Consider the following 67,652-nt stretch of genomic DNA (forward strand, 5'->3'; position numbering starts at 1 on the left):
GGTTGTTGCCGATCGTGCTGGGCTTGGAGGAGCCCACGCCTACCTTTTGCAGGAATAGAGTTCTGCTTGAGCGTGTGATCGAACAATCGAGAGCGACCTCTGACCGAGTGAAAACTGAGTTTGTCTCAATCCGTTTCCCGACGCAACAAGGGTGGTCGCTCGGTAATGACAGATCACTACAGCAAGTTCGGGGCCGCTTCTGTATACGACCGGTCGCAGCCGCCTCAGCCGTTGCTTGAGCAGCAGCGGTAGGACGTGGTGCAAATATTCGCTTTAATTACCGTTGCATGGAGCCTGCTGCCGGTCAGCTTTTTTTCCTCGACGGTTGTCGGTGACCACGGGCAAATCGAACACTGAACCGTGTGGTGCTACCAGGTGTCACATTTAGTATTAGATACCTGGCAAACATAGTTCTGATCCGTCGATTCTCCACCCGAGGGGCGCTTGTCGGGGTGGTTCGCCTATCGGTTCGCAGAGTGTAGTACACTCGAGGGCCCACTGCCCATTACCACACTGGAGCCCTGCAAGGATCATACGCAGCACGACACAGCGTACAGGTCGACTGCACGGAGGCGCATTGCGGTACACTACACGGCAGCCGCCGGTTGAGAAGGGCTCCGACACGAAGCCAGGACAGCCAGACCAGCAAGACTTGGACCAACGCGTACAACGGAGAAAACGTCGTACCTCTACGGCGGCGTGGTCTGTTATGCTTGCAAGAAGTGCTTGACCAGATGTGTCCCTATCAATTTTCTTTGGGCAGCACTCTGCCGGGGAGTCGAAGCTGTGGAAACGCGCAAATCGCTCGTCTCCCGTGTATAGCTACGCAGTTTGTTGCATGAGACGTGGCTTGATAGGACAGTGAAACGCTCAGCCCGGAAACACTTCCTACTTTCACGGTACTGGCGCGCCCGTGCGCATCAATAGCGTGGTGTGGTACTGAGACACACGTACAAGTTCGACGAAGCTGCCAAGTCGCTCACCGTGTGGTCACGCAGCCCACCGGCTGGCAAGTCGCGAAGCACCACAGACTCCGCTGTCCGTCTACAAGGGTTGGTGTTACCTTAACTTACTTCTTGTGCTCCCGGTGTCCGCCCGACAGCAGGAGCAGGTAGGCAGAGGCATTACCACACAGACGCTTCCGATCTCGGCCTTCTCTTGGTAACCTGTTTTCATGGTGTTTCCTTGCGCCTGAGTGGCCTTGTCCGTCTGCAGCCGGGCTGCTGGTGGTTGTGGGAGACCCGCCGGTGTCAGCTGCCTTTCTTTCCATTGTTATTTTCCTCTTCGTTCTTTTTGACACACTTCCGCGGTTGATGGGAGAAGTGCACAAGACGCTAAGTTGTTCTGCCGTAACTCGCCCGATCTTGGGGTCCCGCTTTGACTTGCATCTCGCATGTGCTGTCGAGTGTGGATCCGGGCATCTTTACACGTTCGCTTCTCTTTTTTTCTGTTTCAGTGAAGGGTTTCCGTGCGGTGGTCTCCTATTTCTTTTTGCTGTTGAAAGCCCTTGTCCGGTTACTCCTGTTTCGGGGCCACTCCGCCCCGACAATCCGCCGTTGTTTCCGAGCACCGGTTGTGCATGTGCACTACGGCGTGAATGCGGACGCCGTGGCGTGGCAGATGTTTCGGCGTCATTCCCTTTTCACCCTATTTCTAGAGGACGAGCAGCCGACGCCCATGCTGCGGGACTCTAGCCTGAGGCGGATTGCGTAGCATTTTATCGCAGACGGTCCTCGGTGACCGCCGCGGGGTTTGTGCTGGCGAGATTGCTCAGACTTCCGTCTTTTTTCCGGGCTCCATAGTATAATGCGGTGGTCGTCGCAGGCCCCTGTTGATAGTCTTGACCTGAAAACGGACACTCGCGGCATATTTGTGCTTGCTGCAGAGGGAGGCCCCTGCCAGCAGTCCGGAGAACCCCAAGTCCGCCAACTCTTCCCAACATCGTCGACGGTGGGGGACGGCAGCAGCCGCGTCAGGGCGAGGAATCTCCCCTAGTCCGCATGAGGGCGAAGTACCTCCCCCAGTTACCAAGTGGTTCAGGTAGTCACGTGCGCAGTGTTCAGGCCAGCCGTCGTCCAGTCCTGTTTTACGTCTGATATTTTTCAAATTCCTGTTTTTCCGCCTTCCGCTCAGAGTAAATTTTCGACGAGGTGTGAGAAGAGGGAAGGAGGCTGGGCGGAGAAGCTATGGCTGATATTTCTGTCAGTTTGTGTAGTTCGGGTGAGAGTTCGGCGGCTGCGGAAGAACGAGGCAACGGTGGGACGGGGGACCAGAGTGGGAAGGAGCAGTTTTTTGAGGAAGAAGAGGTGGTTGCTTCTGCGTCACTTCCGGCTAGGAAGGAGGAGGAAGCCGTAGTGTATGATGAGGATGAGGACGAGGAAATTTGCGGACAGGGAGCCCAGGCCGTCAGTGTCTCAGGAGATTACGAAGAAGCCAACGGTGCTTTACAAAACGAAGAACGACAGACTGCCATTGTTGAAAATTTTGGCAGCGAAGAGCAGCGTCTGTCTCGGGTGGGAGAGCAAGGAGACGCACCTGAGCCGGTTGCCAACTGTATAGCAGACCGGCACTTGAATGCCAGTGAGCATGTAGCTAGTCCACATGAAAACAGTTGGAGGAGCGGCCCTGAAAAGGAGCGCCTCCCGCTGAAGGAGCAACAGGTAGGCGGGGAAAAAGGAGACGAAGGTGGTACTTACGAGCTTCTGCATGAGGATGGTGGACCACCAGTCGTACAGGTGACGCAGGGAGCCCGGGGAGTAGACGAGGGCCCGGCGCGAGAAAGCGGAGGCAAGGGGGGTACAGAGGAAGGCAAAGGAATCGTTAAGCAAGGGCGGGAAGAGAACAGTTTGGCCGAAGGGGATAGTGAAGAAGACCAGGAAGAAGGAGACTCACGTCAGAAAGGCGAAGGGGTTCATGATGAAACCAAAGGCAGCGAATCGGAGAAGAGAGGTGACGAGGTTTTGGGTAGAAGAAAGAAAAAGAAGTTCAACAAAAAGAAATTTCCTTTTGCTTCCGGTCCTATGCCGGGCGTCGCGACGATTCCACGGCCCATCGGGCCGGTTGTCATCCGTCGTAAGAACATACTTTGCAGTAACGTATTTCGAGCTGTGCAGTGTGAGGTCATTTCAACGCCAGATCGTTACGCTCTCGGTCACCCCCAGACATAGACATCAGCCTGCGTAGTTGGGACATTCATTCGGGACTTCTCTTGTAGTCCACCACTGCTAGGTTTTTGTTGGGTGGAACGTCGGCTAGCGCGGGGTGCTGACATCAGATCAGGGGAGAAGACTTTGCCAGTGGTTTCCACGGGGAGCACGGATAGTCGTATCTGTATTCCCAGGTCTGTTCGAGGCCCTGGCGGGCGTGTGTTTGTCCCGGAGTCCGGGTGTTCTGGAGGGTCTAAGGGGGTGGAGGCTTTTTGTTTTCTTGGTGCTGAACGTGTGTCTCATCTGTGTTGTTGATTCGTTGTCTACTTCGCAGTACCACGCTGATGCCGAAGTCATGTTTTTGCTCCCTCGCTGCGTGCGTTCAGCTCCTCCGCCTCCTCCGTGCACAGGAGGAGGGACCGCGCCTTTACCGCCAATGCCTTTAGTGATCCACCCCAAGCCGGTACGATGCATACACTTTGTGATTTCAGGAGGACAGGCACCCGTATATGGCAGCTTCTTGTTGAGACGTCAGTGATTGTCTTCGACGTGTGAGTTGCTCTTTTTTTCTCTCACGGGCACGTGTCTGACTGTGCTCCACACTGTTTAGTACGCCGCATGTCGGCGGTTTAATGAGCTCGGGTGTGGTGTCGTGGTATTTCCTGTCAGTTTCGCTGTTTCGTTAAGAGGCCGCTGTATCACTTCGGACAGAGACAGCAGGTTGCAGGTCGGTTTATGCCCTCGCTCCAGCTTTGTACCACGGCGGCCATCAGCAGTGTATGTCGCCCTTTGGGGAGCAAAACATTCGTCTCTTCAGCAATTTGTCATTCGATGTGCTTGTGTCTCTCTTCAGCCCCACCGCCCTCCTCCTCCTCCTCCCCTCCCAGGCCCGACTGCAGCGATCCCACCTCCCCAGATCTTGCCTCCGCCGCAGCAGCCGTCTCCACCTCCGAGCCCGCCTCACGTAGCACCGCCTCAGCACGTGTCTCTTCCTGCGTCGCCCCACTTGGCACGCAGTGGACAGGGCCCTACACCTCACGCGCAGCATCCCCCTCCTCCGCCACCTATGGCGTCAAGTGCGCCTGCTGTACTCGGCTCCTCGTGCGGGGCTTCTCGCTCACCCCTTGTTACTCAGAGTTTCTCCAGGAGACCTGTCATTCTGACCAGTGAGACCCCTCCTCCCCGTCCTGTCATCATTCGAAGCTTGAAGCCCCCCCCGACGAGCACTACCAGTCCGCCAGTCACGGCGGTTCCTACCCCACCGCCTCCGCCCCCTGCCGGGAATCGGGGACCAAGTGTCTCCGTGCCCCCGGTCGTGACGTTTCCCCCGCAGCCGATGCGCCCCCCATCTGGATCGGGGACGGCCTTAGTGGGGGCAGAAGCGAGCCGAGGGGGGGTCAGGGGGCCTGTTGTGCTCAACCCTCCTACAGTCCGGACAGATCACTCCTTTGTGTCCCCGTTCCCACCGCCAGCCCCACGGCAGGTGATGGATGCTGCGGGGGCAGCAACCAGAAGAACGGACTACTCGAGTTTGTCTGGAGTTGGGCCCCTTGCAGGCGGGAGCGCTTTAGCGGGTCGGGAGGTACCCAGTTTCCCTCAGGCGCCGGGAGAGGCACGGACTATGGGGGACCCAAACACACTCGGGGGGCTGAGTGGAACTCTTAGTGGCAAGGAGGGAAAGGGAATACCGATGCCTCGGATCCTTGAAGGCCCCGGAAAGCGTCAGAGGCATCACCGGGTGCTTCCTCTTCCTCCTGGCGGAGCTGTAGCTGCTGAATTTAGTTCTGAGCACGAGGACACTGCATGCCGGCAGGTCTCAACGGCAGCAGGCAGTACCCACATGTACGGGTTTACCAAGGAAGGAGACCAAGGAGGCGGAACTTCATACCAAGACGGAAACACCAGAGTGCCGTCACGACGCCCCGTTATTCTGTCCGCAAGCGGGATTGTGACGGAACGGGGCCTCCAGCAGCCTTTCACTTTTGAGGGGTTGGCACCCGGTACTAATAACATACCTGGCATAGGGAGACCAGATCCGTCAGGGCGCCCGTCTGGGCTGCTGCGTACGGCTGGTGGGGGCGAGATGGGCGGCTCCAAAGAAGGCGTTCCAGAAGTGTCTCGGAAGAGGGAGAGAGAAAATGTCTCTGAAAGTGGACGCGGGCCTTTTACGGACATTCGTGACCACGTGGGAAACAGAGCAGATCCGGGTGCGTTCGGCCGGGCTGGCACAGCAGACGTCGCCCATCCAGTCGCAGCGGAGAACTGGCAGGTTCCCCATCGGGGCTTCGAGCATCATTCAGGGCGGCCGGATCTCGGGGGGTCCGGTGACATTCGCGACAGAAAACACATCGCTTCAGCCCCTATAACATCACGGAGGAGGCCAGGGGATATGTCGGCCACCCCATCCGGAGCCTGCGGGGACTGGGGCTGGGGTGCCGCGGTTGCCCCACAGAGACATATGGTCCCCCCGGGGGGTGCCCCGAACGAAAAGATGCAGCGGGCGCTCAGAGGCAGGCCCCCTGTTGCAGGACCTGACGCTCGTTCGTCACCTGGGGGAGGAGGTACTCGGGCAATAGGCGAGACATCGTGGCCAGCGGGGGGTTCTGGAATAATTGCTGCAGAGGACCATGGCATGAGGGGCGGCGCTGCGCAGGGCTCGCACAACAATGACGGACTGTGGTCTTCGCAGGAAAATGCAGACTCACGAACTCAGACGCATTCTGGGGGTATGGAGCACCGGTGGCGGGATAGTGGAGGCGGTACAGGGCCGTCCCCGCCTCATCAGTCCCTCGGTCAGTCTCGAAATCACTACGGCAGTGAAGATGTGGGTCTTGCACAGGCTTCGCCGCCATCGCAGAGGGGTCCTCCGCACGGCGGCGTCCAATGTCATCAAAGACGTGACAGCTTAAGTTTGGCTACACCCCAGAAAACCCTGCACAGTGGAGCCACACACATGGGTCCGCAGCATCTACAGCCACAAAGTGCACCTCGGTGTCTCGAGAACTTGTATCGTCAGTCCGTTGAGTCTTCGGCGCCACCCGCGCACTATGGCTATGCCTTTCGAGTGAAACAAGACAGTGACGTGGTAACTAGAGAAGGCCACCAAGCGGTCACACAGTCACGCGCCTGGGCCCAGCAGGACGACGGTGTGGTCATCTCTCAGCAACCTGCTGTGTGGGGTGCGGAGGAGGGTAGGTGGGGTACGCGACAGAATTCCGAAGGTGAAGCGGTTGGAGCAGATCGCGTATGGTATGAATCAGTTGATCTGCCGGGCGAGCAAGGGACCTCACAGCGGATAACAGGTGACATCCAAGAAGGAAGTCAGCAAGGCGGGGCGGTCCAGTCCAGCTGGGGGACAAGGGGGCGGGGTGACTATTACGGGTACTACGACACACCCGGGTTGGGAGGTGATGTAGATAACAACGAAGACTGGAGAGGAGGAAACGAGGGTTATGGAGGCGGTTCTCAGCAAGCCGGAAGCTACGCAAGGGGTGGAAGGAGCGAGGATTTTTCTTCAGGAAGTAGTGGCTCCTCCGCGTCTCACCATGAAGCTGGACGAATGCCGCAGGCCTCGACGGCGGGATATGCGAGGGGCCGGATATGTCAGGGAGGGGAGGAGACTTACACGAGTTCGACAGGAAAAGGGACTGCTGCTTCCGCTGCTACCTTAAGAGCGAACGCAGGCAGTGGATCGAGGGAGGAGAAGGGGTTCACGGTAATAGTGACTAATGTACGTGCTTCCCGGTTAACTCAGGCACCTCCGTTCGTTGCGGTGGAGGCCACACCGGTGGCTTCACAGGTGGTTTTTTATTGGGGTCTGATATTTGTCTTCCACTCTTCTCTCCTGTATAGAAAACAAGGCTGGGATGCGACTCTAGACTCGTGGTGCTGTTTACTCGGTCTATATGTTCAGTCCGCTGAGGTGCCATATTCGTCGTGCGATGATAGATGTTCTCCGCAGTGATAGCAATCCCTACTGTTTCCGTGGAGAAATGTGCTGTCGCTGGTTGCGCATCAGGGAATGTTGTCTCTCTTGTTTGATTCCCCCAGGTGCCAGTAAACCTTTCAGCGGCCGACCTTCACCACGCCTTTAGCACCGTCGGCCCGTTGCTCCGCACAGACATCATGCTCAGCTCTTCGGTGCGTCCACGACTGGATCTGGGGAAGAAGTGGACCGACCTGTCCTTTGTTGGTGTGCACTTCTTTTTCGACCTCGCTTCCAAGGTTTCGTGTAGATTCGAAAAACGTCCAGGTGGAAATGCAGTTTGCAATAGGTATCTGTCCTGTTTGTGCATGGATGCCTCGCTCTCCGAAACTTACTTGGGCCTCGGGCGACGTTTTTTTAGCCATGTGAAAGGAGAGTCCATGCATCTCGCAAACGTGACTCAGCTAGGGGGCTAGGACGGGAGACTGACAGAGAAGGCGAGCTTGTTACAGGATTGGTATCTTAACAGAAGTCTTGGAGACGCGTAGATGACAGAGCTGTGGTTAGCGGGTCTCATGCAGTCTTTTATCTACAGCCCAGATGCTGCGTCACTAGATAGATACACAGACATTGAGAATTCAGGACTTCGACTAAGTAAAACCTGTGTGTGACCGCGGAGGAAACACGTGACTTTTGTGCTTGAGGAAGGAGGTGCTCGCATGACCACCTCAAAAGTAGCGAGGGCCCGTGTTCCGTGTGGCGAGGTGTGAGAAGCTCCATCTGGCTTGTTCTCGCAGCTTGGAGAATTCTGGTGAGGGATGTGATCTGTTGAGGTGATTCCTTTGCAGCGTCTTTGACTTCCGTTTGTCACGATTCTCGCTTTTACGATATACATTTGGTACCGTAGACCAGTGACCTTTTCCTTAGTTGTTTCTCTTCTGTGGCACTTAGTTTCTCCGAGAAATATACGCGGCTTGCTGTGTGGTGAATGGTAAGCGGGGGTCCTCGGGCGGTCGTGGCGCTGTTAGGCCGCTTTACAAGTCGGCAGCGAAGGTTGAGCTCCACCTGCTCGGGATTCAAAGGCGGAATAAAAGACAGGATACTTCTACAGCTCGCAGACGTAGCGCCGTGTAGTGCTCGACCATTCATGTGTGTGAAATTTACCGTGTCTACCTACGGTTGTCCAGGCTATGATGTCATGGCACGTTTGCGCGTAGCGTTTATGCTCGGGGGCGAAGACAACGGGGAGGAACGACAGCGAGTGTCAGTTGTCGTAGTAGAATCTCAAACTGACACGGGGGAGGGCGGTTGCACAGGAGATTTGTCACTCACCGATATGATCTAACGGCAAAAACTTGTGTGGGTTTCACACGATTAGCGGTTGGCGGTGCTATTTGTCTTGTCCCACTTCGCAAGTCAGTGCCGTCTTGAGCTTCTCAGCGTGGGTGAGGCCGTCTGATCTGTGCTGTATAACCTCGCAACCGAGGGTTTACGAGGAGGCTCTATCTATCGGTAGTGTCCATCCCTTCTATCGAAGGACATGGCCCCGGCTGCGAGGTTCGAGCATCTCTTAGACTGCCTCGCGCGTTCGGAGTATTGACGTGGTCCGCGGGTTGTCCGGATTCTGCAGGTGGTAACTGCTGTGGGTCCGTTTGGGGTTTTGTAGGAGAGTCTCGCGTATCCCGTCCTGTGTTTGATGTTTTGTAATAGCTACATGGACATGGATTCTGATTCCAGAACGCTGTGGTTGCTCGGGCCTTCACCCCTCGACTAAATATGAGTGGTCTCACTGGTATGGTTGCCTGCGAGACTGATGTTCTCTTTTGATACCTCTTACTCTGACTTCACATTGTTTTGTCTACTACCAGGGAGAACGCTCAGGGCGCGTCTGTTTTACCTTCGCAACCCGACAAGCTGCCAAAGATGCCGTTTGTAAGCCGCAATTTGAAGCATGTGTCGCCGGGGGACTCCCGGGCTTCAAAGGATATCGTGTATGCCGTTGTCACGTTTATGTGCGCCTGTGTTGACGTTTCTGTCCAGATTCCTTCTTTTCTCCCGCAAAAGTGTGCTTGGCTTTTCCGCATGTGTCGTCTATCTCGGGCTACTGCCTTCGGCAGTGCGCGGGTTCTCAGGTTCCACGTGTAGTCTCGGTCAGACGCAGGGGAGCAGCTCAGTCCTAGGTGGAAAGTAGTGTCCGTCTGTGCACACAAACACACACTGGACGCTCTCGGTGTGGCGCTTCGGCGTCTTTTCGACATGTTCACAGGGCAGAAGTCCGTGTCCGTGGTGTCGCTTTGTATTCTGGGAGTATCCCTGGGTCGCGGCAGGGGTGTCCTGATCGAAAGGGAAGGTTTGTGCACCTCGAGGGCTGCGTATTCTGTTTCGAAGAACAGCGAGGCCGTTCTCCCGAGTCTCAGGGCTCACAGCGAGGAGCGTTTGCCTTGCCCTCTCTGCCGGTGAACGTAGTGCCTTGCAGTCTCCCGGGAAATGAGAAGAGTTACAGTGGGCTCGCTGATATTCCCGAGCGAAAGAGGCCTTGCCTCGCACGGTGGAGGCCGGCCGAGCAGATGACTACACTGGCAACGCAGTGCTAGATAGCCAGTGTTGTCGCTGTCTACCGAAACAGAAGAAAGCCAGCTCGGTGGCGGAGAGATACATGCGGCACGGCTTGTGGACCAAGCCGCTCATCTTGCACCGGTGCTGGTTTTCAGTCCGTGGATTCAGTATGCCAGTTGCTTTTTATGGCCTCTTCATTCGCGACACGAGGCCCTCCGGCAGGTTCCCAGTTCGACAGCCAAGTGTCCGTGTCAGTGGTTCCAGTGGTTGTTTCTCCAGACGGCATCCCGGTTCAGCGATTCCGGGGCTACGTATCCGTCAGCAGATGCCGTGTATTCTTTTTGATTGGTTTAGACTCTCCCTTTCTCGAGTTGCATGAAAGCTCCAAAATGAGAGGACAAAATTACCTCGAGGTTGAGTCGTGTAGAACAGTAGAAGCACCCTTTCCTAGTTCCGCGTTGATAGTGTGGAACATAGCCGTATGGGGGTCAGAAGCAGTGAACGTGTCTGCAAACCTGAGCTGGACCGTCACCAGGACGGAAGAGCGGGGAGGTTTGTTTACTGTGGATTAGTGCTGTGGCTCATTTTTATCGGTGGTGAGCGGACTTCTTTAGCGAACCGTCTCTCGGGACGGGGTAGAGAGGTGTGGTTGCCCTTGCTGCTGTCAGTTGTTTCCGTGAGTCTGTGCAAGGCTGAAAATGCAGTTGTATACTCAAGTTCTGTCAACCCTAGAGAGATTTTCAACCATGGCTGGCGTGGTGCTTCGGGGAGAGTTGACTGTGGTGCATACATGCTTGTGAAAAGGCGCCGCAGGTCGCGGGCCCCGATGCTATAACGGATCGTGGCAGACAGGAGTGCGACTGACTAGGACAGTCATCCGTCGGTGCTGGCCGGGCATACACTTTTCTCGCCACCACCTTTAGACTGCGGAGGTGCCGTCTCGCGCTTTTACAGATTTCACCACATTGTTACGTTTGAAGCTGTCAGTGTCTCCGTATGTGTCTCATGAGGCAGTATTGCTCTATTGTGCAGCCGGTCTTGTTGGCGCAGTGTCCTCGTTTGTGCTGCGGTCTTCCAAAATATTCTTCTCCAGGGTAGAGCGACTCTGTCCTGTAACGCATACACCTAGGCGGGGCAGCTAAGCATGATTTTTTTCGTGCCTCTGTTGGACAGTGGGCGTGGTAGGGTCCCTCATCCTGTCATCGTCTTCTTCCCGTGTGGTCGTGTCGTTTTGTGATTTCCCGCAGCACGTTTTGATGGCGGTGACCTGAACGGCCGCTGTATTCGCGTATTCATGGAGTAGTCGCGCAGCGCAAGAGAAGAAAGGTGGTGCTACCTGAGAAAGATTCGAGGAGGCCCCGGTAGTCCAGTCATGAGTGCTGCTTCGGGACCCGTCGCGTCTTATTAGTGAACTCTTAAAGCAAGTTGTTTCTTACCGTTGTCATGATGAACAGCCTAACGGCTCGGGGGACAGGAGGGACAAGGAGGCGATTGTTACGTGTAGAGACCTTGTTCTTTTCAGACCGAAGGGATCTTGAGAAGAATTCAATGAAGAAAACTCAACGCGGTGCGGGAGAGATCCTTGTGCAGTCCGGGGCCAGGATTTCTTGTTCGGTCCGCCGGCAGGCTGAAAATAGCATGGCGTTCCCTCTAGGTCTTCGTTCTCGCTCACGCCAAGGAAGAGCGGAAACCGCGTAACGGACAGCCAAAGGTGACAGATGCGAAGTGCATTATCATGCCAACCGTAGTTGGGCATGGCAAAGATGGCGAGTGGCACCCTAAGAATCCAGGTGTCGTTGTCGAGCGTCAACAGGAACCACGTGGGCCGACCGGCAGAAAAGTCGGCGGTGGCGGAAGCAACGACGGGTCTGTGCGTAGGCATGCAGGCCCCACGGCTAAACTTGCGTGGAGGGAAAGTGCAGGTGCCGGGACTGAGGGGCAGTTACCTCTCGAGGCTGTTTCAATCACTTTGTCGAAGTGGGTCACTGAGACTGTCTTCTCTAGTTGTGCCCGTGACGCCTCATTGTCTCCGACTTCATCCGTGTCTGTAACAGGGCGGTGATAGCAGCCTGTCGCATGAGTTCAGCTGGGTCGCTCCGCCGGAAAAAGCCAACTTTTTCGGTTAACTGCGTTGAGGTCTCTTCTTTTTAAAGAGCGCTATTTGGGAGGTGCGAGAAATAGTTTGTATGGCTTCGGTTTGCTGAATGTCGAGCGACTTCTAGCGACCATGTACGGCGACTGCAGGTACTACTGAAGCAGCGCGCCCCAGTGGCACCTTTTATGTATAGGAGGAGGAAAACCCGAGGCGCTGCCAGGAAGCGACCTAGTGTAGTTAGAGGGCTACCAGATCACCTGCACAGTTCTCGATACAGTTACGAGCTCGCAGAGTTGGTCAACTGCTGTGCAGGCGGAAGCTGGCTTGTGTAGCGGGCCCTCAGCATTTCGTAAACTTACCATTCCGTAACGAACTAAGACACCGGGAAGTCGCCGGACTCTCGGTTCCGCATGGAAGGACTGCTGTCGGAACGAAGGTGGTATCCGAAGGAGGAGACCATAATCTGCGACAATGCCAAAGCCTAAGCACGGAGGTGGTTCGGGGGGTTCTTTGCTGCAAGTTTTCACTCTGGCCAGCCTCTCAGCCTTTCTTTTTTATCAGTTCGTGTCTGTCCGTGTGTGTCACTTTCCCCGCGGAAGTGCTTGTGTGCTCTTTCGTGGCGAAGAACTTCGGGCATCAGCAGCATTGCGCAACGATGCAGTCGGACGCGCTGCGGCGGCCGATAGAGCCATACTAGTCTCGACAGTGGTTTGTCAGTAAAACCGCGGAATGGTTCACATAGTTGTCACTACCCTTTCTCTACGGTCGAGGGCCTGTTTGCACCGCCGACTCGTGCCACCTGTGGGGGTAAGGCGTGACGGAAAGAAAGCATTGAGTACTGTGACTGGGGGGCTCGGCTCACAAGTGTCCAACAGCACAGAGCCGCACCCGCGGCGACGCCTACTAGCTGGACTGCTGCCTTCGGTGTCATTCAGCTTGCTACTGTTCCTCATTCCGAACACAAAGGTGCCCATCACTGGCCCACAACGGATGGATTCGCTGTGGTAGGTAGCTAAAACAAGCTAGAGGAACTCAACAAGAGAAAGGGTCACGCTGCGCTATGTCTCTGTTCCCCGCTCAATAGATCGATGGTGAATGAAGAAAACTTGACCTCCAGCGGCGCCACATCGCAACCCCAACCATACTGGCAGTGCGCGGTTGAAAACTGGCTCCGAAGATCTCAGAGTGAATTCACTCGGTCCCGTGTCCGGTAGCAAGAAGTTTTGCTGCGATTTCTCTTTGCCTACCGGCTTTCATGCGCTTCTTTTGTTGCGACATCTTGGACACGCGCTCCAGCTTTGCAAAGAAAAGGGGGTGGTGCGTCCCGGTGCGTCGATATCTCTCAGTAGTTGGCCCCTGGCCCCCTGTGTCCGCGAACAAAGTTTATGCCCCGCAACGTAGGCGCGGGAAGAGGGTCTATGTGTTGGACGACCGCCGGTCGGACAGTAGAACATGCTGCTTTGTTTTCTAGAAACCGGCTGGCTCATAGCCAAACTCAAGGCTAGCTTGGGAGACTCAACGACAGTAAGACAGCGAAAACGGGAACTAGAGAGCTGGTTTGCGACAGTGCAGAGCCTGCACGATGTCACCTCACTCTCACTCCCCTCTTCCTACGTATAGTGTGCGTATCTTTTTATCGAGGTGCCCCAGCGGCGTTACAGTTTCGCACACGAAAGCAATTCTCCAGCAGGATCAGTGGACTGCCGCAAAAAACGGACCGACGTATGACTGCTCTGGTCAGACTCATCCCCGAGGTATGGGGTCCGCCAAGATAAACAGCTGACGTTCTCGTACTCCGAGGTAAGACCGTCGTTGAGTGGCTTTCTGTGGCCGGCGCCCTGCAGTCGCAGCTCCGCGTGAAAAACCCGAACTATCGCTGCCTTTCTATTTGTGTGACGGGGTGGTAGAGTGACTACAGTGCGATCTGTCATAATGGGACGCTGCGTGCAAGACTGCTGATCAAAAGCAGACCAGAAAAACGTGGAGATTTGCTGGCCTGCTTCGAGTGTAGGGCTGGACCGCAAACAGGCCAACCACGTCGGCAGTTGCACATCCTCTCAGCTTACCACCTAGATAAGTGACTCCTCACTCTTTTGTGCACGCCTAAGGTAACGAGCACAAGTATAAACTGTGATTTCCGATCGTGAAATGAGCTTTGCCCAACTGCTTTTCGTCTGACCGCGGACGTAGCTCGACTGATCCGGGGAAATAACCGATCTCCTGCCGACAGTTCACCAGTCTTTTCGAGATCGATCTGCGCTTTGCTGTAATGTCATTGATTTGTGGGGGATTTTAAGCGTCTGGGGCTTGACCTTGCCCCACTACGTGAATTTCTCGGCCCCTCTGAGAACAAGCCCAAGCTCGAGCGCGGGGAAAAAGCCATGGGAAGACCCCCCGGCTGGGTTGTACTGTTGTCGAGGGGTAGCGGAATGACATACCGTCTGGGAGGAAAAAGACTACAGCTCCCTTCCACGCTCTGAAAAAAGCCTTTCTCAGCTTGCCTGAACCTGAGAAAGCGCGGTCTACAATCTAGTTTTCCGTTTGACATCTCTAGACATCGTGGCGCAAACGCCATCTGTTCCCTCCCATTCCGCGAGCGTATCGCTCCACGAAGGGGCTGGGTCAGTGGGGACTTCCCTGCGACCAGCCAGACAGTTACACCTCTGACTTTTCTCATGTCGTTCAGATATCAGTCCAGGAGAGAGGACCCACGTATGGTCGCCTTGGTTCCCCATCACTTACTTTTTCCTAACTGCACACATCGCGACGTCTTCCATATCAAGCAGTTGCATACTTGGTAGGCCTGAGTGTCAGTAATGAGGTCCTCTATCAGACTATTGACTCTTGGTTGGTTTCATCTGACCGCCTGAATGGCTTTCTTCTTTTTCTGTTGAGTGTAACGCTATCGAAGGCAGCAACAGCTCCCCGGGCTTCGTTCTGTGGACACCGGGGAGCGCCTCATAACGACCTTTCTTCCGTGGAATAAACCCGAGTATGGATCTGGCTTCGCGTTGTGCTGATTCACTCGCTTCATCGCCTGTGGTTTTTCAACTCTCGAAAATAATTTGCTCGGACTTGACATCACGTGAGAAACACGCGCCGCTCCAGAGGACAGCGTCGTTTCTTTCAATGTTCTCGCGTGTGTCTCCGTGATCGCGAGTGGAGCTGTCTTGTGGTTGTCTTGTTGCCGGGGTCGCCCAAGCCCGGAGTCTGGCTCTGGGCTGGTTCTCCTACTTCTTCACTGGCGGCTTTTCTCTGCGGCTGCTTACTCCTTTTTCTCGGGCAGCTCACGCGGGACTCTGCGGCCTTCTGTCGGACGCCGGAGTGTTTTCTTTCGAGCTCAATTGGTGTTCTCCTATTCCTGAGTACTTTCCGAACCACCTTTTTGTCCTGTTTACTCTGGTTGTAACTGCAAGGTCGGCTGTTGCTTTGCTAGAAGCCTCAATTTTCGCGAGTCAAGGCTGGTGCTTTTTGAGCCTCTGGTGTATGGTCCTTTCGCACTTCGCCCTATCTAGAGCTTACGTACTTGGCCCATCGTATCCTCTTTATCTCTTATTCCAGAATGTATGAGTCTCTTTCCTGCTTTCCCGTACACGGCGGTGGATGCTGGATCATGTACGGCTGGTGTGATGGACACACAATTCCCATCCTTTGCGGCACGCAGGACTAGCCGAAACAGACTGCCATCTTTCCAGGGACCATACTCGAAGACCAGGAGATTTCTCTCCCCTTTTTGATTGGAAATGGCCCACGAGCGTGCTACTCTTCGCCTCTGCTCCTTCTCGTCTCAGAAACAATCTAGCTTTTCGTCGCTGACTCGCTCCCGTTAGGTTCCGGGTCACTGGACAGCCTTTGCCATTCTTCTGTCAGGGGCAGTGAAAGGCCCTCTTCTTTGTTCTAAACTTTCTGCATCTAGCCATAGTATGGTCTACTTACTTTAGTTGTTCTGCAAGGACGAGCACGGCATGCGCGCAGCCACTGACCCCAAGACCGACGTGTTGTTCGGCCCCGAAGAACTTTGTGAGGAAAACATTTACCTTCCACTGATTCGACTCATAAGCAGGGCGCTTTCCTCCCACGGTGTGGGTCTAAGGAGGCCGAAGCTTAGGCTAGGAGATGGACCGTAAGCAGGAAAAGAGCGGATAGAAGACACAGGAAAAAAGAAACTCTTGGCCTGCTGTGTGGTCGCCGTTTGAGCAATGCGATCGAACCAGAAAGCTCAAGCCAGACTGAGCTGCCTGAGAAGAGGCCTACGATGGATGTTTCCTTGCCTGCGGCACTCGCCGCCGTAGGGGACCGACTGTCTATGTCTACTGAGAGCGACTCGTCAAACTCACAAGATAACCAGGAGGAAGCCTGGAATCCAGGCTTTCTCCGTACGTCCTGTGTGCTCAGGGAGTCTCAGCAGCTCCCGTCAACAACGGCCTCACCTCCAGCTATGGACAAGAAACATGCCGCTTCCCGAGAGCCTTCTTGTCGATCGACGTTGGGGCGCGAGGACCTGTCGAAAGAACTGAAGTCCAAAGTCATGGAAGGAGGCGAACAGGAGCGACATCACCTCCCTCTGATCCTCGGAGAAACTACGCGGGATGACCCGTGTGTGAGGGGCAGCCGTGTGGGGAGTAATCTGACAAACAGAGGAGAGAAGCTGTCTTCCAAAACCAACTCTTTTTCCCAAATTTCGGCGACGTGTATCCCAGGGAGCTCTCTCCAACAATATGGGCTTGACTTCTGCACACGAGATCCTGAGCGACCGCTGTCTGTGTGTTGCGACCAATCGCTGTCGACTTCTTCACTCTCCACAACTTCTGTTGACCCCACGTCTGCTTCTCGGCCGCTTCACCAACGAGGTGTCGAGGGACCCGCTGGGTCACCTGAATCCTGTCCGGCTTCTCATGTCACAACAAGCCACGCCCCGTCGTCGTTTGTCCCCGAGACAGAAACTCCAGCGCGTTCTGCCCCGGCATTTCGACATGCGAAGCTGTCAGATCCAGACATGGGAATCGGGGACGAGTTTTTTTGCGAGGACGCCGACAACATACACCGTAGAATTCCTCGTAGCAACCTGGCATCAAGCTTAGATTGCGTTGCAGGTGTAGAACACAGCTTCAACGTAACCAGGAAAAATCTTGCTCACAGTCCGTCTAATATCGGGCCTGGATCCCAGAGAGGCGAAAATAAAGAGATGCAAGAAGAGATAGATCAAAAGACGGATTCCTGCTTTCGAGACGGGGGGTATCCGAGCGAAGAAGCTCCCAAAGCTATAAGCTTGTTGTTGAATCAAACGGACGGTACGAAGAATGATTCTTCTTTTTCTCCCGTTGAGTCTTCTCCTTCCTCCGTTAGTCCGTGCGAGAGGGAACTGGTGGAAGCGAACCCCCCTGGAAATGGTCTCGCTGTGGCGGACGAGTCGAAAGCTGGTAGCACAACAGTTTCGGAGGGCAATCAAAGTTTTTCAGAAATTTGGCAAGACTGGCTGGTCATGAGTCGGAAACTATTCGGGAGTGGACGTGCTGCGGTGTATGTCCAGCAGAAGAGGTTGGAAGGGGACATCCCGGCAGGGAGAGAGGGACTGAAGGAGGGCAGCGAGAGTTCATGCAGTTCGGATTCTTCTTGTGCTCAACAGCACGGACAGCAATCAAGGCGACCCTATAGTCTGCCTCGTGGCGAAGATAGCGCCGACAGACACGACAGGGCAGCAACCTGTGATCCAAAAGCGAAAGGAGAGCATGGGGATGGAAGTTCTGTGAACGAAATGCGGCAGCTACTTGACTTAGGCCGCATCGCAACGTGTGACAGGGAGGAGCAATGTAGACAGCCTGCGGAAATGCTCGACACAAAAGTGTTTCCAGCAGATGTACAAGGACCAGCAGAGAGCCTTGGCGACAAGGAAACGGGAGGGCAGAACAACACCGAGGATCGTTGTGTTCAGAAGGTCGTCATTTCGTATAGGAAATTCAAACGGGTAAGCTGGCCCGGAAACGAGAAGCACGGGGATTCTTCTCTCTTCGGCTTCAAACGAGAAACTGCCTCTTGCCCTCTTTCCTTCAAACGCCTGCATCCGTGCCTGTCCGTTCCATCTATAGATACCCGAGGAATCTAAGTTCTCCGTTTTCCAATCGTATCACTAGCGTCACTCTTTACGGACGCAAAGAACTGCTGCGCCACGAAGCATGTCTGCAGTCTGGGAGCGTCACCTTCTGCAGACTCTGTGTTGTTTCTTGTGCAGCTTCGGAGTAAGGTCCCTCCATCGATGGCGTGCTTTTTCACGGCCCCGCTTTACGCCGAGTTTCTCCGCGACTTCTCCGGGCATGTCCACTGTCAGTCGGTGGCTAGCGCCTGCTTGACGGCAGGTGAGACTCCCTACTGACAGGCGGAAGAGACACGACAACTCCCGGTGTCCGAGAGCACGTACAACCACAACCACGTTGTCGCACATTTGGGGCTGGCCACGCTTTGGTTATTTTCCTTTTCTCTGCTTTCTACTGAAGCAGCGAGATATGGAGGATACTGAAATCCGATAGGCGCGGCATTCGTTCGAGGAGGATATAGTCCAGCCTCACGGGTTTCTTGCAGGAAAACCATCTGTGCAAGTCTCCATGGATCACATCGAAATAGAGGGGGACAAGTTTCTGTTTGCGCAGCTCGGAGGCAGGGTGTCTCCGCAGAACCTGTGTACAGAGGGGAGGAACCGAGTAAGTTTCCTAAGATAGAGCCTTTCGGGTTTGAAAAGAAGGTACAGCTCTGACAGTTTGGACCGAGGTCGCAGCACAGAGCAGCTTAAGAATAAGCGGGCCACCTGCATTCTTTTGTTCACCTTCCTGAACTAAAAGAAAGCAGTAGGCAATTGTCTGATGCCCAACACATTCTTTACCTCTCCTCCCCTTCCCAACTTTCTTCAAGACCAGATCGCGCCTCTCGGTTTCCCTGTAGCGGACGCTTGCGCCCTTGTGTTTTGTTTCCTTTCTATTCGACTAGCTTTCAACAGATTTATTCGACTTAAACTCGGCAGATTCGCAGAGCTCTGTCATGAACGTTACTACTTCTCTCAGAAAGTAGGTTCCTGACGGCACAGGATGCGAGGCAAAGTGGTAAACCGAAGCATTGTTGCAGGACAAACTTCAGTTTAAAGTTGCTTGGTTAAGGTACTGTGTTCACGGCGGGTACGCAGGATACATACAATTGGGGAAGGTGCGCTCTGTGCAACCTGGATCGTCTCGAGGTGTGTCGAGTCAGTCGGCCAGGTGTTCGCCGAACGAAATATTTCTCCGCGAGCGATAAAAAGCTGCGTCTCTCTCCGAATTTCTGAGACCTAGTTTTCCTCTGGAGAACTTTCGAGGGAAACTCGTTGAGTTCAGTCTGACGTACAAAGTTATTTTAAACTGTAGTCACCCAGATCAGATCCAGTTGTAACCCCTGAGAGAAGCGTGTAAGGCTGTCTCCCACAGTACACAGAGCCTACATATTCTTGGGGTGTATAGTGCCAGGCGCCTACACGGTAACATGTTCGGTTTTTTGAAGGCGACATTCCGTCCCTCTGACGACGGAGGGAGATGATCGTGTTCGGCCAGACTAAGGGAACGCCGTTCCGAGCAGTGTAGAAGGTTGTCTCAGTTTCTCCGTTTCTTTTGGTTGAAGGAAACGAGCACGTGCATGTGTGAGTGCCTACAGGGTTTCAGAGCCATGCTGCGAGAATGGGCCGAGGATCCTCTTCAAGTCGCCCTTGTTGCCCTAAAGCAGGAGGACGCGTTTAATCATCCGGGAATTCTTGCGTTTTTCATTCGTTACGTGGTACGTGTTCGGTGTGTTCGAGGACTTCGTGCGCGTGCCTCTACAATAACGAAAGGGGATTGGCAGTCGGGCTATACCTTTTCACATCGACGTGCATTGTCACTATTCCCTCGCGAATTCGTGTCTGTTCTGTTCACCAGGTCTTTATATATTGGAGTGCGTCCCTTGTATGAATGGGTTCTGCTCTTCACACAGACTGAGCGTCTCTTCTTCATGCTCGACTCCGAGCGCACGGGCCGGGTCTCAGTGGAGCAGTTGTTAAATCTTGACGAATTTCAAAAGCTCGTTGACGTTCTCTACAAACCAGTGAGTACGGTCATATGTGACGCATTGCTAAAGGGCTAATGGCAGAGGCAAAGCACATCGAGTGGTGGCGCATGTGAACTCAGCATATACAAGTGAGTGGTGTATACGCTTAAATGGGTACAGGAGATATAGAGGCTGTGGCCGTGCGTGCGCGCACACTTACTTAGAATACAGGAAGAGTATTTAGTTACTATCGAACAAGCGAGTTTTTCATCGATTCCATCCTAAGGAACGCATCGCGCGCCCGTATCGCAAGTACAAGTTCAGCTCTGCCCCTGAGTCGCGAAGTGAGGAGAGGAATTCCAGCTAGGAAAGTTTTTCAGCGGAAGTGTCGTGTTTCTCAGCCTGCAGTTATCAGAGAAGGCGAAGGCCAAGGTACTCTTGTCTTGTGAGATTTCATTGGTGATGTGGTTGCGCTTTCTGAACAAGGCGATTACTTCGTCCGTTTTTTCTCTTACCGGATGTAGCCTCTATCGACGTAACGGCGTAGCGTAGAGGCGCCTTCTTTACGTGGAATTACAGCTAGAGCCTGTTTTCTATGCATTCAACAGGATGTTTAGTTGAGTAGACGAAGTACTGCGTTAGTGCATCTGGCCCGGCGACAAGTGTCATAAAAGATACCGAGATGCCCTGGTCAACGCCTCGAGCTGTATGTCCTCTGCGGTGTGCTTGACTCGGTGTTGCCACAGCTGGGCGCGGCGCCCCCTGATTGTCCTCAGCAGCTTCGCCCTCAGTTTTGCTTTGAGATATTTAGTAGGTTGCAAGGCATGAAACCATTCCTCGTGGTGACTAGAAGGGACAAATACAGAGACAGGAATACGGCTCTAGTGTATTGTACTTCTGTCTGTGCTTGCTTGCTCTACTGTTTGACAAATTCCTGTGAGTATGTCAGATACTCTTACCACCCCAGTTGTGCAGTTTTCTCGCTACAGCAGGCAGCACCTCCCGTAGACACATGCGTGTACGGTGGGCTCAAACGGTCTCAGTGAATACTGAATGAGGAAATCCTGCCTTTGATTATTTTTAGCTTCGCAACGCCTGACCGCACACGTTCGCGTCTTCTCTTGTTTGCTGCTTCTTGAATCCTTTCGAAGCTGGCATCCTAGCTATCCAAAAAATAAGAGCGAGGACGAGGGCTGTCGCGAAGACGATGACCGTGCCTGTGTGTTTGTACGAATAGACGATGATGGTCTAAGCAGTCATAGGGGAAGAAAGGGGGGATGACACGATACCGGCACAGCAACTGCACACTGCGCTGAAAACGTTCCTGACACCAAGCAAGAGTGAGGACCAGCGCGTACCGGTATGGGAGTATCTTTTTTGATGCCCCCTTGTCGTCTTCGTTTGATTTCTCTGCACGCGCCGAAACTTGGTTTCTTTGTTTTTCTTTTCCGGGGATGTTTCTGCGTTCTTCATGTCTTCTGTTTCTCTCCAAGTGTTACTTCTGGGCTCTGTCCCTCTGTCGCAGGTTTCTTGAAAGAATACGAATTTGTCCTTTCTAAGCAAGTTGTGACTTGGCTCCTTGATGCACTCCGCACGCATATCTGCGAGCAAACGTACCATGTGACCTCCGCCGTGGTCGACAGGCTTTTTACTCTATTGCCGGCGACTCGGATTGTTCACGATACCTTCGTCGTCGCGAACGGTCGCCTCACTTCTTTCTCCTCTCGCTGTGAAACTGGGCCCGAGGAGCCTGAGGGGATCCGTCCTTTATATTGCGGTGCCCAGCCTGGCCGTGACCATGAGGATGCACGCTCAAAGCTTCGGAGCGTAGAAGACACGCAGCTTTTACCTGGTAAAAGAACGTTCTGATCACGCGTTAGAATCACCAGTCACACGAATATTCCATTCTCCGCTGCACCACATGCCTTGTTTTTGTTTTAATCTTTCGGGTGTTGGTTTGACAGAGGATGAGCGTCCAGAGAAAGGACATTGTTCCGCTTCGCCACAGCCAGAGGCTGTCACTTGCCCTGAAGGACTCAGTCCGATACTCTCGAAGGCAAGTAGCAGGGTAGAAAGTAGGGCAGAGGCAGAGGCCGGACGTCTGTGTGTTCCTTTGGGTTCACCGACGGAACCGTCGTCGGCCGGTGAAAGACAGGAAGAAAATGAGGGAGACGGGGGGGAAGAACGAACACATCGACACAGCAAAAAAGCAGATCTGGAAGAGGCAAGAGGACACCGGAAGAGGAATAACGTCTCTGAAGCGAACCGTGGTAGGGGTTATGCCGGGACACGGACAGAAGAAGAACCCCTTTGGCCGGAGTGTCACATTCCACGGAACGGAAGTCGCGATGCCAGGGAGGGCGTGCGGCTTGAGGAAATCGATGGAGAAAGCGTGCCGTTGGGAAGCGGAGAAAGTACCAGTGGGAATCGCGGGCAGGATACCTCCTCAATACTGGTGAGTTTGTAATCATAGAGGCAAGCGACTGTTGTGATCTTACATGGAAAATAGCTGTAGGTGTTGAGTTTCTCAGAGCCAGACGCGATGTACGACTGGACAGGGGGAGGGAGAGGCAGAAGGGAAGGTTGAGGATAAGACTGCAGAAGCAGAGGGACGACAAGTAAGCACTCCGATATCCATGCTGCGCCATATCGTTCCTGTCTTCGGCGTATCTCTCCTCTCTTCTCCCTAGCTTTGCACTTCTCCACAGTGGATAGGAGAGAAGGTCTTCCTTGGCAGAAAAAAAATGGTCGGGCGTTTCGTGAAGATAGGTGAAGCCGTCCGGTGCAGGATGCCGGATCGCTGTCGCATGTTCACTAGACTTGAACCAAATCGCAGTGCGGCGAACGCGCGTATACCCGCACGCTGCCTACAGAGTCCCCCGGCAGGTGAACTCGAGTTTCCTTGTCTGTTGGTTCCACAGGAATTGGAAGAACTGTTTGACTTTCTGTTCACCCTCGAGATCACCTCGAACGTTTGGTCAGGCGAACCCGCTCGCATGCGTCCTCTTGATCCTTTCGTAAGTCGGGGACTTCCGGGGAGTTGATGCCTTCGAAGGCGCCGGTTCCCGAGACGGGAGGAGGTGGTCTTGGCGCGAAGCCGGCGGGTGTGGGTAAAGAGGGGGAGAAGAGTGCTTTTCCGTGGTCGAGGGGGGTGTGAGGGACACGCGAGGGCTATTGCCAGGGGTTGCACTCGGGAACGAGTCAAAGCAGTTGGCGATTCTCTGCTTCACAGTAAGTGGTTGCCTTGCGTGAATGCTTTTCTTCTTCTGTCTCCTTTATATTAGTAAAGCGTCTGTTTCCGTAGCGGTTCCTCCGGAAAGCTCTCGTTACTTAGGCTACGCCAGAACGTTCCCGGCTTGCGGGCGTCTCAGTCAAACATGAGCTCATACAGCTTTGTTCACCTTCTTCTTCTCCCAGGCCGTAGGATCTTTTTTCGCTGTGTCGATACTCTCTTCGAAGACGAGCCCTTGCGGACGAGGTGTTGTTTGTTGGGAATCCGGGACGACACGACGTGGGCTGTCCGTTGCCTGCCTGTCGTCGGCTGCTCCGGAGAACTGTGCGAGCGTTCTCCTACCGAGCCACTGTATGGAAGTTGAGTGGGCAGCTCGTCTCTCCTTTTGTTTCCACAGAGTATCAGGTCCGCGCTACGCTTCTCTTGGGACCTTCTCGATTTAGATCAAAAGGGCAGTATCGGCCTCAGCGAGCTTCGCCATTTCTGGAAGGTAGCTCCTTTCTTCTCCATTTGTGTTGTTTCTTTTTCTTGCACACACTCCCACCTCCTTGTTTCACTTCATCCAGTCTTCCTTCTCACGAAGAACGTCTTGTATTTCGTTCGGCTGAGCAGTGATCTTTCAGTAGGAAATGGTTTGATCCTAGTGGAAGTTCGGCACCCGGCGAGCCACCGGCCCTGTGATGCTGACATTATGGATGGCTGTGAATCGCGCCAGCCATAGATTCGCAGCCGCCATCTATAATGTCGGGGTTCCAGCTCATCATGTCTAAAGAACGCAGGGTTCTTGCATGTACCAACTTTGTCCGGGAAAATATATGGAAGCCGTTCTCTTTCCTCTACCGTAAGAGCTTTCCTCATCCCATTTAGTTACACAGGTTTCTTTCTAGTATCTTAGGGGATACCCGCGTAGATTGACGCTCAGCAAATGACAGAGAATGTGTAACCGTCGCTAGTCTGTCCGAAAGCAATGCCACGCAGGTTATCATAGTCAGTAAAGAAAATCTCTTCGTACGCGGCACTAAACGAGTGAGAACACCCCACTTTACAGAGGTGCCGTCGCGGGTCTGCGAGAACAGGATGACAGAACTGTCTCGGCGTGTTTGTTGGAGTAAAGCGTGGTTGGGAAGAAGTCTACGGTTGTTCTGTTTCGCGTGCGTTGCAAGAAGAGCGACTTGCTTGAGCTAGAATACATGGAGTTCTATCCTCGAGTACCCCAGACTGGTATTTTCGTTTTTCTCTCAGGCTGTAGCGCTGGACCTGACTGTTTCCCAGGCTTTTCCTTGCATTGAAGATTTGCTGGAGGGATCAGTGGAATTGGAGCTTCTTGACCGTCTTCGGCCTCGGGCGAAAATGTTTATTACTAAAGACGAGTTCATCAATAGTCATGTGAGGATACCTTCGAAATCTGTTCCTCACTGTCACTCTCCAACGTCAGTTAGCCATCTCGGCTCTCTCATAGTATTTCACCAGCAGCAGCCGTTGTAGATTTCTTTCCTTTAGACCTCGATGCTTGCAGGTGCTAAGATACGAGCTGCAGAATGTGATCGACAACTCGTAAAGATGTGGTACGGTTCAAGGATTAGCTCTTTTATCTTACGTACCATCATGAATGTGAGTCGTGCCCCATGTGAGCAGCTCTCTGCTTGATTGCTAAGGATCGGCAAGTCTAGTGGACCGACATCGAGAAAGGTGCATATTCCCTTCGTCGCAGGGTAGCTCAGCAATTTTGGAACCTGCGTAGAAACAGTGTGTCGTATCTCTAGTGTGGGAAGACGTGGCTGGTTGGCAAAGCTGGGCGGCTGGGTTGTGGGGGACCTTGCGGTGTACTGACATCTATCTGAAAAAAAACGGTTTCTTTCTTGACTGCATGCGACCACGCTTGGATTCGCAGACGGAGGCAAGGCTACTGACGATGTACCTGTTCTCACCGACCTTCTTTTTGCTGTTCGACCAAAGAGAGCAGATTCAAGGAGTGAGTCTACCAGAGAACTCACAAGCTGTAGACTGTCACTTGTTTCAAGGTGACTGATGCTGGTGAAGGGAATATGTTTCTGAATGGACTTCAAAAACAGTAGTCTTCGTATACATCAGACAGAAGACGAGCGGTAGCTCTGGGTAGGGCCGTGCTTCTGTTCCCTTCGCTGCTCGCTCGCAGAGTCCGCCAAGAGCAAATGGAGGGCACACAGAGTCTGTGTCTCCAATCCGGACCTCTTCCCAGACGGGCGACACAAAGCGATTTTCGGTTCTGTCGGGAGCGTGAAGGCGCGTGTGTCCGGGAGACTAAGGGTTACGCCAAATGCAGCACTAGCAAGCAAAGTTACCCTCACTCTCATCACCGAGCAGCTCTTACTTACCTGCCGGGCCCACCTCTTCAACTGTCGTTTTGCTGCAGGCCCCCTTCCTCCCAGGTTTCTGCCCTCCAGCAGAAGGTTGAAGTCAGTTGAAGGCTGCGCGGTCGCTTGAAGCAACTCGCTGCCATCGGAAGTTCCGGCAATAGCATGTTCATCTACAAGAGACCACTCTTCTGGGCTGAGGCAACGCCCATGGCCAGTTTCTTTTCTTCGTCCGAAATTGTCCTCTGCATACATATATCTTTGTATCTTAACAGGTACGTGTGTAATTTAGCACTGAGGGTACCTATACCTTGTCAATGTTCGGTAGTTGGCAGGATGGATAGGGAAGACATTCCATAAGACAACCGCAGCCATCGAGTTCCTTGTCATACTGATTTTCCTGATTGCGAGATACGGAGTCTCCAGGCAGGAATCATGTCTTGTGTTGTGTCCGGGACTTAGTGGGCCTGGTGACGCTGTCAAGGAGGCGTGCAGTCGGTTCCTGGTTGCACGGTGCCTAGGGAAGGTCTCCCGGTGGTCAGCGGAAACGAACTGGTTCGTTTTCCGAGATCTGAAAGGTTGCCAGTTGGTCCCCACACCGCCCGCTAGTCGAGAGCGAAACGAAGCAAGACGATATTGCAGTTGGGACACTGAGTGGGCTTTTAGCGCCTGTTTGTCTGTCTGGCGGAATGGAATCCAAAAATAAACTCTCAAGTGTGCGAACCACAAGGGGGCAACACGCTTGTTTTGCCTTTGTATGAACCCGAAGCATATTGCTGAAGCTCTCCGCGTAAACTCACTGCTTTAGATCCGGTACTATGCTCGCTTCGTCTAGTAGCCAGTACTTCATAGTAAGCATCGTATTGAGACCTGGCATCCGCGGTGAAGGGATAGAGACTTTCGGGACAGCTTACTCTAGTAGCCGCTGGCAGCGCTCTTCTGAGATACTATATAACCTCCAAGCATTGACAAGACAATGGTACAGAAAGGAATCGCTGTTCCACACCTGAGAATACGCGGGGCCGTGTTGCTCGCGCTTGAGACGAAGCCTCACGGCACGGTTGTGTGCTGTCCCAGTCGGCTCTCGCTAAACGGGCACAGCTTGCCTCGACCGAGACGCCGGTATCGCCTCAATGAACTGGCTATTTCACCACGCTATGTGATCCCGTGCCCGTCCCTCTGTGCTGACGGGCCCTGAAGTCGCCGAAGCGGTACAGCCAGTTGTAGATGCATCCACGATGCCGGCAGCCCCCTGACGGAGCAACCTTTCGTTTAAAGAGGACGCACCCTGAGCGCTTCTGACAGAAAGACTCGTTATTCCTGGTGTCACAGGAACTTCTGAAACTGCATTTCGTTTAAGGGCCTGTGTCCTATAGTGCTCAGATCTCCACTGCTGGGCGCCACAGAATCTTTATCGGCTTCGCAGATACATGCAGAGCGCTATGGATGTTACCTCACTGCCCTTCCCGGGCTACCGATGGGCTAGGGCCGCTACGGGGCGATAACCACCAAAGCACAAGAAACGGCGATAGAAAAAAAACAGAATGGCCTGTGAGGCCACCAGCCGAGTTTACGTAACACAGAGTCCAGGACCCGCCGGGCGACAAGTCTCGACCTCAGACGACGTAGGTAAGCTCCACTTTTACAATGACTGAACGTCCACTCTGTACACGGCAACCGCACCCGCTGTCGTGGGCAGACACTGCTGACATATTTCCGCAATCTCGTCCTCCCGCCCGGATTGACCTGGTGACGCGCGAGTACCGCTTTCCCCTGAAAATGAGTTGGACAGAAAGCACACAATCGAGAGCTGGATGAAGCAGGTGCCGTCGGCGAACAACCACTAAAGACGCGTTTGCTGGCCTGCACAACGGGTGTGCGTCGTGTTTGCCTAATCGCCGATACTGATCCCACGGCGGCTACCTGGCTTTCTAGAAAGGTGCAGCGGGCACAGCAGGGTAGGAGCCCATAGTCATCTCAGCCAGCCGAGCAACTAGAGAGCACATTCGCCGAGGTGGTCTACATGGTGGTCCAGAAAATCGACGGACAACACACCTCACCACGGAATATTGTCGCTTTGCAAGGCCACGTGGTACCAGGGGTAGGCACAGGCTGCTATCCTAGTCCATCGTTGCCCTCACGCGGACGAAGACTCGGCACGGCATCTGCAATCGTACGTTACTCTCTGTACGTGACCGGCGCTTGGCCTCTCAAGCCTAGAAGCGTCGCGTGGCCCTTCTTCTCTTTCCTACTTGTGACCCTGTAGATCAGAACCTGAGTAAAACATTGAGTATGGGAAAGACTGGTAGCTTCTAGACCACATCTTTTTCAGAACTGACAGGGCATTCTACGACTGGACATCAAAGGAGTCCGCATGCGTCTTGTCTCCTTTATACCTGAACGGGGCGAGGCGGGTAAAACAAGCAGCACGCAGGTCTGCCGGTGAACCCGCTCTTTAGCTACTACTTCCCACTTCGAAGTCTCCTACAAAGAAGCGCCACACGCACCACAGTTCGTTGGACATGAATCAAGAGACCTTCAGAAGACAAAAGAATGAAACACACCGACAGGTGGCAAGAAAGGTGCATGTCAAAAGACATCCGCACGACCTGCGCATCACAGAAGCATTCGCAGACGGGATGGACACACTAACAGGGCGAACGAAAAAAAAAGAAACGCAACTTGCACTGTAAGCCGTTCATTCATCACTGAGGAAAAAGCGAGCTTGGCTGTACGTAGCTCAGGCGCCAGCGAAGCCCGCCGGCGTCCTTTCAGAATCAAGGGTTCCAGTCCCGCATACCGTTGTCGCCCTCAGTTGTAGCTCTTCCGCTGTGTACAGCAGAGCAATAGAGCAGCTGTGAGGCTGCTGGTGGAAGCTGTCTCGGATAACAAGGAAGATAACAAATAGCCTAAGACGGAAAAGGCGAGCACGTACATGGGAAAGGTGGCGACCTACCCCTTCGTTCGTGACCGGACTTAGACACCTCATAGCGTCCGTAGCGATCTCAGCCCGCTGTCCTTGCTCTGTTTTCAAAACCCTCAATTCCTCGAGTCTCTTTCTGAGACAGTCTGCGTCTTCCTTGGGAATTAAAGCACTCGTAACTGCGTCCATGGTTGACCCCTGGAGATCCAGGCAATTCCCGCGAGAGTCAGAAGGCAAGTATCTGTGTTTGCGACACCACGCGGCAATCCGTTGGTAAGCTGACACTGGAAAGAGTAGCTCGGCTGAACTTCCCCGCTGAATTTCCTTTGCTGCAGCCGTTGGCGTCTCAGACTTTTCGCTTGTAAGGTGGCAAGGCGAAAGAGCCAGAGAGGCCGGAGGAGGAGGAAAAACAAGAAAGGAGAAGACGTCTTTTGGCACAGACTGAAGAAAGTCATTTAAGCACCGAACAACCCGCTTTCTCGGCTCTCTGTCTTCTTTTCTTTCTCCTGGTGAACTGTTCTCCCCAACAGAGGTACCTAAAGGAATAGAGTTGGCGCAGGACTGGTCTTGGACTACACGGCGGGGAAGAAGCAGAGGAAAGCAGTGCTCGTCGGGAGGAACATTGGCGCCGAAGAGAACAGACGAAAGCTGTGGCCAGTGCAGCAGAACGACCTCAAAGGAGTAGGATGAATTCCAGTATGAATAAAAGAGACTGACGATCGGAGTACAGATAGAGGGCATTAGCGGGGCAAAGGAAAGACCAGTTGGCGCCACCTTTCAAGATTTTGAACCTCCACGTCACACAGACACTGAACGAGTAACGCCTCTGCGGATTCCCTCGCTTTTTATGACAGAGCATAACTACTGTAGCGGCATTCTAAGGTAACGCATTCCCCCTGCTCTCGCTGCTGTGACGTTGTCGGGCCCTTGAAGTGCTGAGGCGCAAATGCAACGGTCCCACACAGAAGACATTCCTGCGGAGACGCTTTAGAGACTCGAGCACAGGAAGGTCCTAGTCGCAGCTGCGCGTTGCTCGAGCTGCGCGTGGGGCTCCAATGAGATGGGCGACGACTTTCGACTACGAGTAACCCCCCCCACCCACAAGAGCACCAAATACACTTATTTTGGAAGCCTCCAAGTAGGCTGATGTAGCGTCCATCTCTCACCGTGTTGATCGCGGCATGGATTCCTCTCAGGGAGGTAGTGAAACTTCGCCACTCGCAGTTTTTCAAGCCACGTCGCGAGGGGTCAAAAAGTCCCAACAGGGCGAACAGGTGCCGTGTCCACGCACTGTGTACCACACACACTACATGCACATCGTGCGACGCAGTCGTCGATGAGAGGCTTGGTCTAGCAACTTCGCTGCCAGTGAGTTCTTCCACCGGGAGAGTAGAGCGCCGCTCTGCAGTGATGTCCCACGCTTTTTTCTCTTCTTCCCTGTGCCCGGCTCGGCCTTCCGGCGTAGTTGTCACACCGAGGACAGGAGATTCTCGTGACGCCACCCTAAACAGAGTTCGAAGAAAGGACAAGCAGCGCCGTTCGACGTCTTGGCGAGATTCGCGAGGCATCGACGGCGGGAGAGGATCCTCTGAGGCAGAGCACAAAAAGCCAGTTCACAGACACGGTTAGGCGAAGCCAGACCCGAGTCTGTGACATCTTCCATGCACACTTGTGTCGACAACAGATACAAGGCAGATAAACCCCAGAAACTGTGAGGCGGGGAGAGGCACGTCTCTTCTGCAAGCACTCAAGGCTGTTACCCAGTTAACTCCCGTTCTATTTTCACGCAGGGTGAGACTCTTGACCAAATAAGCCAAGTCACAAACCGCGTACTCGTGTGCCGCGGACGCAATGCAGCGCTACCACTGGAACCATGTGTGAAGAATGAGCAATAGCAGGAGGACACGGCACAGCTGAGTATGCAGAGGACGAACCCCGGGCACAGAACCATCTCTCCCTATGAGCCCCCCTACTCGTCCTGATATGCCAGCCGGCAGATATTTAGAGCTACTCAGCCGACGGTCATAAAATCAGTGAGGCAGGAGCCATTTATATGCACTACCGCACGCGCGGGCCACCTAGGTTGATACCAGTGGATTCCGGCTCCAGGATGCGACACAAACGGGTGGAGATGCCTGTAATACACGCGTGTTTTTACAAGCATGGTCATTTCGGAACATCGACAGGGCGAACGCAAAAGATGTGCTTGCTTGTGTGAAGGCACACAGTTGACGACTCCTCCAAATGGCCACGCTCGAGAAGCGTAAGAAGACCGCCCCTATTCCAACCAGTTGATGGCCGTACTGAAGATAGTTGACAGGGCTCACAATTGTCGGGCCCGCAAAATAGATACGGTCTTTTCCCTCGGCACACTTGTATTCCTACGCATGTGCGTGTAAACGTCAAAACATCAAAAAGACAAACTGGAGGAAGCCGCAAGCTTCATCTTCTTCTCCGCAGCACAGATCCTCCGGTTCTTTCACGAAGCCGATCTATACACTCACCATTGCTATCCACTTCAAAGGAAACACTCCTGAACCGCGGCCGACAGAAGTCGCGGAGATCGTCTACACTGCACAAAAAGACAAAAAATGTTGGAAGCGTCACCCACAAGACGTTGCTGCGGTGACCTGTACCAGGAAGGCTAGGGCCCAGAATAAGTTACCATCTGGCCTGTACAGCCATTCAAGCGCGTAACTGAGTTTAAGAAATGTGCATCATAGTCACATCTAGGCAGGTGAAGAGTGAGCCCGGTAGACTCACCTTACACGACCGTCGCAGACGTGGCCACCGCCGCTCCACTCGCGCATCGATTCAAGCGAGTGGACCGGAATATCGAGAACGCCTCGCTCGGCTTCCTCAACCGTTTCGATTGTCCCCGCCTCAGTACTTGAGATGCCGGCCGCGCCCTCACACCGGTCTTTTTCCTTCCCGACTACCTGACAGTCATTGTCTTCGCTGATTGGGCTTTCACTGAGTCTCCTGTCCGAATGGTTGTGCACCTCTAGAAGACTCCTCTCTGTCACGCATTCCGCTTCCCCGTCAGCACCGTCACTGATGGCAGAACTAGGTCTGCCTGGGTAACCTGTCGACAGTTCATTGTTCGGGTCCCGGGGACTCTCCGGCAAACTCCGTTCAAACCTGTTGCGTACGTCAGTCCGCACTTCAGGGGACAGCGGGGGACGGAAAGAGTCCGACCGAGCCGCTGCCGTAGGAATGCTTTCGTCCGCGTCGTCCTCCCGCTCGGAGACGTTTGCATTCATGTCCCCGTGTTCGATTAGTTGAACAGCATGTGAAAGAACAAGGTGGGCTGTCTCGAGAGACCGACGAAGAGTTGAAGCCAGGAGGATGACCCGCTTTTGAGAGGTCTGAGTATGCGCCGAGTGTGAAAGGACACTTTGGCTCTCCTTGTGAAACGTTGATAGATTTTGCCCGTAGATTCCTTCAGATTCCTCGTCACTTTTTCCCGGACAGAGTGATTGCTCTACCCTACTATCGTCTCCGCCCTTGTAATGTCCTATCCGTCGCGTCTGAAAATCTCCTCCGTTTTCCTCCTCGCGCAGCTTTCGCGACTCACAAAGGTAAAAACTCCGAAGCGCGTCGCACAGAGAACGGGGCATGCGTTCAGCTGCGTCTATACACTGCGCCCGGCCGACAGGAGACAGACGAGAATCGAAATGCTCGGCAGATTTGAAAATACTACTTCGGCTTAGACCTGGCAAACTAAAAACAGGGACAAAATTATTCCGCAGAAACGAAGGGTAAGTGACAACTGGGAGCAAAACCGGTTGATCGAATGGCTGTAGATATACTTGTAACGAGGAGGAAGCACAACCTCTTGATGCCCATGCAGGAAGCACAATGACGGGTGTCTCAAAGGTAGACAGGTCTCAACATCAGTGAAAATCGTAGATAATGCCTCATGCCCGCATGAGCGAAAAGCAGCCTAGCAGTCTGTACGTAGTGGTAGACGGTGTGAGCCATTGAAATTCCTGACACGAAGCTGTCAGTAAGACGTGCGGTCCCTACTCTTTATAGCATTGTGATGTGCCCCCTCTCTCTTGACTGTTTGAGAGATTGATATACAAAGCGTCTTTTGTAAGTAAGCACCGCAGTTGACCTCCTGAGCCTGTCGGACCAGCAGGCCTGCTTTCTGGAAGAGCCAGTCGTCTCCAGGCAGAGAAATTAGCCACATCTCTCCGTAAACGAGATATCCATCAACTCACCGGTTTCTCACGGCCTTGTTATGGGAAGCTTCTGAAAAAGAGCAGGAACAGACAGAAGAGTATTGAAAGCGCTATCATTTGCTTCCTTACTCAGTCACGTTTCGAGAGTCACTGATGCTCCTATCGAGAAAAGGTTAACAGAAGGGACTAGGCTTGGATGACTGGAAGACTGTTGTTGCAGACTGTCTAGGCAACCAGATGGGCGACACACACGAACAGAGGGCGAGGAAATGATATGTGATAGGGGACTTGCTGATGCTGTTGAACTCACTCCAAGCAGACGTGTATGTGTCAGTTTATCTGCTCTGACGAACAAGGATTGCGAACAGCAATGCACAGCGCAGGGGTAGAGGAAGACAAACAAGAAGCAGAGCCTGACGTGTAAGCAGTAGTACACTAGAGAACGAAGAGATCTTTCCTTCTCTGCCACACGCGGTGGCAACAGAACTTCTGGCGTGGACCAAGAGACATAAAACTTGGGGAAGAGCACACTGTGAACGCCCACATGATGTGAAACAAAGGAAAATGAACTCGAATACTGCTTTCGACCTTCTCCAAGTAATCGAAAACTGACAGAAAAGAACATACAAGTGAACAACCACAGGTAGGGGTATGCGTGTAGTCCCATGTATAATGTAACTACACACGGCAGCCCCTCCCCCGTCCCCCCCTCCCTCCCCTACATCAGCATGGAAGCCAAAACAGGAGAGACACACACACCCACCACGTCCTTCGTGAAACCATACACAGGGCTCCGCATGAAGACAGCGAAAGGCAGCAAGTCAAGTTGAGAATGCAAATTTCCGGTTGATGAAAAGATAACCCGGTGAACTACCCCACAGAGGGGATCCCCAAGAAGACGTACCCCCGTGTCTGACAAGATGAACAAAAACACGTCGGTCTTCTGCTACGTTCGTTTCCTTTCGGGCCACCACAGGATTCCCCGGAGAAGAGTCTAGCCCTCCTGGGCAGTCGCTCAGGTCCACAGCTTGCTCCATCACGGAGAGAAGAGGTGAGCACAGGAAAAACCTGACAGGTGACAGAAGTAAATGCAGTGAAGGAGGAGAGACGAGAAGACCACGGAAGACATACGGGGAGGAGGTATACACGTGAACAACTGAAGGACAGGAAGGCTTCTGGGAGTTTGTCAAAACAAACAAGGAACACTACTGCCCACAGAAACTGAAGTACGTGTCTCCTCGTACGTTGCACCCTGGTGAAAAAACCGAGGTGCAGTTGACCTTGTAGGATAGCCAGACGCCGAACCGTTTTGAGGCACCTAGCCCCCGCAGTAGGGATCGAAGTGTATAAACCTCCGGTCAGAATGGAAATAGCCTTGAAGATAGTCAAAAAGGTGGCGTGAATGGAGAAGCCCGGGATGGGTCTCGAGCGTTGAAAGGTTGTCAAGCTCAGCTACTCCATTTCCCAAAAGAGGATGAAGAAGCATTCTCGTGGAACACAAAAAGCATCAAGCGCGAGAACACCACGAAGAAACTGAACACAGTAAAAGACTATAGTACACGTCTGACGAAGGAGGGAAGGAACAACAGTCGCGCCGCACGGGAGTCACGCCCGACACGACGGGAAAAAAGAAAACTTCACAGCGCTGTCCATGGAAATCTGTTTTCTTTGCGTACGAAAAAAGAAGTCAGCCCCTCTCTCCGGGTTTTGCTCCACCAAGAGATTTGGACAAGAGGGGCCTGTCTCTTTCTTTTCTTGAGACAAGACGGACGACAAGCCCCGTGCAAGGCGACAAATGCTGAGAAAAAACAGGAGAGGTAACAGGAGTCCGAAATGCAAGTAATCTCAGCGAGCATACACTGACCAGAGAAAAGAAGTGTTAGACAATCAGCCGAAGCGGGACGGAAACTTCATTCGACAGTCCGACTAGCATGGGGGGAGGGGTCCGCGCGAACGAGATGCCGGGAGGCAAAAGAGAGCAAAAAAAAATCGAGAATGAATTTCTGCGGACAAAGCAACAACCGGGTAAAATTCCACCAAGAATGAGTTGCTCTCCGGCTTTCTTATTCTGTCCCAGTCCCGCCGTGGGCCCGATCCTGCATTCTCCCCACTGTTCGCCGGCGGTCGTGGCTCCTGAACATCGAAGTGAAAACCGAGGAAGCCGGCTTTGCCTTCGTCCTCACTCCTCAATTTGCTCCTATTCACCCACAATATCTTCAAAACCGCTGCAAGTTTGGAAACAAAAACAAGCACATCTATCAACCCGCCGCCCTCTGATGCACCGCCCAGAGGCGGGTGAGAGAAACGTCTATCTAATACGCATTGAGTCGGAGGTTCACCGAAATCTTTTAGCTTGTAACTTTGTGAGGTTTCTCACTTCTGGGCAAGTCCATAAAGAAGCACCAAGCTTAAAGTGACGCCTCACACTCACGCATCGTTTTCTATCAGCCGCAACCGCAGCCAGGGAAAAGTTGCAGGCCCCGTGTCTGGACTCCGCAAGACAGCCCCCGCCGGCAAGAGCCATGCGTTCCCGCTTCTTTATTTTCTCCTTCCTGTACCGTCGATCGTCGTTTTCAGCCTTGTTTTTGGTATTATAGCACGTTGCTCGAAGCCATCGCTTTGCTTTATTTGTGTCTTTTTTTAGTTCTCTCCACAGGGCGTGCTACTGCTTAGCGCTCAGGCCGCTAGCAAGACCCGCTATCATTCATCCTGGTATTTGTCTGTCGTTTTTCCTTGTTTTTCAAGTAAAATACTGTAAGAAGGCCAAGGCCCGCGCTGTTCTTACCCTTTGCGTCTGGCTGGTACGTCTCCCCAAGAGGGAGACGGCAGCTGCCACGGGAAGTCCCCCGGGCTTTCCTTTGCTGTCAAGAGAACCTGAACTGGGAGTGAAGCATTTTCTTTTCTTTCCTGCCCTTGTTTTTCTTCCTCAAACAGTCATCTGAAAACGCGCCGCAGGTCAGGTGTATTCGACAGTCTTGCCGCAACTCTTCTCTACTCCATTTGGCCGCGACCGCCAGCGCCCGCCTTCTGAGCATTCAAGTTGATCTTCTACCTCAGCCGCAAACGGGTGTCCCTTCCAGTGTGCTCATACCTGGGCAGTTCTGGCGCTTCAGATATATGCAGTCAGTTTTCTTCTCCGTATTTTGGCGTGTTCATCGTAGGCTTGCAGCCTCGCTTTCCACATCTCACGACTATTCTCCGGCTTCAACTTCACTTCGTTTCCTAACTCTTTTTCTCTCTTCTCACCCGTGTCGTCCCTCTGGCTGTAGGCCTGTCTCAGTCCATCCGGGTCTCACAACTCTTGTACACTTTTCGGACTGTGGTCAAAGGAGGAAACGATAAGGGACTAGGGGACAGCACCGGGACGGGTCTCTCCTCACGGTGAAGAAATGTAGCAAAGAAATGATGGGACCTCCCAGCCGAAGGAGGAGCAAGGACAGCACTTCGAGTTCCCGCAGGGACACATCTCCCGGTGAAAAACCATCCCTACGTACGGAAACTCTCCAAGACAAATGGGGATCGGAGACTCCGAAGACAGTGCTTGAAGGGGGTATGTCAAGCGAACGTAGGACGAGAGCAAGTGTCGATCCAGAGACAGCCAAGGAGCCAAGTTTTATCCACGACTACCGGAGGACTGCTTTTCGCAGGGAAACAGACGGTCCCGGGGAAAGACACCGAATCCACGGCACGACGGAACTCAGCCCGGGTTCCTGTAAAGAAGCCTCGGATAGCAGCATCGGAGATAACGGTGAAAGTGACACAGGAGGGAACCATAGGTCTACGCGGAGGTTTTTGACTGTAGGGAGGGAGGGACGACGTGCTGGCAGTTGTGAGGGGGTATCGGAGAGGGACTTGAAAATGAAGCTGACGGGAGAGCTGTTTCCTGACATTCTTGATGATGTGAGCAGTACCCGTTGTAGTAGTAATCGTGGTACGGAACGGACCACAACGGGAAGCGCAGCCAGTTCAAGCCGATGTGAATCTTCGTCTTCGGAAACCTCTTGGGGTGCACCGGTTGATGCTCACCACCGTCTTCGCCCCCCGACACTTCGTCATCATGTTAGCCGGCAACAGCAGAAAAAGAGACAAGTAACTGAGTCACGTGACAAGGCTGTCTCAGCACTTTCAGAGGTGCTTACTCCAGGGACCTCCCTCGCACATTGGAGACAGGAGACAGAGGACAGAAATTCATCATGGTACGCCCCGACAGGTACACGTGCAGTGGGGGAGGAACAACAGTCCGCGAGTTGTAGGGACAGAGCTAGAGAAAGATACGAAGAAAGTGAAGAACGAAGGCCAGGCACCGAGACACATCGAACTCTAGGAGGCGAAGATGAAAGAGAACGAGAATGCTGGGATAATCGGGGTCCGTTTAATCGGTCATGTGAGAGCAGGAGTACGGAGCTGCAGAAAAGGACGGAAGATAGTGGGAACACCAGCTTCTCGTCTGCGTCTTCTCTGAGTAGAGGAACCCGACGAGAGAAAGAACAAGAGGACGTTGAGCATAAGATTTCTCCCAGGCAGCAGGCTTCGGGGCTTGCTCTTACACCTGAACTACGTGGAAGACGGCAGTCTCCCAAGCTGCCTACTTCGAGGAAATCGCGAGATGTTGCAGAACGAGAGGAAGAAGTTGTTAGTGCAACAAGACACAGTCCACGGCGTGTAGTGGGGGTGCCAGGGCACCACGCCTCTCGAGAACGCATCCCTTCGGGTCATCACACCGAAGACAGCATCGGCTCCGTTTCGGACGCTCGGGAAGCGGAGGATGTTGTCGCAAGAGAGGTGAGACGAGAAGCTCAGGAAGTCAAGGAGACTAAGGGAGGAATTGATATGAGACTAAGCAGGTCGAGAGTAGTAATGCCTGCACGTTCCTCGAAAGTCAGTCAGTCTACGTGGCAACGGGAGGGGTCTACGGAGAACGATACAGGCTTTCATGGACAAGAGATTTTCTTGAGAGACGAAAAGAGAGGACAGTGTTGCCTCGACGACGCGGTAGGGAGAAGACGAAGGGAGAGGAGGGAGAAGCTTTTTTCTTCACCGGAGTTTTCTCCAAAGGATCGAACTGAGAAGGCTGGGAGCAGGATCTTAGTCAGTGATTCTCTGTTAAAAAGGATCGAAGAGTCACGTCATAAAATGAGGAGACACTTCACAAGAGGACGGGAAACCTATTCTCCAAGTGCTCAGCAAACCGATGCTGAGGATGACGATCCTCGTGTTATGCGTGTTTCCCACGCTGAAAGGAAAGCCGCCGACTCCCCTCCTGCGGCCGCGGCTCAGGAGCCTAGTAGGGACACGAGCGCAGCGGCCGGTCGTGATCTCACGGAAAGCAGACGTCTCCATCTAAAATCCAAGAGCCAGTCTCCTCACCGCGCTTGCTTTTCCGCAAGACAAGAAGTGGACTCCGAGACGGAGGGCGTCAGGAATAAGAATGGGGTGAGGCCAGTAACATGTAGAACTTCAAGGGATGGACTACGACCAGACATACAGCAACGTTGTAGAACGTCTCCGCCCGTTCAATTGAGGAAATCGTCTGGCATGTGGAGCACGCGACGAGCCAGCGACACAAGCAGTCAGAGAGACAGACAGAGACCAGTGGGACTGGAAACCTACAGGGACGAATCAAGGACGCCAGGCGCACACGCCCAAAGGAGTCCTCTCAGAAGTGATGAATCGCCATGCCGTTACGTTGAAAGGTGGTCAGAGAGCGGACATTGGACGAGATGCCCAGGGAATGCAACTGAACGTGCTGCCAGGATCGCTCCCCGGGCGCGAGCGTCCGTAAGCACCACTGGGAGCAGGAGTACCCTGGATATACCTCTGTCTGCGGAGACAGGCGGAGGGAGTGAAACAGTTCACAGAGGGACAGAGTTTCCCAAAGGTCGCTTTCACCCTTCTCAAACGGCAAAGCACTATACGAAGGATCGGCGTTGGAAGCCCAGAGACGAGGCAGGAGCATCCAGAAGCAGCTACTCGCCTCCTCCCGTGGTCTCATCGCCGTGTCTCCTCTCTCGGCGAGCTGTACCGCCAGAGCGGCAGATGCAAGACCGCAACGGCAAGGCTTCTCGGAGACAGCCGTCTAGTCCTATTACTTCAGATTCTTTGGCGTTGAGTGGTTATTCCTCGTTGTCCGATACCTTCGGCGGAACGGAGAAAGTGCCCAATGATGATATTTCTGTTGTGTGCAAAATGCGGGAATCAGAAAACAGTTCAGGCGAAGAACGAGCCCCGTATCCAAAAGGCGACTGCACGGCGATGCGCGAGGCGTCACGTTCGCCACATTCATCGTACAGCAAGGCTTTTTCGGGGCGACGCAATCCGGCACGGAGCGGAAACTTGAGAGACGGACGGGAGCACCACAACATCGGGAACACGCAGAAGCGGAGTCCTGGCGTGCTACGCGGTGGGTCGACATCTGGAAGTCTTGTGGTGCCTCGACGAAGCATACGACAGTCTGGCGGCAATGAGAAGGCTGGTCATGGCGGTGACTTTCGGCGCTCGCATACAGAGAGGAGCCACAGAGAGAAGTTCGATAGCCACCCTCGCACTTCTCACAGTCGGAGAGTCTGCGATGTCTCTACTATGGAGAAGGGCAACCGCAATCGCAGCGCCCAAACACAAATAGTCCCTCCAGCGGGGCGGAGGTGTAGGACAGAGGATTTGAGTGTGAGTAGCGGAAGCTCGATCTGGTCTGACGACGGATCAGTGGCGCGCCCGTGTACAGGTCGCTCTGAAAGCAATCAACACATGGAACACAGAGTGAGGAAAAGGGACTTGCCAGCGTCTGCACCCTGGAAAACAGAAGGCGAATCCGGCTCAGCTTTCTGTCTTGAGGAACAACTCAGGAGTATGCCAGGTTTGAGCCGAAATATGGATGGAGGCAAGCGGGAGAGTAAAACTCAAGAGACACCCCAGTCAACGCTTCCGTCACCTCTCGCACAAGTGAGGAACATGCAGTGCAACCTCGAGACAGTGATTGCTCAACTGAAAGAGAGACATGAGTTTTTGGATAACCACAACGTCCCCTCTTTCCCTTCTCCAAGACCGCCGATGAAACACCCAACTCAGTTACATGAGAACAACTCTGGCTCCCCTAGGAACCTCCTCCACACAGGGCGTGCTCTGCCAGCGTACACTCAGTCTGTTCTGCCATCAAGAACTACTACCACAGCGGCCACAACGACTGACTTCGCCGCCCCATCCTGCAACGTTCAGACATGGGGGAACCAGAGCAGCACGGATGATGAGATGGCTTTGCTGTCACAACGGCTGGCAACTGCACGGGTCTGCATGAACAGAACACCCATTAATCCGGCATTTCATGGTGGAGCTTCCCCTGGTGCTTTTGCTCCGCTGCTACCTCCATATCCACCGCCGGTCACCCAGGAGGCCCCAAGCGCTTCTTGCTGTCCTCAGTTATTCCAGGTGCCCGGGGTTTCCTGCCATCATGGACAGTACATTGCTTTTGGTGGAGGCCCTCGTCTGGCGGGGGCACAGCCGATGCGTGCGAGCGCAGGCAGACTAGGGGCTTACAGCGATGCATCGTTTCTACACCTGTGGCAGAAAAATCACGGAAACAAGGTCCATAACGTGATCCAGGAAACCTCTAAGGCGTGTCTACCCCCCCATTCCTGGGCGGCTTCACATGGAGTGGAACAGCAAGGGAAAACCGTCCGGTGTTCGCGCTCCGGAGTACCGCCGAACTACTCAAGAGCTGGAATTCAGACGGTGGCGTTTATCGCCCCGCATGTAAGCTCCCAGGCCGACTGGTCTCGCAGTTCGACATGCGTAAAGGCGTTACCTAGGTGCAGTGCAGACGGCTCGCTACATCTGACTCCGTCGGTTCCTCCCTCCCGCTCTGACCCGCCGGCCCAGCAAGTCGATGAGGAGATCACCCGCTCTCCGCAAACGTTTGTTGTAGAACCAGCGTGCTGTCAACCATTGTCTCCGTCGCTCTTCTCCACGGCGGCCGCTGGAAGACAGGAGGTGAGGTGCCGAGTTCCGACCGGGGATGGGCAAAGCGCCTACACGGCGGTGACACCCCGCAGCACCAGCCTGCCCCTAGCGACTGCACGTTTTGGAGTGCCGACTGCTAGGGATAGTATTTCCCCATATGGGGGTCCAATGCTACGCTACCCGTGGGCTCGACGCGGACCGACACCCGAGGATGAGCTCGACTCTCGGTTTTCTTCCGAAAGGCCAGGTGGTTGTTTTGGTCCCATGCTCGGCGGTTTCGGGGGGGCTGTCAACTCTCCGCTGTGTCCCTTCGGTGCTGCTGCGATCCCTTCACAAGAATGCGACCATCCCTTTGTACCGGAGGGTGGGATGTCGCGTCCATTCGCAAGCCCGTCCTGGTCTGCCTTAGCTGCAGAGCGTCATCGCCCACCTCAGACCAGGAATGGACTGATGGAGGGATTCCCCGGTGCTCCCTCGGCGACGTTTCCCGTTTCTCACTCAGCGGCTACGGGTGATCCTATGACCTCTCTGCAGTCAGAGTATCCATCCCAGTCCGGCGTATGCGGAACTGGGGCGAACCAAGAGGAGGTGAAGCGCTGGATCCAGTCGAGCGGGGCTGCCGTCCCCTCGCATAGGCTTCTGCAAATCCTGCAGCGGCGAAGTAATCACCGTTCCCCAGGAGTACAGCAGGCGGGGGTGAGAACAGAGGCGCCGCACATACGTCCCGCGGCGCCGATGGTAAACGCCGAAGGAAGAAGGGCTTCTGTTCGTTACGGTGGAGAGCCAGTTTCTAGTATGGGCACACAGATAGGACAACCAGGACGGCTGAGAGCGCCAGCAGGGCCAGATAATGAGAGACTTCAAAGCAGTTTTGCTTGGAGTCCAACGGGGAGGGGGTGCCCGCGGAACGCCGGCATCGGCGGATCAGGGCTAGGGCCGTTTGGAACGAACCAGCTGATTTTAGCGAAGCTCATGGATGGCCTTGAGGCCGCGCATAGACGACTGCAGTAAGTCACAGCCAAGCAGGTGGGTTCTCTCTTTAGGCGTACAGGTTAGAGAACTCGCGGCGGCATACAATGGTGCCTAGCAGGTGCAGCAAGATGTTTCGTATGCCTCTCACGAAACAGATTAAAGCTCGCAAAAAAATCGCAACCATCGCAGTAAACGAGCGACATTTTGGGAACGAATTGGTTGGCTGAACCACCTCAGGAGTCGTTCCCGGACACGCAGGTTGAAGCCGCTCCTCGCGTAAGACAGCTAGTACGAAACGGCACACTAGGGGAAGGTGTGTGGTCTTCCCGATGTCCTGCAAGCTGAGGGACCTCGATATATGTGTAAACTTGCGGCTGCGCACAATGGAGACGAGTGTGAATCCATGTCCCCTTATGTGCGTAGTGGGTGAAAAGAGTAAGCTTGTGCTGCTGCGTGATTGTTGGCTCAGAGTCACCCATGGCCGGCGAGCGAGCCCGCTCGATTCTCCTGGAGCGCCTTCGACGTTGGCCCCGGTTTCTGGAGGGGCACAAGCTGTGGCACGCGGACGGGAGATCTTCGACTCCTTGAACGCACGGTGGAGACGGTTCAAGGCTCTAGAAGACAGTCCTAAGTCTTCCCACGCAGTCGGGAGCTGTTCAGGGTCGTCAACGGAGAGCCCGTACTTTTATTCCGTGGACACAGGACATACGGAGAATCCAATGAGGCATCACTACGCCGTTCATGATTTCTACAGTCCGCTAGGCGCAGCTGGGTTCATGGGAAACCCCAGCGGCGACATACGGTGGGGTGGAGGACCCCCCGCTGGCGAACCGAGCGCTGCATTCCGTCTCAAGATAAACACGTTGAATCAGCGCATGGTACGTGTTTATTGTGTGGTACGATCGCACCACCTGACCGTCACAGCTTACGGCTTGGCTCAGAAAGTTCAGAGACCGGTCTGCTTCACTACGGCACGTTTTGTGACTGTATGTTGTGTTTCTAGGCGAGCGTGGTTGGACGCGAGCACGAATTACTTCACGATCTTCAGAAGGCGCGTCAAAAGTGGTGTAGCGAGACAAGTGCTCATCCCGTTAGACCCCCGGCTGCAGGTGCGGAGTGTCGGGTGCTGACAGCTTCCTGATAATATCACTCCCGCCTGCCATCCACGGCGGCTCTAGCAGCGGATGTGAAACACGAAGATCGGGGCTTCTTGCGGTGCTTGCGGCGCTGCTTGAAATTGTTAACAGTACACGTGTCCAAGCAGATAGCCGACAGGAAAACAATACACTGTCGAAGGCGCTGCTTAGAGTAAAGACTCCGTGCTTTCAACGCCTCGCTTCCTCGGGGTCCCAACTATATGTGTCTTCGTTTCGGGCATGCTTTTTTTGTCTGACTTCTGCCTGCTCTGAAACTCACTCTCACAAGTCCACCACGGTCTGGCGAGCTGTACAGCTTACACTTCCGCTGTAAAGAACTCTGTCACAAGGGGCCCGCTTTTGCATAGTTCTCGAAGCTTAATCAAGGTTAGAGTACTTCTGCGCCTGGTGTCGGCTTGCTCAGAACTGGCTCGACAAACTGTTAGAACGATGTCCGCTTTCGAGTGAGGGTGTCTGCTGTCACGTAGAGGTCCTGCATGGAGCCGGCGGTCAGGGCTGTCAGGCTTGGGAAGGGGACTGGCAGGGCGTTCGTGCGCCTCATGTAGCCGAACGTAGCTAGTTTCTCCCTTAGGAACGACCGTGTTCTTAGTAGCACGTGGCACGCACGCTTGTGAAGATATTTTTTTTTGCCGATGTATTTTCATCATCAGGTGATGTAGGAACGTCTCCGGTTCGTTTGACTCCCGGGGACCGGGAGCCTGTGCGCCGCCTTGCAGCCCCCGATGCTAGCGCACATCCAACTTCTGGCCACTCGCCACGGTCTCGTTTGAGTGTATCTCCCCGCGGGCGCACGACCCACCGGTTGGCGAGTCATTCTAGGGATGTAAAGTCACCTAGACATTCTCGGCTGGAGGCACCTCCACCGACATCGGGTGCCTCAGGGGCTCCCGCCCCATCGGGACGCGGAGGGAAGGCACTGAGTCCGCGGGGATCGCGCGCGTGGAGCGGACATGGTCAAGCGCGCTCGCAGTTATCACCCAGCCCATCACGAGAGCTCATGAAAACGATTTCGAATGCATTGATGGAGGGGCCTGCTCTACGAGGAGGAGCGCCTGGAGCCGAGGCCCGAGGGCACCAGTCAGCAGAGTGGCCTTCAGGCGCAAACCTGAGGCACCTGTCTCTTCCTTTGTCGTCCCTATCGAGAGATTACGGCGGACGACAAACTGAAGTTGACAGTCCCCCGGAGCGACCGCCTTTGAGCTTGCACAATCCAGAGCGTGCGCAACTTTTGTTGCGTCTTGAACACGGTAGTTCCGCGCGTTCGAGGAGTTCAAGCGGACTTCCTGTGAGACCTCGCCTAACATCTCCGCAGAATTTTGGCGGAAGTAGATTGAAGGAGAGAGAAGAATCACTGCGAAGAAGGCTGACAGACTCCGAGACACGGGCCGTGGCAGAAGAGACACTAAAACAGGCTCGCTGTCTGGACCCGATTTTGCATACTGAGGAAGATGAGCTTCTCCAGAGTATATCCGAGCACCTCAAGCGCCAGCACCCGTAGGCTTTTCTTGAAGGTAGTCGCAACCCCCAGTTATGTGTTCGTGTTGACTCAGAGGCTGTGACCGCCCGATAAGCGGAGCCTTCCTGGAGTACGATCAAGCGCAGTTGTTCGAGGGGAGGACGGGCGGTGAGTTTTCTGAGACTCTTCTTTCAAGCATGTGCGTGAATCAGCAAGTGAAAGCAACGTGGTTTCTGAGACTTCTTTCTTGTCCGCTTTTGAACTGAAAACTGAAGTTACTCCTCCTGACCCTCTGGATCTGTACGCTCAAGCGCGGAAAACGAAGCAACGCCGAGATGCGCGTACGCCAGCCGGTGCAGGGCCTATATGCTTGTCCAGCAACATCATTACCGCAAGGTTAACGCGCAGTCGAAGACCTCCGGAGGAACCCATCCTTCCAGTAGTATGTATCAGAACTCAAGGAAGACAACTGCTGTATGCGTACGGATGTACTACTACGCAACACTCACTCGGGGGCTGCGAACTACCGCCAGTATCTTGTAGAAAAACACTCTCAAATCTGACTTCCTACAGCGGAGCTGCGTCAGGCACCGGTGACAGAGCCAGTTTTTTGAAAGCCGTTGCACTTCGCGTATCCCTTGCTACGCGGCACACTACTAGTGGTACTCGAAAGCTGGTCCTCTTCTTACCACTTCCGTTGCTAGGCAAATCGAAGACCGTCAGCCGGACAGCCGCAACCAGACGAATCTCATCTCATGCTCAGGGCCGCCCCCCCAATAAACCGAATAAACATGAGTAGGGAAAATGGTCGTCACCAGGACCCATACGGAGTTGAAGCTGTCTAGACTGAAACTACACAAGGAAAAATCTTCCTTCCAGCCGAAGGTCCCGTTACCTTCAGAGCAATGTCCACCAGGCAGGCTGTCTCATCACCACCGAAGAGCGGTGACGGCCTCGCAGTGCTGGGGGCCACGCCAAAATGCATCGACAGCATAAAACGCTCGAGAGTTCCCTTCCCGCCTTCCACCTGATTGACAAGATGGGCTGAGTTCCGCGTCTGAAACGGACGAGGGGGCGCAACGTGAGGAGAGTCTTTTTAAAACGTGGGACGAGTATATACATTGATACGTCCTTCTGCCGACATGAAAACAAGTGCGCGATACCGTTCAGCCACGCCAGTGCCAGGCTTCTTATTGTGCCTTGTTTCCAACGATTGTTTGGTCGCCGACCGGCATCGCCTCATTGGCTGTACTGTCTGTTGGAGAGTCCAATCGCGTCAAAAAATCTACTCCCCCACCCTTTTGCAACAGCTGAAGCAGCTTTGCCACTCCTTCCAAGGCAAGCTTCGTGTATTCCTCCGTTCGCCGAGCCTGTTGGCACAGACAACGGACAGTGCGACAAACGACTGGAAAAAACCTGACACAATGTTTTCTTCAGCCGCCTCAGAATCGCCGGGGAGAGCGAGAGACGGAAAGGGCGGATTGACAGCTGGAACGGAGCTAACTCAATTCTTTCACACCACGCACTGATCACTCCAGATTTCAACTTCATTTTCCGAACCAGGGGCACCTAACGAGCCCCTCTGAAACACGCCAAAGAGAGAGACGAGCACCACATTGAGCAGGTTCTCCGACTGCCTGCACGCGGTTCTCCTGTGCGCTGGGCAGGCCTGGTCCGGTCGGGAGTCAAGCGTCGACTAGATTACACTGCATTCCAAATAAACTCCTGCGGCCCGAGACGCCACAAGCCGACTCAACAGCTGGGCTCTCATCTACCACAGCCGACTGCGGTTCGAGACTATAAGCTCCCGCTTCCCATGCGACAGCGCTGCAGACCGGGGTGACGAAACCGAAACCTACGGCATGAAGTTGGCTGACGAGCTCATCCCTCCTCAACATGATATTGAAATGCTCCAGTAGCTCTTCGTCTGAGCGGGGAAGGGCTCGGCCTGGTAGAAGCAAGAAATACACAACAAAGACACGTGCATACGCACGTATACCTCAGTTTACCATGATAAAGCACAGATATGATAGGTGACCGCACCCGACAGACGCCCACATTCTACTAACCCTGAACTCCGCCACACCGTTCCACGCGGACCAGGAAAGGAAAGCGACGACCTCGGAAAAAGCTTTTTGAAGGAACCACGAACTGTGGGTGAGGAGAGCCTCCCGTGACTTGCACGAGGGGAGTGGTACCGCAACTAAGGGTCCCGAGCATCTCTACGTCCCTGACTTGTGTACAAGATAAAACCCTCTTTCGGCTCGTCGGTGGGCATTCCCTCGATCGCTACCCGTGAAGCGGACGCACAGGGTAGAAGAGTTATGAGAAAGGACAGATAGACGGGTTCACAGAGATAGTGGTCGTAGAGCAATCCTCTACGGTTAGAACAAAGATGTTGAAGCATGCGGGAACCGCGCTAACAACATTTGCACTGTTTCATCGGTATGCAAGACTTGTGGTTCTCCCGTGAAAAGGAGGAAGGCAGGGAATCAAAAATAAAAAGAACGCAGCAGCGACGAAAGGTCTAACAAAACGGCGGCACGCGTTTCGAGTAGTACAACTCCAGTCCAGGCCCTGCTGCGGCTCACAGCAGAAGGGACAAATCCTTACCAACAGAAGCACGTTCGCAAAGCAATTGTTCCTGGAGAGTTCGCTCTAGATCACTCTCGCAAGTGATCATGTACTTATCTTCCGCAGCCAGATGCTGTTACAACACAGGCACCACACCAAACACACAAATACACTTTTTCATGCAGCCAGGCTTACTCGTTCAAGGCGTACAGAGAGAACTTCACGAAGAATCTTTTTATTTTTTAGCTCCACCCGTTGCACGCCGCACAACAGGCACGTATGCTCCCGAATTCTGAGTAACCGAAACTCCGCAGAGTGATGATCAGGGAGGCTACCGTGTCGAGTCCCCGGCTTTTCATCGCCTGCTCGCGGCGGAGACGTGTAATAGAACAGGAGCAACACACTACGCGGGCAGCAGACGACACAGGAGAAGGTACATAAGCGACTGGCCGGGCATCGTAACGACTCGTGTGCACACGAAGAGCTGCTTTTCCTTTGAATGCTTCCCTTGCCTGACGGGTACTACTGCTACTGCTGAATCGCATACTTTCTTTTGCGAGGCATTGAGTATCTGCACACTTACTCACAGATACATCTCAATATAAAGATAAACGGTTTGCACGCTTCCTGACAAGCTTCACCAACGACAGAAGCACAATGTTGTGCCGCGACGCCTATTCTACATACCTGAGCACCCTGAACGGCTTACCATGCTTTTATCCTTGATGTCTTTGACGAAGTGCATGTACAGCTTCGTTGTCATAGGGGCTAAAAGCAGCATTCTCACTACCCAAAACTGGATCCGGACCTGCAGAGTTCATTACATCACACGCGAAACTATGTGGGAAATGCTGAAGTTTGTCTCCGCGCAGAGAAGCCGCGAATGCGAACAACTCCTCTCCGATGCGCTGGAGCGCCCGAATTCACAACATCCTGGCTTGCGATCACCAGGAACCCAGCTTGTTCTATACAGGCGTGTTGTTGTGCCGTTGGAATGTGGAGCTCCTTCCACCAGGATGCTGCAGAGAAAGTCTCTGCTAGCTATAAAGAATAACTCATCAGTTTGTACTCCTGTGGAACAGATACGTCCGAACCCGCGGTGGCCAAGGACCGCGTATGTCTAGCTTCCTGTTGAAGGCATTTTGAGAGACGCACCCCACGCCACCGACTTCTGCGGTCTCCCGCGCGCGGACCCTTCCTCGCCCCTCCCCGGAAGAGAATGTTCAGCTACTCCATTCTTCGTACTCTCACTCTTGTTATCACGACAACTTCCTTCTTGTTCGCCCTGTCCTTTCTGTGTTCTTTCTCTTTCTCTCTCCTAGTTACAGCTGGCAACCTCTTTCTCTTCTGTCAGACCCACGACGAGGTTACAACCAGTCCCAACCCCCTACTGTAACTGATCTGTATTACTCACACCTTCAAGAGTTCTGGCTAGTATCCCTCTTTGCCCGGCCAATGACCCGAGTGTCCTCTCGTCAGTGTAGCGGCACTACATCGTGCTGCTGATCGGGAGGCATCCGAAGATGTCTACGCGTATTTAAAAACACGTATAGAACGGATGCACCTCGCAAGGGAAAAAATGCTTTTCTGCAGTGTTAGCTCCGACAGTACCATGGAGTTCAAGCCATCAACAGCGTAGATTGATGAGATTTGTTTAGACGAATACCCGCGCGTAAGTACTATGACCACCCCGCGGAGCGAAGACGCGCTCTAGCAGAGACCGTTAACTCACGCAGCAGTAAAGGCTGCGAGACTCTTCATCCTCTTGGACTTCCCCTAGTCACTCCGTCTTACTTCCTCATGAATCATACTATTGGGAGCCCCTGCGCCGCCTCTGTCGTTTCTCGCATAGATATCCGCAATCCCCAAGCGCTGCTTGCGCATTGCCAGAGAGTCCTTCACATGTTGAGTCACCTCCACCATCATCGACCCTGCGCAGTCGGACAACACATTTCAACCACACACCCACGTAAGATACGACTGAAGAGTGAGCTTGTAGATCTAAACGAATCCCCGCCTCCGGTCAAACAGAAAAACAAAACTCCATGGAAATCAGTACGAACTCATAATAAACTTCTAATTCGATTTGCAATCCAAGGACAGAGTAACACCACGTTCGTGCTCTGTCTGCTTGGTGCAGGAAGACAGTGGTCCGTACCTCACAGCCGGGGTACTTGGCTACATCACTGCCCCACCCACTGTAGGATATCTAGCCAGGTTGACCGTCACCTGAAAAAGCATACCACGACATTCAGCAAATGTGTCGGAGTCGCATCGGGAAATGTATTACACACCTCCAAGAAAGTCGCTTTCGAAACGCTTGCATCCATCGAAAAAGTCTTCAATCATTTCAAAGTGAATTGCATGCGTCTGCTCGAAAATCAACTCCCTCATCGCTTGAGCACACTCTAGTGCCTTTTTCCTAGGATTCAGAAACAGGGACACAAAGGAAGAAGTGGATGTCTTGCAAAACAACGTTGGTGTCTATTCATCTCCTCCCGCTTCAGACGAATATAAGGGCTCGCCTTTAGACACGTCAAAACCAAACCCCAGTACACGGACGACAACGCCACGAAGACTGATTCCCTCCGCACCTCGAAGAACATCGCGCTTAGGTATCACCCCAAGTATCTCCGTGTCACCATCCTTGCGACGCGACACTACTGTACACACCCCACGCAACTGCACGACAGTCAGCAATTGCATGACTTCAGTCAAAAGACAGTGGTGAGGTGCAACATGACAGCGCGCCAACAACACAGAAGACAGCAAAGAGTACACCGCAACCTAACCTCATGCATCGATCATGTACGACCACAAGCTGCGACGGTTTCATCCACGTCATTGTAAAGGCACATCTAGCCTACCCCCTTTTGAATAAAACAAGCCTAAGAGACTTCAGAAGACAGTAATACAGCTGACTAGTTCGACCGTGAAATACTACACTCTGCTCGACCGGTGACAAAACCATCTCCAGCCTACATACAGCAAAGACGGACCATAGCTCAGAAGCTTGTAGTAGTTAAGGGTCGACGGGATGGTGCTAAGGCTTCCATGCTTCCCCCCCTCTACGAGACGTCTCCGGCTTTTAATCCCGCACCCCCCCCCCGNNCCGCCCCCCCCCCCCGTCTGCCTCCGGCATACCTGCAGTACTCTTCTAGACTTTCTTCCACTTCCTCCATGAATCTATGACTGGCGACAAGGAATGCCAGTCCGCTCCGAAGATCTCCGCTTGAAACCTGTCGGTTGACTTCGGCGTTCGCGGCTTTCAGGATTCTTCGCAGCGCTGAGGCTGCCGCGCATGCAGCCAAACGTGAGAGCTGAAGAAGCCCAGCCTTCACGTTAGCTTGAAGAAGGTCTGCTACAAGGGGTTCCCAGTCTGCCTTATCAATGACGTGACGGACACTTCGCATCATCTGAAGAAGAACATGGTCGCTAAACTTCCTGTCTGGCTCAATATGAGAAATGTGGAACTTCAGCCATCGTCCTAGGTGCGTCAGAGACAGCTGGTTCAAAAGGCGTGTCTCAGCGAACTCTCCAGAGATGCGCTGAAGGGGTGTTAAGTTTGCCCGACGTGCAGCTGCAACGAAAACGTGAAGAAAACAAAGACGAGTCTCTTTTATACAGAGCCTGTGCTCATGCCCTGCCGATACGATTGCATCGCACAGGTCACCATATACTCAGACTCGGCCGAAAACATTTGCTGTGTGAAAAACAGTTTATTCATGGGCACATAGAGACTGCCCGCCCCGTCTATCTCGAATGCATTTCCTTCGTGTCCAGACAAACCTAAGACCGTGTAAGTGGCACGAAAGACCTTCGAGTGCGTATTCACGGGAAGCGCGACCGATCAAACCCAAAGCCCCGCTACCAAACCTTTGGATGCTCTTTCAGGTATGCGCTTTGGTAGGTACTGTGCACCCCACTCAACAAGACAAACGAAGACAACATACTCAACATACCACTGTGGTACACCCCACGCGACAACGGCATAGGTGGACTGGGAAATGTACCTGAGACGCGGGCCAATCACGCAGCGCCCACGCATAAACCGTACCTCACGAAGTTTTTGAGCATAGTTAACAACAGTGCTACTTGCGACAAGCAACAGGAGTCAGATAGGGGCTAGGAAGGTAAAGGAAAACCAGGAAACAAGGTGAAGTCACGACGGAGCTACGACTATCAGGAGCGCGTACGAGGACATGAAACAAAGCTTTCTCTAGATTGCTACGGGCGAACCAAAACTCCCTCTATCCAACACAGAAAAGACGTGTTTCACTAGTATGATTCCTTCACAAGCCGCTGCTTTAACTGTCTCCTGTACCGTCTCGTCCACAATGTACACAATGAATGTCCTTACCATTCTGTGCATGTCGCTCCACCTCCCCTACAACGGCATCTAAAAACAATTCGTCCAATGAAACGACTACCTCCGGGCTCTGGGGATTGATAGATGACCTCAAGTCGGGGCCAAGCAAAACCTTAACGACTGCTTCACTCTTCTCCTCAGCGGAGACAACATCTGCGTTTGCCTCATCGAACAAGCCGCCGTCTTTACCTTCCCCCCCTGTTCCAGAGTGACTGAGCGAAGGTGAAAGCTTCAGGCTAATCAGCTCGACAGGCTGAAGACCGACCCAGCCATCAGGACGATAGTACCGATGCCAACAACGAAATCCCGCGGGGGGAGGATTAGAGGGATGAACATGCTGTAGAGAGAGGAGCAGCAAACAAAACGCCTTCATGAAGAAGCTACTCGCTCTGAGATGTCCTCCCTGTGTCTTCTTGTCACGGTTTCTACCGATCGAGACTCTTGAACTATACCCGCGCGAGATGGCAACTTTCTGTCTCAGAGAAAGAGGAAAAAAAGAACAGACTGAACAGGACGAAATGACCCTTCATATCCTGCCCGGAACATGTTTGCCTTTCCGCTATCTGCAGATGTCAGTCTTGTGTGGCAATCCAACCGCACACGACGGTAAGCTGACGTTTACACATCCGCAGAGATGTTCATTCAGTCATAGTCGTATGCGTTTATTGTACGGACAGTTAATTGTATGTTAGTTCCTACATCATGAGAATGAGGCTACCCAAGGAACGTGTGTACGTGAAAAAAAGAAGGATCTTTTTTGCACAATTTGAGCCAAATAGAACGTTCGAGACAACAGACGTGCCGGAAGAAAGTATACAGCGAAGCACCATATCTCGTCTGTGCGTGACTGAGTCACTGAGGTATCTCGAACCATCCCGAGAAATCTTTACTCCCCGTCGACAGCTTGAGCGGAGCCCTACCGTCTGCAGCGGAAGAAGAACTGCAAGGCGCTGACGATCCACAGTCTTGAACTGAGACTGTTCCCCCTGTAAAACATCGTCACCCACACGCGACATCTTTCCCAAAGCTTAACCAACGCAGATGGAGGTCGATCTACCTCTTGACAATTTTTCATTACCTCGAGTCCAGGCATTAGTCCCAGAAAACAATGAGCTCGAAAACATCGGAAAACGACGAAGCCCCGCATCAAGGTGTCGCTCTGTGTGGAAGAGGCTTCCCTCGTTGACGTACCGTCAGATAAAGAATTTTTTATAAGTAAATAACGACAAACAAACAGGTAGATAGATCGAAGATTGATAGACACAGTGAAGATAGATAGACAACGACAGTGAATCTCCTGGTCAACTGACTTCAAGCAGCACGTTGCGACAGCTGTATTCCGAAACGGTAGTCAGCAGGGAGAAAGCTGTTCCGTGAACACTTGCCCGCCCCTGTAGGTCAGCTTCATGCTGACCTACAGGTTCACAACGGGACTCTCAATGCACCAAGGAACAGATCGTCCGTAACTCAACGGTACACGAGAAGCGTACACTAAGTACCAATAGAATACACACAAGAGATCGCCCACAGGAGCTGAGTGTTAGGTCATTAAAAACGAAGCGACTCCGTTTTTCCAAATACATGCCACTCTGCACACAAGTTCCTACACAGCTCATCTTCACACAACAGCGTCGCCTTCTGTCCCCTCTCCCACCCCCCTTCCCAGTGTAGCTACATGTCTATCTTACACGACACATTCAGCAATCTGCGTACGCATCTCCCCCAACGCGTGTTCTGGATTCACTCATGTACCACTTCATGTTTCTAGAAACATCCGAATATACACTGCCTCCCGTACGACAGGAACCTTTCGGAAAGTTTCTTCTGTCTGGTCCATTCCGAGAGAAAAAGGCTTAGTGAGAGTTCGTCTGAGTAGTGTCGTTCTCCGTTCACTCACGTGAGACTGCCCTGTGCGAAAGTAGAATGTGACTGTCGCTTCCTTAGACGGCGCCCCCGAAAGTTTGGAAGGCTCTCCACCTTCGCCGTCACCCCCGGCGCCGCTATTGCTCGCCCCAGCATCTCCCGCCCCGCCTGCTGCTGTCTGCTCAGCACTCGCTGCTCCTGCAGCGATGCCATCTGGTACACTTTGGACAAGACCAAACATATTTGTCTCATCCTTCGAAAGAATGTACCGAACGATCTGGCCCGGCTGCATAACAACACGACCATCTGGGCCTGTGAGGGGCGCTAGGCTTTCCTGTGAAGAAGAGAAAGCAACAGAAGCAGAAAACAGAACTCGTCGTTAGCCACGGCGAAGGAAGAAAAATGAGCGAAGGTGTCGGTATGGGTACTGTGAAGATTTTTGACGGCTTTGTACAACTGCTTGATACACCAGTGTGTCTCGTTGAGACGCATGAATCAGCTCTTGCAAGTAGCAAGGAGACAGAGCTTACGAATGAGGGAGACAGATGGTAACTGACAGTAAAAATGTCAATCAGTACGTCTAAGACCTACTGTATGAAAAAGAAAATGGAAGCCACACGGTTATGAGAACAGCGAATAAGCTCTGCCAATGTAGTCCATCCTGCTACACGCAGCCGTCTTTATAGAAAACAAAGAAACGAAGACACACTCTTCATGCTTCTTCAAACTGGGCAGGACAGGCAGGGTACTGAAAACTTTCAACCTGAAAAGCATTGCAGCCAGTACCTCTAGATCACTCCTCCGGAAATGGTTCTCCGCATCTTTCTGTTGGGAAAGACAGACACACGGACATTCAGTCTACTTGTTGCCGTCAGATTAGCTGATGTAGCTGTCTTGCACGGCAGGGATGAAAAGACGTCGACGAGCGAACTTACAGTGATCGTGACAGAGCAGAGACACAGGGGGCACCCGGCAGTCCGCAATGCTGATATTCCGGCGAAAAAAACGAAAGGCTCGAAACACCAGCGGAGAAAAGTGCAATGCTTCTGCTCGAGGATCCAAAGGCATTCGCAGAGGAGACCGCATAGACTGTGAATACCAAGGGGGGAAGGCAGTAAGCAGAGAAGTACACGGGAATATCGGTTCTTCCGGAGAAGAGAGGGCGACTGAGACAAGACAACATTACAGTTAGATGTGGTTTCTAGAGAGAGTTCATGAGCTGCAATAAATACACATACACAGATACGGTGACCAATATGTGCGCGGTAGGTAACACGTCGTGAGTCGCATAGCCGTCCTTGTATGCTGTTACCGATATCTTATCGAGGAAGTCGGTCGCATAATGTTCAGGGAAAAGCTCGCATGCAAGTCGATGGCCTCCTTCCAAGTTGTCGCGTAGATTCCCTCCGTAGGCCTGAAGAAAGTCATCGCCGCTATTTGGCAAGCGGATAATTGTGTAGTTCCCTGTCACGAGTTCCGTAACCGTTTGCACGAGTTCCCGCAAGTAGAGCTTAATGAATTCCCTGAACAAGTTGGTGTAGCAGAACAAGTTCAACATGACCGCCCCCCGAACACCGTCCGCTGATTGACAAATCCGGCTCTACCACAAAAGAAACCTGGGACAACCATGCTCGCAAGTCTGTTCCCCTGCATGCATCTATCTACGTATACATACATATACTTCAGCTTCACAATACACCGTTTCCTCTACGTTCAGAAAACGTAATATGCGACCTTCGTCTCTTGGAAGCTACCAGGGAAGGCAAAATCCCACACGTATGATCATGACACAGGCGACGAGTATACGCTAAAGAACGAGAATCTAGTTTTGCGTTAGAACTTCGCGTTGCTTGGTTAGTAGGACGTAGAAACACATGACGCGTACTCAGAGAGAAAGTACGCTTGGTGCTTATTGGTTTGACGGCCCTCATTGGTATACACAAGTATACCCTGGCGGTAGCAAGTAACCAAAGAACGGGAAGAAAGCAGGCGATGGAAGACGACACATCCAACGCTAGAATCACAGACCACATGCATGCGAAGTCCATGCTGTCCTCTGAAAGAAACCCTTACCCTAGAATGTAGTGACGGCCTTATCGCCTTCATGTAACAGGCATGACCAATGCAAAAGCACAACCTGAATTTCGGCAGAACGCAAGTTGTGTGTTCCTGGGGAAACACATGCATCTCCCCTTACACTCGTTCCGCCACGGATCTGTGGAATACCGAATGAATGAAAGCGCCATCACTGTCTTTTTTCCGTGAAGAGATGCACGGAGAGCGTTTACCTCCGGTGTCTGACTCCTGGATGAGGGAGCAGTTTCGGTCTTACCTGCACGACTGCGGTGTATGACCAGACAACTGGTCTTCCAAATCTGCAATTATTTTCTGCATCTCGCGACGCTTTCTGACTAAGCGCCGCTCTAGAAGGCCTAGCTGGTCGCTAAGCAGACCCTGAGCAGAAAGAGCACATCCCCCCGGCGATGAAGGGAGACTAAAGTAAGTGTGCTGGTGCAGGACGACGAGGAGGCTTTCATTCCAGCGACGCGTCGAAGTATGGTATCATCGCACCTCGCTGCTCTTGAAGATATATCTGCCTGGATATATGTAGCTAGCTGACGCGGCCGCCGAGGAAAGTAGGGAGGGGCGCCCACGGGAGCCGCCTGGAACCAGTACACAGCAGATGTACTGTGCGGTTGAGGGTGAAGCTCTGTTAGACATTTCTTTGCCCTCTTACTTGAAACTTCGAATTGAGTTCCTTCTTGAACCGGACAGGACTAAAAAACTCCATAAGTGTTTTGGTTTGCTGCGAGTTTGCGCCCGCTTCGAAAGAGTTCAACAGCTCTCGGACGGTCCTACCGCCGTCCTCCATTTGTCGATTCATGGCAGCCCTTTTGGCTGCAAAATCGTTCTGGTCTTTCTCTTCAATTGAAAGAGAGAAGAGCTCGAGAAGGAATAGAGGTAACGGCGCGCCTGTCGAGTCCTGGACAGGTACGTCAATTCCACATACACACTCGGGAAGGGTGCAGAGACGCTTCACCCGTTTAAGCGACATCAGCACTAGAAACGACGTTGTTGGCGAGACCAGGCATGGTACGGGAGCGAAGGGTCCAAGACGCGGACGCGTATCCGCTTGAACCGCGTCGGTGCCCATGCAGCTCACATACAGACACATAATCAGCAGTCAGGTGAACAGACGCTAGTACATACGCAGGCATCGGACTATCGAAACGACGTTGGTATGTGTTACACTGCACAGTCTACCCCGACACTCCGTACACATACACGTGTACGTATACAGATATAGCCAGGATATAGATAGGTAGCTTCCCCCGAAGAAAATGCGTGACGAATGTGTATGACGGACTATTGCCCTGCAGCAGGAATAGGGCAAGTAGAGCGCTGTCAAGACTTCTTACCTTCACGGCTCGCTTGAAGACTCGCTCAAGTAGCTGTGCCTGAGTGCGGATGTCGCTTCGTTCGTTGGTCAAGAATTCCCTCGCTCGGGTCCCTACCACCACAGTTTGACGAGGAGTGAGACCTAGACCTGACACAATATAACCGCAGCGGACAACAGGAACTAGCAGCCTAGTTTCTATAGGCGTCCTACGTTGCTTGAAAGAAAGAAGACGACACGAGCTCGTACGGCCGTTAGGTAAAGCCATCAGTTACGGAGTCACTCAAGACAACAGCCGCAGACAACTGCGACTTTATCGAGAAATAGCACAAGCGAAAAGCCCGGAGAGAGGCTACCCGTCAGCCCTGCAGAACGACACCGGGTATTATTTGAATAAAGAAGAGTCTTGCATCACATTATACTCTACAAGAGGCAGTCACCGCAATGAAAACTACGAAGGACGGTCTTGAGAACATAACCGAACCTCTGACACGACGAGAACAACGTAGCACCCTCAGACGTTTTCGCTCCGACACGAGAGTGTCCTTAAGAATCGCGCGTGATCGAAGTATGTGGTTCAACAAAGGGAACGACGGATGCCCTGAGGGGGGGACTAGGAAAGAAATACCGACGATACACTCAAGATGTCTCCGACAGCGAAGGGAAGACTTGCATAAGTCAGTCAGGACACATTTTAAAGATACCTATTCCACAAGGAGGAAAAGGAGAGATTCCCTGGGCTCCTCATATAGCCTTGGTAGGTTCAGAACGATAAATCTCCATTTCTGGCACTCTATACGACAGAAACATACGACCCCATCGCAAACTTTTACGACGCAGCTCAGTGGAAGCGACCGTCCTGGGGTGCGTTGTCCAGATATGATGACATTCCCGTGTACCGCATGCATGACTCAGGTATAAGCAGCTTACACCCACGCCTCTCCCTAGCTCCGGTAGAAAGGCCCGAAGAAGATCCAAGAGAAGAAAGACGGTTCAAGAATTGTATAGAGATCGCTTACCCGTAGGGGGAGCCGAGAGAATGAACTCTCTTAAACTCCAAGGCCAGTTGGCGGGATCATCCGAAGCTTTTTTGACGAGAATGTACAAGTCGTTGGGGTTGTTTTGGACGTACGTCCGTACCACCGACCTTGTTTGTAAAGCTCCAGCTTTACTGTCGTCTTTGATTCCGGGCAAATCAACGAAGACAGCGTGAACTCCACGCGGTACAGCTAGTTCGACTTCCAGCTCACGGGAAGAGATCTGTTCTCCTTGAGAAGACATGATATTCTTCATCCGTGCCTGAAGCTCCTGTACGCTCACCTCTTCCCCTGCTAGCCAACACTGAACTGTATCTGAGTCCGTTGGCCGTAGAACGATCACCACAGGTTGTCGAGTACCAGTATCTGTGCTGCTGTAACCAATAGGGCCCCCCATAATATAATCTGAGAGGAAACAAAGACACGAACGGTTATACACACGGACACGCTCAGACAGAAACCGAGCTCCTTTAATGAGTCCTACGCATGTACGTGAACTAGAAGAATCAAAGAGGACAATCTGACGTACATCAAGGAAATAAACCGTGCAACAACCGCCATTCCCCTCTTGATCCGGTACATACACCAGTGCATACTAAAAACACGTCACCCGTACACGGGGTAGCTTGAAAACGAACCTAGAGTCATGTCTTTTCGTGAGCTTAGAGAGGTCCGGTAAGCACAGCAAATCGCAGACTGTGAACCCTCTGGGCCTCTTACTAGAAAGGGCAAAAACAGAGGGAAAGTAGAAAACACAGACGGCAATACCGGGAAGCCGCATGCGAAGACGATCCACCCTCTCTCCAAAGTGCATGCAGATCTCTCTGTGGTACAAATGGGCCTAAAAATAACCAGCTTACACGACAGCTATAAGCAGTACAATGATGCTATGTGGAAGTATAAAGCGGGGAGCTACACGGCCTTCTATAAGCTTCATACAAGCGCTGCAGCCCCTCACGAAGAACTTGTCCACTTCACCGTTGAGTACACATAAGCAATGTGTGTCTCTCTCGCTCTCTACGAATATATGCAGAAAGCGAGCCATACTTCCACGGTATCGAAAAACCGACTGGTTGCTGCTCCACGTATGCGGAGCAAAAAGAGCTGCACGTACATACTGGGAATCAGGCGCTCATAGATATCCACGCTAACTTGCACGAATTTAAAGAACAGCGAAGAAAAACCTCAACATTTCTGCTGACCTAGAAGTGTGGTCTTCCCCATACTCTGTTGCCCAAATACAACAAGTCTCGGGATCTCGGCTTCGAGTCCTGCTAGCTTCAACAGCTGAAAACAGAGCAAGTACGCGTTATTAGCGTCTAGTGCTGCACCCCTTTTTCCGCCATCTGCGGCGTCCCCCCTTCCTTTGAGTTGGTCTACAATGGATCTGGCTTTCTCCAGGTGACTTATTGGGACATCCTCTAGAGTTTCCAGTAGACGAGGCTGTTGAGGATCATTAGCTATATCGTCCTCTTCTCCTACTGCGGTCCATACACCCGCAGACACACCCGGCGCCTTCGAAGTGGCCGAGGAGGGCAGTCTCCCGGCCGTAGGCCCAGGCGAGCCCGAGGGTTCTCGCAAACCGGAAGAGGACATGATGGCTGAAAGAGGAGAGAAAGGACAGGTCACACGAGGGAGACTACCGGGTCAAAGAAAAAGTGCTACGACTTGTTGTCGGGAAAAGAACGAGAAGAGCAGCCACAGGGCAGCTTTTCGGACTCCAGGGACCGGTTGCATCTGTCGTGAAGCGTCCGGAGTAGGTGCAGTGCCGACGTCAGCATCATGGGACGAAAAGCTGAAAGGCCTTGGCCTTAACGTGCAGACGGACTTGGAGGCCATCACCCAAAGACAATGCAGCCGAGCCCTTCATCACGGAAGATTGATGAAGAAGCAGGCGGGAGCGACGCAGCACAACGAAGACGGCCCTGCGGCCACCAGAAGGTCACGCTTGACCACGCAAATCAACAGCGGTATTCTGAACGGGGATCGGAAAAGTGCGGCAGTCGGCACGTGTACAGATCCGATTCGTTTCCGGATCTATCGTGGACTCTCCTCTCACACGGAAAAGCACCTCCGTCACCGCGTGACAGAACGATGCGACGCTCGAGATGTTCCTTCTCTACCTGCGCCACCAGGATTCGGAATGCCACTGGAAGACGAGACGAGGAAAGAACCGAGCATTCACCGAGGCTAGACTGCGATGAGTACCAAACCAACAGAGAGGACGAGGCGCGGAAAGAATACACGCGCGAATGCAAAGCATTCAAGCAAAAGCGAGATAGTGTTACACAGGAAGGGAAGGAGAGAAAAAAACTAACACCGAGCTCTCGTCCCCTGTGTTAGCAGAGCCCGACAACGATTATAACAGTCCCAGTTGGTCGCAAGACAGAAACAGGGGCGTTCATGAAGCTAAAGAAAAGCGGCACCTCGTGGGAGGTTTCAGGCTTGAGGAAAAGGAGACGGAGGCCGGAGAACAGAGACCACGGAGAGAAAAGGCACATGAACTAACCAGGGAAAAAGATGCGATACGAAAATATGAAAAAGCGGACCGAGCTTACTCTACTGCAGAAGGCCTCCGCAGGTATGTAACGCCTCATACAAAGAAGAGAGACGAAATTCATTCATCGATACTGATTCTTTCGGGGGCCTGACAAGACAGCACCGAAGAAGAGATGGCATGTGCTCAGAACACACATGCAGCAGGACGCTCTCATGCCACTGCCGACAAGGCCGGATTTCTTTTTCCCTCCATTCAGGAACTCCTCCCCACGTACTCGGAGACACATGGTACGAAGACGCACTGTTTTGGGGAAAGCAGTAGTGACTCGAAAGTCGCCTGTAGCAGGAAAGCCACAAAATCCCGTTTCACCTGCGGGCAGCCCGACTGCATGCGTGGTCTGTAAGTTGAACCGATTGATTAATACCTATCTTGCACACGTCTTCAAGCACGGACTTCCACCGTAATTCCGTGTTACGCACAATGTCGTAGCCTCAGCCATGACCGGCGTATCTTACGGAACACGCAGGAAGCAAAAGAATAACCCCCTTGTGCTGCCCTCTGTACAACAACGGGTGGAACCGGGTAGTATGGCTCGCCACTGCCTCGAACTGCGACTGCGGCTTGCTCCCTGCCGGGCCAGACTACAAATACATTATCGCTTAGAAAAGAGGGCAAACACGGGCACAGGATCGGCGCTCTGTATTGTTGGGATATTCGGAGCTCGCACACGACACTGAAAATCACTGGCTTCCACTAGCGTGCAGCTTACCACGCCTGTGAGTGTTGCTAACTGCTTTCACTGTGCCAACAAAAACAGTATCGCTCGGCTTGGAGAATCACTAATTCTCCCTCGTCAGTTCTGCAGCCGCTGTACACTCTCGCCTGCCTCTCAGCGTCTTCCCGGCCCTGCACCGGCTGCTATGGCGCTTACCGTCGCGGCACCACTGCACACACGTTAATCTCTTGCGTTACCGGTGCTGCTCCTAGACGCAGCCAGCCACATTAGTGTAGTGATTCACTGGCTGGCCACTAGCCCAGTGATGGGCAACTTGGAAGGCATATCGTCCGCCCCTTGCTAGCAACGTTACTGTAGCTGATCATTGGCTGGCTGGTAACAGGGTGGACACAGTCAACTAGACCTGCATATCGTTGCAGAAAGGGCTCTCCTCGGTCACGTATGCTGGCTTGAGTACCGCGACAGCTTGTCGGCGGCTATTCATCGTCGCCTCTGCCTTTGTGGAACAGCAGGGCCAGTGGCACTCAGCTTTCGCCTGTAGTCTGTTAGGCTGTGTGCCTCCTGTAGTACCTTTGGCCGTTCCAAAAGAAGATATCAGACCTCTTATCAATGAAGAGGCCAGCGGTTACGCTGGGGCGTTGCGCCGTGGCGATAATAGTGGACTATTTATGACGCAGTCTCGCTGTCACGGCTGCTTAGCTATCAGACCGGTAAGCGACAGAAACAGGTGTCTCCCTACCAGGGGAAGATCCCGCTGAGTACTGCAGACGTCCACCTTGTTTAGAGACGAAGTGATGATCCACGGCGTCATGCCGGTTAGGCTGCGCCAGCGCAAAGCGAAACTGACAATAGGCGGTCGGAGGAGACTCGACGCCTACCGGTGTCTCGTGCACGGACGCATGAACACTTGGCGTGACGGTACACTGCGACTGGTGCGCTCGCCCATCGCTGCTTTCCCGGCGTTTGAACTAAGAGCAACAAGCAGAGTCGCCGCCTCCTGTAGTTTCGGGGAGCAGCCTTCGAGTTCGCGATGTTATGACTTTGTCCCCACCAATCAGGAGCCCGAGCCGCGCGTCGGACAATCCAACTGCTTCGGTCACGAGATTTGTCAGTGCCTCCGAATAGCGACAGGCTCGTTACCTGGGGCGTCACACTAGGAAACACTTCCGCTGTAGAAAGGCAAGGCACGCTCACAGGCGGCTCCGCGTTGCTGGGACGTTCGGGGCCCGTATCGTGTAAATCCCGCATGAGTGTTCCAGCTCTTCTCTCCTGTGAGGTTTGGTAACTGGTTTCACTGTATCAGCAGGGACAGTGTGGCTCAACTTCAAGAAGCACTAGTTCTCCCACTTCCGGGGTCAAAACACTGTACCGTCTTCGCCCTCCTAGCAGGGTCAGCGTCTTCGTAGTACTGTAACCCCTGGGACAGCACCGCGCGTCCCGGCTACACTTCACACAAGGGAGCTCTTGGGGATACCGGTAGCACTCCTAGCTGCAGCCCGCAGCGTCATTGTAGCTGCTCACTGGCTGGTTAATAGCCGAGTGAACAAGGTCAACTTGACCTGACCGGCGTATCACCCTTAACACAGCTGCCGGGAGGGGCAGCTGCTACGAGTCTCCGGACCGCGAAGTTAGAGCTCTCTCCAATGAGACACCCGCGCAACAAACGCGTCAATGAAATGGCCCCTGAAACGAATCGCGTATGTGCTGCGTGCTCTACCACAGCTGGCTGCACCATTTCGATGTCCGTAAATGCCACTAACTGCTGCACTGGGTTGAGAATTCCTATTATTTCGACGCGCGAAACGTCGCAGGCACACGGTTCACGCAGAACATGCATTACTGGGACGTCTGGAGCTCCAGGCCGGCTCCAACTGAGAACCGGGCAACAGTCTGACCTGCACCCAGGATCCACTACAGGGGCTAAGTGGTACTGCGTACTTAGGTTCCCACGCGATCCCGGGCTACACAACTGCTCCACAGGGTGCGCAGAGGACTTCGAGCTGTTGTGTGATGCTCCACTCGTCGACCACGCCGCCAGTGTCCACCTTTTCCTCAGTACGGCGACAGTGTGTGCGGCTTCTCATCTCTCGAGGAGCCTGCTCTACCTCTGTGCTGCAGCAGTCGACGACCCCCACGTCCCTTGAAGCTTTCTCGGTGTCGATCCCAGCGGTGTGATGGCTTGGCTTGCAAGATGCCGGAGCATCCCGAGTTATGAGGCGGGCAAAGCTTCAATCTTGAGATAGTTGGATGGCCTGACTTTCTCAACGGCTATACTGTGGGAGGTACTTAGGCAATCTCCACGCATTTCGTTCGAACCCTACCGCACGGCATATCCCTACGGCACCTGCTGATTCGGGTCTTCTTTACCTACCAGCTGTCTCGCTCGCCTTCTTCTGGAGCCAGACACTGAATCCCTGTCGCTTGAACGCATAGCAGTCCGTTTGGAATGACAAACGGTTTGCTGGCTCTCCCTGTACCGCCTCAATCTGTGAAAACACTCTTTTAATTCATCATCTGCATCTTGGCGACTGACTATGACTTCCTCAAATTTTCAGAGGATCAGCAACTCAAGCTACCTGTGTTCACCGTTTTGATCTAGGTACTCAGACTCGCTTCCGCTAGTCCCGAAGCGGCCTCAGACATCTACGCACTCACCACTGCGCGAGTAAAGTGTCCATCTGCACTCCGTCGTGCTCGGGACGCAGATTTGGTTACACGCCCGACTACAATCACCCCGGCGCCGTCGAGCACCGGGCTTCCGGTTTCTGCTCCCTCGTCGAAATCTGAACGACTTGGGTTTCAGAAAACGCTGTATGTACTCACAGTTCCCTCCGGATTTATAAGATCAAAAGAAATGCACAACGTGCAGGTAGGTAGTCAGATCACCACCTGACGTTCTTAAAAAGGACAGAAAGTGTTTTCCCTTGTTCTAAGAAATCATACTGACTACGCGTCAGGCGACCGTCTTCAACTGAAGCTTGAAAACGGATTGGCTCGACTCCGTACACGCGAACTGCCCGCCTCCTACCAGTAGGGAAGCCTACTGAAGAGCTGGGTCACCATTTCGAAACACACATTCCCTGGGACAAATCCAACATTGTGCCCCATCAAGCGAAGCCCTTACTCAGGTCATAGCAGAGTTTGCACACTATCAACTTCGCGTCCTTTCTGCAGCATCCTCTATGCACAGCTGCAATGACAATCCACACAGCAAGACATCCCAAGCAGTTGGCGACGCAGAAAAGAGGGAACCGCGAACGCGAGACAAACTCGCCGCAGACACACATTCGCTATGTCTGTCCGGACTCACTGCAGCCAGGAGCACAGCCACCGGCACACATTGTCTCATGGCATTGAAAGTTCCTAGGACGCAGAAGTGACTGCACCGCAAGGAAGAAGACTCTCTTTCTTGGGCGGACAGTGCTCTTGAAAATACATGGCGAACGCCCGGTGAGTTCAAGTAAAAAGCAGATGTGCATGCAGGTATCTTCATGAAGCAACATCTACACAAGAAAACAGTCGATTTCTATAAAGACAATTATGACCTCCGTATTGTGTCTGATGAAAAGAACTTCACGACAGGGAGTTTTTCAAACAAACAGAAAGCTCCAACACGGCATCTCTCCGAATGGCATCATCACAAATAGGGATCTGCACCGGACAGCTGCTATGGCGACAGGGCACACGCCTAACACGCCTCCTGTTTCCATGACAAGCCATCCACGCACTCACAACCCATTCCACGCATCGGTGAGATCCGAAACTAGGGCGCAAAAAAGACAGAACCGTCGAGTATTAAATTCCGGCTCTGTAACCCGTCTCGTCTCCCTTCCTCTTACGCAGGCGTCATCTGAAGTAGAGCGTGACGTGGTTCCTCAGATCAGGTGAGGGCACCACGACGAGCTATCGAGACAAACTGATGAACGACACTTGCCATCTCGTCTCCACCGGCAAGAACTTAACTAAATTCCTTCCGAGGTCGTGTAATTGACACGAGAATTGTATCGTAGAGACTCTAGCTAAAACAAAATCGTCGTGACTGTCAAAAAGTATCACAGAATGTACGCAGCTCCTAGACTGACGGTGCTCATCGCCTCAATATAAAGCTCCGGATTCCACGCTTACTTATGCCGGCCTTCAGAAGAAGAAAACGACCTCCCACCCCTATCATACCTTGTTGGCACTTGAAGCAAGACACCCTCTGCTTGCCGTTCTTCGCGTCTGCGGGAAGAGGCTTAGCACACACTTCACAAAGTTTGTGAGCAGGTGACTTCCGAGCACACGGAGGCTCCAAGGTCATAACGCAACGACGCGAACGACTTTTCTTCATGTGGACGTTGCGCTCTTTACACTCGACGCAGATGCGATGGGCATTGCTGAAGAAGCATAGCTCACTCTGCGGGGGAAGCAAAAACAGCACAACACCCAAATGAAAACTGCTGAATCAAAGGTTGTCGACAAGCGAGGCCAAATCCCGAGGCGTCTTCAAGAGGAATGATGAAAGAAAACCAGTCCGCGAAGAAACACAGAAAATACGCGGAGAGGGAGCGCGTGCAACATATGAGTTCAAAAAAAACACGACTAAACTATACCCGTGCCTACGAGAAAAGTCGACCAGCGGGGATGACGATTTCCCACGTTTGAACAGTCTCTCTCAAGACTGAGGACAAGGGAAGTATTTATTATCAGTTTACACCTTTCACGACCCATCGTCTAGACGTTCACAAGACCTCCGGGTACTAACCGTTATTACAGTACGCCTTTCCGTTGGGATCACAAACACGCCGTTACAGGGACAGTCCTGTGCAACTGAGTTTCATGAATGGTCGCTTCATGAACTGGACGGATAGACACCTGGTATCGGACATCACACTTCTTGTGAACGACAAGCCTCCGCATTCCCTCGATCTCTTTTCCGCCCGGAGTCAATCGCCTACTTACCAGGGCTTCTTCGTCTGTCAGTTCCCGTCCGCAGCATGCACAGTGACCACATTCAGGACAAAACCAGTCTCCCTGAGGGACCTGCAAGCAGGAAAAAGAAAAGAACCACCCCCCCGCGTCGGGACTGCATCTTCTTTGGTACTTGGAGCATCGAACTGCGATAAGAAGATTATGGGACAACATGCTGTACTAGAAGAAGGGTGTACAGCTTATTGTGATGCAGGGATCGGTGACGAAAAGCGTTTTACATATGCCTCTCCAGTTGAAAGCCGCTTCATCTCCCTTCCCTGGTTCATTCCTCTGGAGATGTAAGTGAAGGACTACAACAAGCACATTACGAAAAGCTCAAGATAATCGTGACTTCTTCGCTACCTTGAACAGACCGCCTAGCAACGCGCGAGAGTGGAGCAAGTAACAAACGACTCAGGTTCGTGACCAATTTTAACACGCGGAGACGCTGTAGTAATCGATAGTATACCATGAAAAAAACATAGTAAGGTTTGCCTATAAGCACACACCTGGCGTAGCACTCTGGCAATGTAAGCTATACGAGGAAAAAGGCTGCTGTGCACCCTATCTGTACGCAGCCTTCCCTGGAGCCCATGTATTCATGGCCGTCGGCAGCCCTGAGCTGACACGGGCTCCCTGCAACATCCCAGTGTCGCGTGTCGTGAGTGCTGCTAGTCGGACCATATACAAAGCCAGTTCTGCGAACTGTGCCGTGCCACCGCGATTTCAATGAGGCCCGATCCAACCAAACAAACATGCTGATACTACTGTGAACTGCCTCTATCGCTTCCGGAAACGTCACTCGGATCAACCGGGTATACCTCCATGCGTCGAAGCACGAAGCTTTTACGAAGCTCTTTGGCATCGCAGCGGTATATAAACACACACGCACACATGCGTCCGCATTCCCGCGTGGCTAGCTGGAGCTATTTCAATGCCAGCCAGTATCGAGACACTCACTGAGAAGCACTAAGATCAGAACGTTCTGTGAGAGTGCACAAGCGTTCTCTTTCTGTCGCAGCCTTCAGACAGTAGTTGTACCTCAAGGACAGGTGGATCAATACATTCCATGTGGTAAGCGCGATCGCACGCGTCGCAGATAAGCATGGTCTCCTCGCTAGTGTTCTCGTTGCAAATCTCACATCTCTGCGAGAACGGAAGAGATAGAAAGGCCAACAAACGACTCGAGAAAACCTCACACCTACAGTCGGAAAAGCAATGCAAGCGGGATTGCGGGTCCAGTCAAAGACACAAGTCGCAGCGCGCCAAGGACCACCACATCTGTCCATATTTCCCCGATCCGTCTACTACTACTATGTTGGAAGGAAATAGAGAAAAGAGTTCCGTGAACCAGTCGTGACCTATGGCTTACCATTGGTTGCTACGCTTTCTTAGATGAGCGAGGGGCGCCTTGCTCCGTCTCTGTCCGTCGCCGTGTCTGAGTGCACTATACCACAACTCTTTCCTTCCTTGGCATTAGGAGGTAATACGACTAGTATCGTATTCGGTATAAGTCACTACACCAGCAAGTTCCAACGGCCATGAAATACAGTGTGTACACGTCGAGTCTGCAGTCGGGGGCAAACAAATGACGTGATGCTCTCTACCTCAGAGGAGGTTTTTCATTCCGAATCTCTCTAGCCAAAGATCACGATACTGTACCTACGTAAAGAGATCCAAAGCCTTCAGGGTATAATGCCTCCGCTTTGTGAGGGACTGACCTTGCAGTCTGCGCAGTGCCATGGAAAGCGAGTCACCATCGCATAGTTCAAGGGAGGGTCCAAACAGCTGCACAACGACGTATGTGACCGCACACACAGACAGAAAACAAGTAGCTAGGACATTACACTCCATTCCTACCCGAACTTCGTACATGAAATACAACCAGAGGAGACACACACAAATACTCTCCAGACAAAGGGAAGCACACGAGCAACCAAGACTTCGGGTACGGGTCATTCGAATCTCTTTTGCATCTGCCGCCCTAGATAGGTTGTACGAAAGAACACATGCGCCTGTAGTCAGGAAGAGAAAAAAAGCCGGCGTCGTCCAGACGAAGAGAGAAGCGCGTGAAACGGAACTGCATCCGCCTCGCCGGCCCGCCATTTTCAGGTGTTTGAAAGAAATCTGAGTTTCTGAAGACTTGCCCGGCATGATGCGCCTGCCTGCACCTGAAACATACTAGCAGGTCTTTTGTATCTCCAGGCTCCCTCTGACAAGACCTCTGGTGACACCAGAGCTCTATGCGTTC

General features: G+C 53.1%; 6 protein-coding genes across 6 annotated transcripts in view; 3 read left to right on the top strand and 3 right to left on the bottom strand.

The window, feature by feature from the left end:
• The first annotated feature begins 1,072 nt into the window (after positions 1-1,072).
• CSUI_001292 (rna recognition motif-containing protein) lies at positions 1,073-10,969 on the top strand. Its single transcript, XM_068061498.1, has 6 exons — positions 1,073-3,072; positions 3,533-3,609; positions 4,000-6,876; positions 7,197-7,286; positions 8,940-9,003; positions 10,875-10,969. The coding sequence occupies exons 1-6, from the start codon at positions 2,187-2,189 to the stop codon at positions 10,928-10,930; spliced, it is 4,050 nt and encodes a 1,349-aa protein (XP_067926521.1). The 5' UTR covers positions 1,073-2,186; the 3' UTR covers positions 10,931-10,969.
• Positions 10,970-14,222: 3,253 nt separating this feature from the next.
• On the top strand, positions 14,223-25,404 carry CSUI_001293 (uncharacterized protein). Its single transcript, XM_068061499.1, has 12 exons — positions 14,223-17,687; positions 17,952-18,075; positions 18,701-18,777; positions 19,394-19,513; positions 19,709-19,819; positions 21,288-21,614; positions 21,727-22,217; positions 22,684-22,779; positions 23,392-23,484; positions 24,237-24,380; positions 24,886-24,966; positions 25,387-25,404. Exons 1-6 carry the CDS (start codon positions 15,978-15,980, stop codon positions 21,294-21,296), a joined length of 2,151 nt encoding a protein of 716 aa, XP_067926522.1. The 5' UTR covers positions 14,223-15,977; the 3' UTR covers positions 21,297-21,614; positions 21,727-22,217; positions 22,684-22,779; positions 23,392-23,484; positions 24,237-24,380; positions 24,886-24,966; positions 25,387-25,404.
• Positions 25,405-26,635: 1,231 nt separating this feature from the next.
• CSUI_001294 (phosphoglycerate mutase family protein) lies at positions 26,636-34,980 on the bottom strand. Its single transcript, XM_068061500.1, has 7 exons — positions 33,342-34,980; positions 32,477-32,507; positions 31,014-31,973; positions 30,755-30,822; positions 28,284-29,838; positions 27,724-27,811; positions 26,636-27,100 (listed from the first exon to the last, which is right to left on the bottom strand). The coding sequence occupies exons 1-5, from the start codon at positions 33,472-33,474 to the stop codon at positions 29,096-29,098; spliced, it is 1,935 nt and encodes a 644-aa protein (XP_067926523.1). The 5' UTR covers positions 33,475-34,980; the 3' UTR covers positions 26,636-27,100; positions 27,724-27,811; positions 28,284-29,095.
• On the top strand, positions 34,776-44,250 carry CSUI_001295 (uncharacterized protein). Its single transcript, XM_068061501.1, has 4 exons — positions 34,776-41,397; positions 41,832-42,240; positions 42,366-42,471; positions 43,170-44,250. Exons 1-4 carry the CDS (start codon positions 35,840-35,842, stop codon positions 44,015-44,017), a joined length of 6,921 nt encoding a protein of 2,306 aa, XP_067926524.1. The 5' UTR covers positions 34,776-35,839; the 3' UTR covers positions 44,018-44,250.
• A 345-nt stretch (positions 44,251-44,595) lies between these two features.
• CSUI_001296 (arginyl-trna synthetase) lies at positions 44,596-60,154 on the bottom strand. The gene is made up of 16 exons (XM_068061502.1): positions 58,418-60,154; positions 57,198-57,620; positions 56,201-56,328; positions 55,519-55,764; positions 55,114-55,235; positions 54,094-54,304; positions 52,816-53,115; positions 51,839-51,904; positions 50,910-51,255; positions 49,694-50,129; positions 48,844-48,971; positions 48,344-48,480; positions 47,259-47,357; positions 46,589-46,682; positions 45,835-45,923; positions 44,596-45,345 (listed from the first exon to the last, which is right to left on the bottom strand). The coding sequence occupies exons 1-16, from the start codon at positions 58,809-58,811 to the stop codon at positions 45,166-45,168; spliced, it is 3,399 nt and encodes a 1,132-aa protein (XP_067926525.1). The 5' UTR covers positions 58,812-60,154; the 3' UTR covers positions 44,596-45,165.
• A 3,088-nt stretch (positions 60,155-63,242) lies between these two features.
• The window catches only part of CSUI_001297 (phd-finger domain-containing protein), a 6,734-nt gene continuing 2,324 nt past the window's right edge, over positions 63,243-67,652 (bottom strand). The window contains exons 2-7 of the mRNA XM_068061503.1: positions 67,573-67,652; positions 67,123-67,189; positions 66,443-66,547; positions 65,393-65,473; positions 64,625-64,847; positions 63,243-63,641 (exon numbers count right to left, since the gene is read on the bottom strand). The exon at positions 67,573-67,652 is cut by the window's right edge and continues 428 nt beyond it. Coding sequence (XP_067926526.1) covers positions 63,559-63,641; positions 64,625-64,847; positions 65,393-65,473; positions 66,443-66,547; positions 67,123-67,189; positions 67,573-67,652 — 639 coding nt within the window. The 3' untranslated portion in view covers positions 63,243-63,558. The remainder of the gene's footprint in view (positions 63,642-64,624; positions 64,848-65,392; positions 65,474-66,442; positions 66,548-67,122; positions 67,190-67,572) is intronic.

The sequence above is a fragment of the Cystoisospora suis genome (genome assembly GCF_002600585.1).
Source record: "Cystoisospora suis strain Wien I chromosome Unknown contig_507, whole genome shotgun sequence".
NCBI classification, from domain to species: domain Eukaryota; phylum Apicomplexa; class Conoidasida; order Eucoccidiorida; family Sarcocystidae; genus Cystoisospora; species Cystoisospora suis.

What these genes read in the sequence shown, in the direction of transcription:
- CSUI_001292 (XM_068061498.1), top strand. Translation starts at nt 2,187, where the DNA reads ATGGCTGATATTTCTGTCAGTTTGTGTAGTTCGGGTGAGAGTTCGGCG. An exon ending in CGGGCCGGTTGTCATCCGTC is followed by an intron (nt 3,073 to 3,532) that starts GTAAGAACATAC and finishes GCGTGCGTTCAG; the next exon opens with CTCCTCCGCCTCCTCCGTGC. An exon ending in TCACGGTAATAGTGACTAAT is followed by an intron (nt 6,877 to 7,196) that starts GTACGTGCTTCC and finishes TGATTCCCCCAG; the next exon opens with GTGCCAGTAAACCTTTCAGC.
- CSUI_001293 (XM_068061499.1), top strand. Translation starts at nt 15,978, where the DNA reads ATGGATGTTTCCTTGCCTGCGGCACTCGCCGCCGTAGGGGACCGACTG. An exon ending in GTTACTACTTCTCTCAGAAA is followed by an intron (nt 18,778 to 19,393) that starts GTAGGTTCCTGA and finishes GAGTGCCTACAG; the next exon opens with GGTTTCAGAGCCATGCTGCG. An exon ending in CGTTTTTCATTCGTTACGTG is followed by an intron (nt 19,514 to 19,708) that starts GTACGTGTTCGG and finishes CTCTTCACACAG; the next exon opens with ACTGAGCGTCTCTTCTTCAT.
- CSUI_001294 (XM_068061500.1), bottom strand. Translation starts at nt 33,474, where the DNA reads ATGGAGCAAGCTGTGGACCTGAGCGACTGCCCAGGAGGGCTAGACTCT. An exon ending in TCATCTTGTCAGACACGGGG is followed by an intron (nt 32,508 to 33,341) that starts GTACGTCTTCTT and finishes GCTCTTTTTCAG; the next exon opens with AAGCTTCCCATAACAAGGCC. An exon ending in AACAAGGCCGTGAGAAACCG is followed by an intron (nt 31,974 to 32,476) that starts GTGAGTTGATGG and finishes CCCTGTTTTTAG; the next exon opens with TTTGCCAGGTCTAAGCCGAA.
- CSUI_001295 (XM_068061501.1), top strand. Translation starts at nt 35,840, where the DNA reads ATGATGGGACCTCCCAGCCGAAGGAGGAGCAAGGACAGCACTTCGAGT. An exon ending in GCCGCGCATAGACGACTGCA is followed by an intron (nt 41,398 to 41,831) that starts GTAAGTCACAGC and finishes TTGTTGGCTCAG; the next exon opens with AGTCACCCATGGCCGGCGAG. An exon ending in CGTTAGACCCCCGGCTGCAG is followed by an intron (nt 42,472 to 43,169) that starts GTGCGGAGTGTC and finishes TTTCATCATCAG; the next exon opens with GTGATGTAGGAACGTCTCCG.
- CSUI_001296 (XM_068061502.1), bottom strand. Translation starts at nt 58,811, where the DNA reads ATGTCCTCTTCCGGTTTGCGAGAACCCTCGGGCTCGCCTGGGCCTACG. An exon ending in TCTCTCGGCTCCCCCTACGG is followed by an intron (nt 56,329 to 57,197) that starts GTAAGCGATCTC and finishes ATATTGTGTCAG; the next exon opens with GTCTAGGTCTCACTCCTCGT. An exon ending in TTCGCACAGGGCAGTCTCAC is followed by an intron (nt 51,905 to 52,815) that starts GTGAGTGAACGG and finishes GATGTTTTACAG; the next exon opens with GGGGAACAGTCTCAGTTCAA.